The sequence below is a fragment of the Vitis vinifera genome, chromosome 1 (assembly GCF_030704535.1).
Source record: "Vitis vinifera cultivar Pinot Noir 40024 chromosome 1, ASM3070453v1".
NCBI classification, from domain to species: Eukaryota; Viridiplantae; Streptophyta; class Magnoliopsida; order Vitales; family Vitaceae; genus Vitis; species Vitis vinifera.
The window spans coordinates 22,733,117-22,805,205 of record NC_081805.1 but is presented as its reverse complement, the minus strand read 5'-3'; the positions used below and the strand labels follow the sequence as shown (position 1 = coordinate 22,805,205).

The 72,089-nt window shown below is 33.5% G+C and overlaps 3 protein-coding genes across 6 annotated transcripts; all 3 read left to right on the top strand.

The window, feature by feature from the left end:
* Positions 1–26,692: 26,692 nt before the first annotated feature.
* LOC100263256 (uncharacterized) lies at positions 26,693–36,384 on the top strand. Its single transcript, XM_002272919.5, has 6 exons — positions 26,693–28,275; positions 30,226–30,281; positions 30,369–30,599; positions 35,209–35,500; positions 35,580–35,776; positions 35,870–36,384. The coding sequence occupies exons 1-6, from the start codon at positions 27,094–27,096 to the stop codon at positions 36,021–36,023; spliced, it is 2,112 nt and encodes a 703-aa protein (XP_002272955.2). The 5' UTR covers positions 26,693–27,093; the 3' UTR covers positions 36,024–36,384.
* Positions 36,385–37,398: 1,014 nt separating this feature from the next.
* On the top strand, positions 37,399–47,619 carry LOC100240999 (uncharacterized). 4 transcript variants are annotated; one of them, XM_059739533.1, is made up of 5 exons: positions 37,399–37,763; positions 39,465–39,587; positions 45,635–45,674; positions 46,280–46,395; positions 47,157–47,619. In XM_059739533.1, the coding sequence occupies exons 1-5, from the start codon at positions 37,452–37,454 to the stop codon at positions 47,367–47,369; spliced, it is 804 nt and encodes a 267-aa protein (XP_059595516.1). In that variant the 5' UTR covers positions 37,399–37,451; the 3' UTR covers positions 47,370–47,619. The 4 variants fall into 4 exon arrangements, with proteins under 4 accessions (XP_059595516.1, XP_059595498.1, XP_010654643.1 ...); XM_059739515.1 differs by having other exon boundaries at positions 46,271–46,395; XM_010656341.3 differs by having other exon boundaries at positions 37,400–37,763; positions 45,635–45,737.
* A 5,656-nt stretch (positions 47,620–53,275) lies between these two features.
* LOC100855399 (inactive leucine-rich repeat receptor-like serine/threonine-protein kinase At1g60630) lies at positions 53,276–63,621 on the top strand. Its single transcript, XM_010656335.3, has 2 exons — positions 53,276–55,508; positions 62,110–63,621. The coding sequence occupies exons 1-2, from the start codon at positions 54,206–54,208 to the stop codon at positions 62,766–62,768; spliced, it is 1,962 nt and encodes a 653-aa protein (XP_010654637.1). The 5' UTR covers positions 53,276–54,205; the 3' UTR covers positions 62,769–63,621.
* The last annotated feature ends 8,468 nt before the right edge of the window (positions 63,622–72,089 follow it).

Sequence of the window (72,089 nt, the reverse complement as noted above, 5' to 3'; positions counted from 1 at the left end):
TGACTCATACTTAACTATGTAGATATTGTCCATCTTGGATCCCAAGAGGAGAAACTCAAATTTATATAGCATCAGAAATTTTCTCTTCTATCCGATGTAAGATATCATAAACACCTTTTTTGTTGTGTTCCATGAGATTACGAGGCCAAACAAATCACTTATTAGGGTCAGGATTGACTTTAATACCATTTGCAGCAACTTATACCCAATCGTGAAGATATTGTCTACTCTGAACCCAAAAAGACTCTCACGGTTTTAAAACACATGTATAAGGTTAAGAGGAGTTCATATTTATACAATATTAAGAACTTTTATTTCATATCCGATGTAAGACATCACAAAGAAACTTAAGAAGATCAAAATACATATATGAATTATGAGGCAGATGATAAAGAAAAAAAAATTAGAACGACAATTCGAATATAAATGAAAGAAGTGTGAAAATGATGGTAAGTTGAATTGGTTGTAATTAACAAAATTTGAATCAGAAATACATCTTGAAGTTTTAGTACATGGTTAGAAATTATATTTTGAAACTATAATGTTTAATTTTTAGAGAAGATGCATCTTGGAAAGACATAGGAATCTTGAATTAGAGATTGAACTCTACCTCAATGGGATACTAACAAAATTATGCTTTTCAATCTTATAATTTGACTCTCTCAATTTAGAGGATTTGCAAAGCAATTTTTAATGATAAGATTGTATTGTAATCCATGTTTAAGATGAGCAGTCAATTGCACTTTGGCGGCTGACAACTTGACCCTGACCAAAATCAATCTAATTAAACTACGGTAAAAAATTACTATTAGTAGATTTTTTTATAAACTACTTATACCAATCCTATCAAAGAGCTCATTAAGCTCACTTTTTTATATGGAGAATTTGTTTATTGGAAAATATTAAGGTTGTGTTTGGTTCACAAAAGTATTAGAAAAAGAAAAAAATATATATTGAGAAAAATAATTTTCTTATATTTAATTTTATTATAGATAATACCAAAGAAAGTCAAATATAATTAAAATTATTAAAAAAATTATATATTTTTAAATTATTTAATTTTTGTGTAGAAGAATTAAATATGTGAAAAAGTATAAAATAGTCAATAAAAATAATTTATTGATTTTGAATCTTTTTTTTTTCTTTTCACTTTTTATTTTCATCTACTTTTTCTATCTATTTTCTTTTCTTTATATTTTTCCTCAAAGTTTATGAGAATTAAACATAGGCTGAAGAAAGAAATGTTAAAAAAATAATTTTTTTCATATTTTGTTTTATAATAAAAATTACAAAAAAATCAAATATAAATAAAATTATTTAAAAGCTTTCATATTTTATAATTATTTAGTTTTTATAAAAAAAATTAAATAATTTTGAAATATTATATAAAAGTAATTTATTAACTTTAAATCAAATTTTTCTTTCTTTTACATGCTTCCCCAAATTTTTCCTATAACCAAATAGGATATCAATAACAATCTTCACTTGCTTCTTTCGTCGTCTCATACTCCATTGGGACATTTGGGAGCGTACTCATTACATGAACCAACAAAAAATCTACCGATCATCCATATTGGAACGAGGAACACATCATGTGAAATCTAAGCCTTTACGATAAATTTTTTCTTTTAAAAAATAAATTATATTTATTGTATTTATTGATGTGATATCTCATTTAATTGAGGGGATTCTTTTGCTTCATTCATTTTTATTTTCTTTCAATAATTCAAGTCTGTTTGGCTTTTAACAACAATTTTCTATTCTTAAAAAAAAAAACAAAAAAACAAAAACAAAAAAATATGTATAAAAACCATAAAACTATTTTTTATTTTCTATTTTTTAGTTATTTTCACTTAATTTTTAAGGATTGTATTTTAAAAATAATTATATAAATATATAAAATGATTAAAAATAAAACAGACATAAAAAAATTATTTTAAAAACATATATAATATTATTAAAAATATGTGAAAAATATTTCACGTTTCCAAATAGATTTGTATTTTATAAAATATTAAAGAACAATTTTTAAAAATTATTTTCAAAAACTGTTTTTCAGAACTATTTTAGAAAATAATTATCAAACAGAGCCTATGTGATTGTCTTCTTTATTTATTTATTTATTATTTTTGAAATAAGAAAATAATAATAAATTTTATATAAAATATAAAAAAAATTTAAAACTTGGATTGAAAAGGGAAAAATCAATAGAAATTAAAATAATTTGGAACAATATAAAGGTTTAAAGTTTCCAATAACAAGAAAGAGAAATTAGTGTATCCTAGAAACTTAGCCAACCCAAATCCTTTTGCTTCGTAAATACATACTAAGGAGTATTTTTAATAACTTCTTAAAATCTTATATTAAATTTTATGAAAAAATTGCCTTGTTTTTTTTATTTTTTTTTGTTTTTTTTAAATATTGTTATATGATGGTAAAAAAATGAGTGAAATAAATTTGAAATAAAATCCGAAATAATTTATTTTTTAATTTTTAATTTTCTTTCCCTTACAATTTTTTTTAGAACCAACCATAGCCTATGAATATTTTTTTATTGGACAACCTTACCTATACGTGTTCCTCATATTGATGCACACCCCACTTGAATCCCAAGTTGCCTATTCATTTGACTTCCTCCAAAAGGAATAAAAAATACCAACCACTATATGCACTAGGTGTATGGGGGTATAATATGAGTGAAAAAGAGGCTAGGTGCTTGGATATTGTTAATAAATTCAGGTGCCTTTCTCCTTCCTAATCATAATGATATGGAGCACTTACTCAACATTTAAACCCCTCCATCCATCATCACATTACTCTAATCTCAATTTCAATCCCCCAAAATTTGACCCACCATTGCTTATTGCTTTCTTATTGGCAGACCCAACTCCAATCCATGAGTTCCCAATTTTTATTTATTTATTTTTTTCATATTTCAATTTGTTAATCATTATACAATTAATATAATTCTATGTATGGGGATCATGATTTGAAGTGAATGTCTTGTACATAATGAATTAATTGAATGTGACTCTTGGTCACAATCAATGTTGCAAATTTAAAGTGATTCCTTGGTTTATCTTTAATAGGACTTATCACATTTTATTTTGTTAAACTGATGTGTGGGGTGGGGTGCCTCTTATTTCTAGTGCTCTTTGCACTGCATATTTGTTTTTACATAGTGATAAGGGCATCTTTTTTAATGCATGGTTGTATATTATTATGAAGATTTTCTGTAAATTTATTTTATTATTACTATTATTATTATTAAGAAATCCTATTACATAATTATTTTTACATATTAAATAATAATGAAAAAATGTATAATATTTGAATGGAAGGTCCATTTATTTTTACTGACGTTTTGAGTTGATCCACCTAATTCTTTTATTTAATCCTATCTTATCTTATCTTATATTGACATGTTTAGTTATTATATCTTTTTTATATGTAAATTGAACTTGAAACCTATGAAACCTTTCACAAATCATCCCTATCTCTTTACCACTTGAGCCGAACCTCGAGCATATTTAGTGATTATCCAATTATTTTCAACAAGGCTTTGAGTTGATCCACCTCTTTCTTTCATTTGATCTTATCTTATATTGACATTTTTTTGTTATTATATCATTTTTTATTGTTAGACTTAAAACTTGAAACTTTCCACAAACCCTCTTCATTCTTTTACCACTCAAGTCAGACCTCACGAGTATATTTAGTTATTATATCATACTAATGCATAATTTCAGTTTAATTCATATATAAAATTTAATTATTAAATTGCCTTGTGAAGATTACAATTTGACTTTATTAGAGCCATCAAATTATCTTATTTTCAAAATTTTACTTGTCAAGGTCCATTTATTCAACCTTTCCAAGTGTAATGCCCCCAAAAGATTAAAAAATATATATAAGTAGAAATGCCGTGAAGTTTAGCTTATAAGATGAGCTAATACAAAAAGGATTATGACTCAAATACCCACTTAAACATCTCCTAAACCAGCTTTTCAAGCAAGGGAACTTGGCTCTTAATTGCCCATTTTGTATGGGAATAAAGACTTTAATTTAAGAATCAAGTAGTGGGTTTCCTATTCCACTTGCTTTTCATGGCAATTAACAAGCCATATCCTCTTTCTTCATGGGGAAATTTGTGGTGATGTTGCCTTATGGTTGAAGCCCATCCACTAAGATTTTTAAGTTATATTTGATATGGTGGAGACCATATCATAGCCACTATTTAAATTTTAAGTCATTTTCCAATGTTGAGTGGAGGCCAACTTTGGTTCTATAATTATAATTAAAGGTTGATAACCCACACAAACAGATTCTTAAATAAAAAAGGCTTTGTCAATTTGCATAGTGACTGATGGCTTCCACTTGGAGTTGGCATCCCAATACCATTGTGGGTTATTGGGGTTTACCTCCATATTTAATTTAGGAAACACTATGGGAACTTTGGTTAGGCTTTTGGAAAGTATGATTATCTGTGTTTTCAATAGGTCAAACTATATATATTACTAATTACAACCATTATTGTTTGTCTCCTCTGAGTTAATCATAACTCAGTCAAGTTATATGAATCGCTAATTATATACATTAGTTGATTTGTATACGCCAAATATATAAATTAGTAGATCAAAATAAATTAAGTTAAATAGATCTAGACTGGCTGCTATACCTCACACATAAGAATCAAATTAAGAGTGTGTGTTTGACAGTAATCTTAAAAAATGTTTTTAATCTTTCTAATACTTGAATATTAAAAATGTTGGAAACGTTTCCTAAAATCATTGTCAAACGGGTTCTAAGTTTATTATATGGAATAAATCTTAGAGGATGATATCACCCTACTCATGTATAATAAAAGTTTTTTATTGTTGAACCATCAATTTTCCTAAAAGTTTAAACTTGTAGAATTTAGATCTAATATGCATATTATACTCATTAACACCCTCCTTTATGTGTGGTCTCATACTTGTACGTGAAAAAAAATAGACAATTTATATTCATATCCAACAAATACCAAAGAATTGCAAATTGGGTGAAAGAGATAACAATGAATTGTAAAGGGGGAAAGGAGAAACAAATGGGGAAACAAACATGCAAATTGTGGAGAAGTGAATCAAACCCACAACCTCCCACCAAACTAAGATCTGACATCATGTTGAATGACTAATTTTCCTGAAAGCTTTATTTTGTAGAATTTAGACTCAATATGTATATTATGCTCCTTAATACTTATATAGAACAAAAGAAATATATTATTCCCTAAAGAGAGAAAAAAAAAAAAGAAAAAAAATCATTTTAGAGAAAATATTAACTAAGTGATTATTTGTTCATGTATTATAAAAGCCACCAATGTATCAATTCTTAAACTCAAAAAAAAAAAAAAAAAAAATTCGGTATAAATTGTAGGTGAGGATTGAAAGCAAAGGCTCCCAGGTATTTTTTGAAAATGAAACAAATTGTTGCAACTTGCAAGTCTCATATCACATGGTTTTTCACCTTCTAGCAAAATGTGGCACACAATCTTGACTTTCCATATTGACTACGTTGTTATGACCCCAAATAAATAGAGAAATACTCCAAATTGTAATAATGCCTATCTGCCCAACCAAGTATATGAAGTGTATATGATGTAAAAATAATGTTTTTTTTTTCAACACAATATCTTAAAAAATTTAATGTTCAAACTTCAAACCATCTTCCTGAAAACACTTTCAAACATGTCCACATTGATTAGGATGGGAAAAAACATGTTTTGAACCCCAAAATTCTCTTCATTTTAAAATACTTGAAGGATATGGTTGGTTCCTAAGTTGATGAAAAGTCAATAATGAGGGGGAAAAAATAAGGTTTTTATTATTTGGGAATTTGAAATGTTTTTAATATTTTTAAATATATTTTAAAAATAAAATTTATATATAATACCTTCTTTTTAAACATTCTTTATATTTACATGGTTACTTTTTAAAATAATCCTCAAAAAATAATTCAAAACAATTAAAAACAACTTAAAAGATGTTTTCTAAAAATATTATGAGTCTGTTGGAGAATTATTTTTTAAAACAGTTTTTTGTTCTTCAGAAAAAAAAAAAATTAATTATGTTTGACAACCAAAAACTATATCATGTTTTATGTTTTTAAGAATATAAAATAGGGTGTTTTTAAATAATATATTTTAGTTGTTGTGTTTTTTTTTTTTTTTATTATTCTCGTTTGTTTTCTAAAGGTTATTTTAAGATATAATCATACAAATATTTGATCGCTCGGATTTTGTCGTTTATTGGATCAAAACAAAATTTATAACCTAATTCACTATTTTATAGCAATTTGTACCCGATCAAAAAGTGGTTTTAGTACAAACTACTGTAGTATAGTGGTTTTTAGGTATCGTCCACAAGGATGGATTATTCTTGGTAATTAAGGCTTGAATGAGATGATAAGAAATGATTGTGATCAAATGAAATTGATTTGAAAATGCATGATAAAATTCCAAAATAACAATGTATTCAAATTGAGAGGAAAATGAAGTGTAAAAGAGAAGAAAATTAATAAGATGTGAGATTCTCGGAGTTAGGATTTTCTAGAGAGCAATTTCCATAATGAATAGGTGTTAAGATCTAATTTTCATCAAGTTAGATTGAAAACCTAAATTTTCATCAAAACCGATTTTTGATTTAGCTTTAGATCTAGATCTAATTTCTCTTCAAATTAGGTAATATAATCCAAGAGATCAATTTGAATCATATATTCAATTCATCTTAAATTATCTTCCAATGATTCACACAATGCAACTATTCAATCTCATCAAATCTAGCATTAAGAATTTGATGAATCTACCTAGCTTGTATTGTAGTAATCATCCAAGACAATTTGAAGAGAAAAATCCCCAAATTTCAATTAATCAATCAATTGGATCAAATTACCTTAACAATTCAAGCTCAATTCTCTAATTCACCATAGATCTTGCCTCTAGATCCTCCCTCCTCCGAGAAAAACGAGATTTAGCCACTCATGCTTGGAGATTTGATCTCACAAGACATGTTTGGCTACCGAGAAAATAAGAGAAACTGAAGGAAAATGGAGAATTATATAGAGAAAAGAAGTATGAAAAGTTCTACAATTAGAAAATGTATCAAAAGTTCTTAAGTGAGTAAATCCCGTTTCTATTTATAGGCCAAAGTAAAAAGGACACTTGGCAACATTTTAGAGGTCTTTCGGATGCTTCTTCATCAAGGAATCTGGAGAGAATGCATTTTTGCACGAGCCCCTAGCAATCTCGCATAATGGTGCGAAGTGGAGAATCCATAAGCTTCAATTTCGTTCTTCTGGAGCGTTTCGCATGACTGTGCGAAAATTTCGCATGGTCATGCGAAATCACTTTGTCACAATTTCCTTTGGTGCTGCAGTCACAACCTTTCTGTCTCATTTCGCATAATTGTGCGAAAATTTCGCATGGTCATGCGAAATCGAAAATCATGCTATTCCGACTCCTCTTTGCAATTTATCTCATTTCTTCATGTTTAATCCATCTCCACCATTTTCAATTAAGCTCCAAATCCCAATCCAAACTGATTGCATTGCTTCTTTCATTATGCATTTGGATCATCATCAACTTTATTTGTTTTCTTCAATTTGATTAATCTCTTTTTTCACCAATTTATCAAAATTATACCTTGAAATGACTCTAAAACTTCATAAAACTTGTTAGTAACTCTTGCAAGGGCAACAACATGCTAATTGAGTGTTTTAGGCATAATTACTACTCAAAAGACATGAAACTCATGAGAATTATTATCTAAAATATGCTCTTTTTGAGTAGTAATCAATATATAGAATGATTAAAAATAAAACATTAGATATAAAAATTATTTTTAAAACATATTTAAAAATATTAAAAATAAGTTAAAATATTTTAGATTTTTAAACAGATTTTTGTTTTATAAAAATTAAAGAACAATTTTTAAAAACTATTTTCAGAAACTATTTTTTAGAATTGTTTTCGAAAACAGTTATCAAACAGACCCTATATATGCCTTTTTTTTTAAGAACAAAATTTTTTTTTTTTATTTTTTAGTAGTCAAATTTATTTATTTTTTTATTTTTTTATTTGTAAGAATAGAAAACCGTTTTTGAAAATGGTTATTAAACATGTAGTAGTAATTTTTTAAAACTTATCTTTGCATTATATTCAAATATATATTATTGTACTTTTCTTACCATCTTTCCGAAACCTACATCAACTTCGGTTTTAACCAATGATATGTGGCTGAAGTACTGAAGATCTTTTGGCCAGGTGGGGAGACACCTTAGACTCAGTGGGATTTTTGCAGAAGTTCCTTGTTCGTGGAACCTAACCCTAAATCTCAATAGGCTTTAGCTCAAAGGCCCTAATTATGATTTATGAATAGGCATGCTGAATGAAACTTGATTGAACAAAGGCCTAGCTTGGACATTAATATCTTGAATCCTAGGTTACATCACTATGACAAGCTTTGAAAATAGAGTCACAACCCATGAAACATGAAGCTTCATTCAAAGTTTTCCATAATTTCCATCCATTTCAAGTTTGAAGAAAAAAATGTCACAATCACATGACATAGAGAGAGAGAGAGAGAGAGAGAGAGAGAGAGAGATGTTCACAAGATTGGAAATTCACAGGAAACCTCTAAACTGGATAGGCATAATAACCCAAAAGTCATTTAAACCAATCTACTCATGACATGTGCTCAAGCCTGTTACTCTTATTTTGATTTTGCAAAATCCCACTATATATGCTTGCAAACCACTTCCTTTTATTCTATATTATACCAAATTATTCTACCGCCAAAGTCCTCCATAATAGGTTTAGCGTAAAGAAAAATTGTGCTAAGAGTTGACGGAGGAGAAGGTAGCCCGTGTGTAATGGGTGGTGCATGGAAAGTACTGTCCTTCTTCTTCCTTTGGCTGAGAATTGAGATAGCTTCACCCCATGGGATTAGTTGGGAGTTGGGAGAAGGTTATGGTCCATACCTTTGACCCACTACAAAAGGATGGCAGTCGATCTAAGTTTACAACTTCACTCTCAAGTTTGTTATACATGTAGGGGCGACTATAGGAAAAATGGCATCAGATCAGATGTAAGCTTGGCCACCTTGTCTGAAACCCTGTGCTTTGGGGCTGCTAGAAAATTTTGGGCTAAAGGTGGTCCAAGCCCAAGGGCTGCTCGGCCTGACCCATGACAGGCCCAATAATTAGTAGATGGTGCTCTCAGTTTCCTAGAATGCAAATAGCACACAACAACATTTGCACTCACATGGCACCTATTTCATCTGCTGTTTCTGGGACCTACATCACACCTAGTATACTGCAGAAAACAAACCAGAAACTTCTTTTTAATGGATTTCATGTAGAATATCTACCAGAATACACCTAGAATCTTACTAACTGGAATTTCCAGTGGCTATAAATGGCCCATGCAGCCACATGAAAAGGAAAACCAGATGGATGCAGAGTGAGATTAAACAAAGGATGTACAATGTTCACCTACCAAATTAGCCTAAACATTTAAAATGTTAGGTAATGGACTAATTATATACATTTGGTTAACAAATTCCTAGCACTTGCGAAGTTCAGAGATTTCAAGTTTCATAGATAAAAACATGACATGGATTGTACTCTTTACTCATACTACTACTATGAGTGGAAAAGGATTGAGCAATGACCACAACATGCATGAGCTCTGTACATGAGAATCAATATTCCATTAATATCTCTTCTAGTACATGAGCTGTGTACTAATGCGTCTAGGGGCATGGCACTGGGCGAATATCATTCGTTCACAATCGCAAATGGAAATGGAAAAGCCATTTAGTCAATTGCAGTGATCAGTTGCTATGTGAGTAGCATGATTTGACTTGGCCATAAGGGTGCACGTGGGTAGAGCCCTAGTTTGTTGCCACTTGTTTTATTGATTGGGATGATCACTTAATTGCTAGATGCTTGACTAAATGATTGTCATTAATGTACAAGTATGATTAGTTTGGTAAATAACAGGTAGCGCTTAATTCTAAGGCTATGTTTGATTTTCGGAAAATTTGAGGGAAAATGTAAAGGAAAGAAAATGGAGAGGAAAAGTAATAGGAAAGAAAAAGTGAAGGAAAATAAAAAATAAAGTTAAAGATGATAAACTATTTTTATTTGCTACTTCAAACTAATTTTATTTATTTTAAATCATTAGCATAAAAATTAAATAATTTTAAAATGTATAAGTTTTTAACTAATTTTAATTATATTTAATTTTCTTTGAAATATTTTATAGGACAACCAAACATGAGAAAATTATTTTTCTTAACATTTTTTTTCTTTCCTTTGGAATTGACATGTTCAAAGCTCTTACATTTTGATTTGCTTATATGCATGATCTCAATATTTGTAATAAGAGTAGGTTAGGTGGTGCATAGTTTACTAAGTAGTGAGCTTATCGATTTGAGTAAGGAATTCATTTAGTGAATAATAGAGAAAATAAATAATTTAACTATTTATCCTTAATTTAACTATTAATATTTATCTATTTATTATTAGTTTGAATTATAGTAGAATGTAAAGTTTGAATTAGAGTAAAAATCTACTATTAGTTTGAATTAGAGTAGAAGATAGAATTTGAATTATGGTAGAACTCAAATGAATTTATATATAAATATTCGTAATCATCAATGCAAATGGTATGTCATTCATAATGTTTTTATCCAATTTAAAGCATTCATAAAAATAAAAAATAAAAATAAAAAAATAAAAAAATCGAAAAATCATCACATTCTACTCTGGAAATGGTGGGGAATATCAAACCCTTACCACATTCTTGGCAACTAATGGTATTTCTCATCTTACCACTTCTCCACACACCAGAACAAAATAGATATTATAAATGTCATCATTGTCATATTGTTGAAAAAGGTTTATCTCCTCTTCCATGTTTCGATGCCTCTCTCATATTAGCTATATGCATTTGCCACTAATGTCTATCTCATTAATCACATGATAACTCCCACTCTTCATCTTTCCTCTTTATAGGCAAAACTTTTTGGATCTCAATCAAACTACTTTGAATGTCATGTCTTTGGTTGTTTGTTTTATCCTTAGCTTCATCCATACTCTCCACACAAACTTGCATCTCGCTCCACACCATGTGTCTTCCTCAATTATTCTCTTACCCAAAATGCCTACCTTTGCCTAGATCTTTGTACCTCCAAAATTTACACCTCTCGTCATGTAAAATTTATCTAAAACACTTTCCTTTCAATTTTCTTCAAAGTCATCTCAATCATTTGCAATCAGATACCTTATCTGATTGGCTCCCTCATGTGTTTAATTTTCTAATTTAACCTTCCTTGATACCCAACATGTTATCTCTACCACCGAACCATGCAGTTTCAATGTTCAACTCCCCTTTCATGTGCATATCTAATGCCCTCCAAGCCATTTGCATCCACACGTCCACCTCATTCTTTACCCTTGCATCATTTTTCACCTCAAGTTATTATTACCTGCTCCAAAAACAACATTCACAAACCCATTCAAAAATTTAACCTCTCCACTCAAATCTCCTGTTTTAATGATTTTAAACCTGCCTACCACCCCTACCCAAGCCCTCAGAGATCACAAGTGGCATCGAGTTATGTTAGAGTACGATGCCCTTGTTCAAAACAGTACATGGGAACTTGTTCTCCCGAAACCAACACATAATTTTGTTGGTTGTAAGTGAATTTTTTGTACTATGTTTACCTGATGATTCTGTTGACATGTACAAAGCACGACTTGTTGCTAAAGGACTTTACCAATGACTGTGTATTGATTATCGTGATATGTTCAATCCTACTGTCAAAGCCACCATTATAGGCCTAATTCTTAGTATTGTGGTCAATCATCGCTGGTCTCTAAGCTAACAAGATGTTAACGATGTTTTTATTCAAGGCCACTTGTTTGAATATGTTTTCATGGCTCAACCTTCAAGATTCATTGATCGTGATTATCTCAATCTTGTGTGCAAACTTCATAAACCTATCTATGGTCTTAAGCAAGCACCATATGCTTGGTATCATAAGCTCCTTCAGTTTCTTATCATCTTTAGCTTCACCAACTCCCATGCTAATAGATCATTATTTTTCCTCAACATTGGTGGTATCATGGTCTATCTCCTTGTTTATGTTGATGACATTATCATTACAAGTGACAATGATGGTGTCGTGCAGGAGCTCATCTTAACTTTTGCACAATAATTCTCCTTCAACAGTGTTGGACCCCTTTCTTATTTTGTTAATATTGAAGTCACACAACATTGTCATGGGTCATTTCTCTCTCAACATCGATATATTGGAGATCTTTTAGCTCATACTCATATGTTAGATGTCAAACCAATCACCACACCACTTGCTACGTACTTCTCAAACTCTTGAACTCCATACTAGTATCGTCCTATTTGATCCAATAGAGTATCAGACTATTATTGACAATCTTTAATATATTTCTCTCATTTGGCTTGATATCACTTTTACGGTGAATAAACTCTTACAGGTTATCCATCACCCTACTATTGATCATGGTCTAATTCTTTATCATAACTCCCACATCTTTCTTTGTCTTTTTTTATGTAGATTGGGTTAGTAATAAAGATGACTTTACTTCTACAAGTGTTTACATTATCTATCGTAGTCATAACCCTTATCTCATGGAGTTCCAAGAAGTAAAGAATTGTTACACATTTTTCTACAGAAGCAGAATATCATTTTGTTGCTCTTACATTTGCTAAATTATGTTGGGTATGCTCATTTTTTATTGAAATTGGTGTCTATGTTCCTCGAGTACCTATGATTTACTACTATAATGTTGGTGTTACTCATCTCTACTCAAATCTAGTTTTTCATTCCTGCATGAAACATGTTGCATTGGATTATAACTTTATTTGTGAACAAGTTCAAAGTGGTGCTCTTTGTGTGACTTATCTTTCCTCCTAAGATAAACAAAAGTATTTGGCAACTCCAACTTTTCAAAAAAATAATTTTTCATCATAAAAACGAGTCTTGTAGTGAGAACGCACATAAAATATACAAGTCACATTCATCCAATTCTTAAGTAAAACAAACATTGTAAGTTTATGTAGATTTTTAGTTTTAAAAAAATAAAATAAAATAAGACTAAAACCATAAAATTTGAATTAGAATTGAATTTTAATATTTTTAAAGTTCAATCCCTACAATACATCAAAATTGAAATAAATCATGAAACTTCTTTTTTTATAGCTAAAACACATGACTCACACTTATCTAAATATCTATTAAAATGAATAGTTTTAATTATTTTTTGGAAATGAAAATTTAGGATTCAATATCCTTTCTCAAATTAAAATTTTGGAGAAATAATGAATTAATCCTAACCATACATATGTCAATCATAAATTCATTGATTTAAAGATGCACTACATTCAAATGAGTGAGTAATCAATGAAACTTAACTTAAAAAATTTCCAGTATTTTCTTAACAACCGGATATAATTGCAAACCTTAATTACTCATCAATTACCAATTTTATTACTAATTACATAATTAAACATTTTAAAATTTTTATTATTGTAATTTATTTTGATATATTGGGATATTTGAAAATTGTTATAAAATAATAAAGTAATGTTGTAAAATAATAAAATGAAAGAAGAAAAAAAACAAGAAAGAGAAATTATAATGTATGAAGAAAACTACATGAATTTTCATTAGAGGTTTCTCTCTTTTATAGGAAGCCACAAAAAAATATACATCATTACGGATAATCATCTACATGTTCTTACAATCCGATAAATTCTCATATGTTATAACAATCTCCCTTGGATGGTCATAATAATATAATAATTGTCTTGTTAAAAACCATGCCAGTAAAACCAGTGTGGTTGTAAAATTGTTGGTTAACAGTTTTAGTTTATATAGCTTCTAGTTAAACAACAAAATTTTAGAAATTTTCCATATGAGTCCTACTATGAAATAATTATCAATAGAAAATTTTCATAGTTTCTACCTATAAGAAATTTTTTGTATAGCTTATGGTTGTACAAAATTAAAATAGCAATATTTTCAAGTTTCTGCCTTAAGTATAAAAAAATATGGCTTATATGGCTTATATGGCTTCTAGTTATGAAAACATTTTTTGTATAGTTTCTACTAGACATTCTATTTTATCATAACAAAAATGTGTAAATTTGTACATAACTTTGAGTTATGAAATATTCATTGTATAATTTTTGGCTATAAAATTATGTTTTGCATAATTTCCATTTATACAATATAATTAAAAGAAATTAAAAGCTAAAATCTTTCATAGTTTTGGGTTATGATTATTTTGTCAAAAAGAAATGCAAATTGTTAACCAAACCACGTACACATATGAGCAAAAAATAAAGAAAAATACATGATTTTTAATATGACTTGACGATTAATGTGATCCCTACGTCCACGAAGTGTATTAACACTCAACAATCTACTAATAAAAAAGAATTAGAAGAGTTATAATGGTGAAACTCTAAAAAAAAACCCCTTAATTGCGGTCGCATTCTCTCAAAAACAAAACCCTAAATATAAAAGAGTTAAATATATAATATGAGCAAACTTATCAATCATCACCTAGAAAAACAAAAACAAAAAACTCCAAGGAGCGTTGCCACCTTCAACCCTTGCGAGCTAACCGAGCAACTCGACCTCTGACATCCCAAGTGAAGTGCAACAAAACTGATCAAACTTAACAATTCAACACAAATTTGTACATAGCTTCATGGTATGAACTATTCATTTTATAGCTTTTAGCTTTATAATATTGTTTTGTATAATTTCTAGTTATATCATATAATTAAAAAATAATAATTAGAAATTATATGTATAACTTTCAATTATGCACATGTAATTTTGTAATTTACCTTATAATTTCTAGTTATAAGGATTACACATATCTTTCATAACTTCTTATTATGATTTTTTTTTTTCATGATTTTTGACTATAAAGAAAAACATATTTTCTAAATAATATTTGCACATGTTTATGCATTCAAATAAGATAAACAAAATAGAAAATCAAAGTATGATTTTATCGCATATAAATAGAAAATTAGAGTATAAGTTTATGACATAGATTTCATGTGAGAAAGAAGAGAAAAAAGTCTTTCTATTTCTTTTGTAGAGACTATTGGTATTTTTGAAACCAAAGTTTGGTTAATCTTGATTTTGATGATAACAAAACAAGGTTTAGAACTAATGATCATATTTCAAGTGTGATTAGGCAAGACGATTTCCAAAGTGGCAATCACAAAGACAAATCAAGCCAAGGAGAAATCATGAAGAAGAAGATCACCTCAAAGAGAAGAGTTTTTCAAGACCAAAGCTTCATAAGATCTCTTTGTAAGGTTGTTGGTGCACTAGGACTTTCATGCATTTCATTATTTATTTATGCACCAAAATCATCCAAGAGTAATATTGTTTTAAATATCTTAAGAATTGGATGATTTCATGTTTTCAACTAAAACCTTGTGTTAAATGATTTTCAAACTTGTGTTAAAAGGTTTTAAGTTGAAAAAGGTTGGGTGATAAGCCAAAAAATGGCTCAACCGGTTCAACCGGTCGACCGGTTGTGCTCGTCTGGTCGAGGACCGGTTGAGGGAAGCCAAAAAGTTTCTCTCTCTCCCAATGGTCTTCTCTTCCTAGTCAAGGTTGAACCTCAATCGGTTGAGGTCCGGTCGAGGTCCGGTTAAGGCCCAACGGTCACTTTCCAAGCATTAAATGCTAATGGCTAGTCAACCGATTGACCCCTAGCTTGACCAGTCAAACCCCCAAAGGCTAGTTTGCCTTTTTTTCTTCTATAAAAAGGCTCCAATATTCATTGTTTCAAAAGCTTAACCTTCCTAAATCATTATTGATTATATTTGAGCCTTGGAAGAGTGTTTTTGAGTGCACCATTGTTTCATAACTTGTATATCTTTAGTGCACCATTCAATCCTAGTTTTTCTTGTATCTTTGAGTCTAAAGTTCTATTACTAGGATTTTTGTGAGATCATTATTTGTATATCTTTGTGAGGAATTTTCTCAAGTGAGGGGTATCACTTGAGAGGTTGTTCAAGAGAGGGATATCTCTTGAAGAAGTGTAAAGGGTGCTTGGAGCCAAAAGTCCAAGAAGGTGAATTGGAACCATAATCCAATTGTAAAGAGATTGGAAGTTTGGTTGAAGCTTCAAGATAGTGGAACCCTCACTCAGTTAGGAGGTTGAGGAGAGTGGATGTAGGTAAAGAAGTGTCGAACCACTATAAACTCTCGTGTTTGCACTCTCTCTTCCCTAACTCTTTTAAATTATATGCAATTGTCTTTATTTTGTTTATTATATACTTGCATATAATTGTCTCTTATTTTTACATAGTTTAAATTTGTGAAAAAAATACCATCACCCTATTTACCCCCTCCCCCTCTCTCTAGGGTGATTACCATAGTTTGGATTAACCTCAAATTCCTAACAATATTGATAACTTGTTATAGAATAAAGTGAAAGAAGAAAAAGAAAACAAAGAAAAAAGATAATAGAATGCATTGAGAAACTTGAATGAATTTTCATTAGAAGTTTTCCCTTTTTATAGGGAGTTAAAAGATTTCCCTAGGGAGTGACAAAGAGATTTACATATCATCCACATATTTCCTGATAATTTCTTATATTTATAACAAAAATATATTAAATTACCCTTTTTTTCATCCATATTCTCATAATTCGATAAATTATCATATTTTATAACAAAAATATATTAAATTATCTTATCTTAATATTATAAATTATCAAGGTAATAAATTGGATATGTTGGATACTCTTAAATAGCATTAAATTTGTGTTTTGTTTCAAAATTATTTCAAATGCTTTTTCCTTAATTATATAAATGGGATAAAAGGGTTTGATATATTAATTACTAATAATTCTCTTTTAATTTGGTGGGGCCATCCTATTTGTTATTAAATAATTTTTGAATATTAAAGTGGTTATTTTTAAATAAAGAAAAACATTTTACTAATTATTTTACAAAATAATTGAAGACATATTTTGTATTATTATTATTTTTGAAAAATAAAAGTTTCTTACCTTTGTCATTTAAAAAAAAAGTAAGAAAAATATTATTTTTAGAAAGCTCATTTTTAATATTATGAAATTAGTTGTTGGAGTTGGGTTTGCGTGCCCAAGTGGGCTAACCCGACCCGACCTAAATAAATGAGAAAATGGCGAAACAGATTATAGGAGTTTTAAAACTACCTAGAAACTGGCATCATAAAAAAATAAAAATAAAAAGTTTTCTTATTATCTCTCTCTCTCAATCGGTGAGAAGTCTTTCTTTTTTCTCCCTAAAAAACTAGAGAAAGAAATGAAAAACTAGAGAAAGAATATATTTTCTTTTCTTTTTCTGAAAACCAAAATGAAAAATGCATTTTCTTCTTTCCCTTAAAAATAAACAAGAAATAATATTTTTTCTTTTGAAGAAACAAAAAGTCATTTCTCTTAAAGTTATTTTGTTTTCTCCAAGAAAACGAAGGTTAAGGCTATGCTATGAGAAACAAATGGTTCTCATATTCCTAGTTTCATTCATGACTTGAGGCGAAAAATTTGGCTAGTGAAACAACCAATCTGGATCTTGGGCATTTAAAAAGGTAATGGAAAATCTTATTATTCATCATTGGTATCAGAGCCCTATTAGGTTGTTTTCTGGTTTTTGTTTTTGTTTTTTTTTTCTTTGTTTCAAAAGAAAAAGAACATTTTTTGTTTTCTTTGAAAAAAAAATAAGTAGAGAAAGAAATGTTTTCTAGTTATGGTTCCAAAAAAACACAATTTCTGAATTTAAAAATAAATAAACAAAAATTTTGGGATAATATGATTTGGTCGGAAAAAAATAAAAAATAAAAAATAAGAGCCACTAGGAGAAAAAATAGGTGCAAGGTGTAACCACTCTTAGGAGTTTTGGACGAAATTCAAATGGACAATAAAAATAAAAAATAAAAATAAAAATAAAAATATATAAAAAGACAAAAGCCATAATTTCTGGTTATGGTTCCTGAAAAACCCTTCTCCAGAACAAATAAAGTGGAATATTTTATTGGGGATTTTTTTTTTGAAAAAGTAATAATAATACAAAAAGTTAAATATGTTTTGATGCCTTTCTCATGCTCACTTGAGACCCAAGTTCGAGCTTTGATGTTTTCATTCCTATGAAGAGAGAAATGATTGCCCATGAAGAGGCTTGATCCCTTGACCATAGGTATAAGAGTCTTGTACTCTACCAACTAGGCTAGATGTTTTTTTTTTTCATAAAAGACTAGTTATTGAAAACAATATCTAAAGTTATGGAAGACATTGTGAATAATCCTAATATTGTTGTTTCTTTTAGCTTTAAGAGAGAATATTAGTTTTTTTTTCTACATGTTACTTTTTTTTTTTTTTTTTATGTTTTATACATGAAATGTAAATATCTTATATGCAAGATATAACATGAATATTTATCGTTTGAAAAATATGTATGTCTTTTATGTACATGCATATCTTTAATTCTTTTATATATGTTATTGATACATGCTAGTTGTATAATATTTTTTTATGGAGTGGGAGGTTTTAAGCTAAAAAGAAATTTAAGTAATTTCTTGCCTAAAATTAGAAATACTTGCATAGATTATTTCTAATTTGTAATAATTAAAATTGAATATAAGAGCTAATTGGGAACTTGGTAAACTTTCATTTCTATTGCAATTTAAGGTTATTACACATTAGAAGATGATTAGAGCAGGTAAAAGTATCAATATCCATAAAAGTATCAATTAATAAGATTGTGTAATATCTCTAAGTAGTTGAATATATCAACTACAACTAGGAACATCATAATATAACTAAACGAAGCTGAGAAACTAAATAGCGATAATTACAAGATTTGGTCTTGCAAAGTTCAGTATATCTTTGAAGAGCGAGAGACTCCTGATACACTGAATCATGTCATATAAGAACCTAAACAAGGAAACTTTGCTTAACATAGAAGAGATTAGGAGGCTTATATGGCCTAGAAGAAAAAGAATTCTTTAACTCGCATTACATTGTTCAGTTGTATGCAAGATGATCTCTTGATTGAGTATGAGGTATACCAAACTGCTCATGAGATGTGGAAAGATTTAAAAGAAAAGTATGGTGGACTTTCAACTACGAAACTGAGAGAACTTGTAATGAAATTTGGAAATTACAAGATGCGATTGAACCATACAATGAAACAACATCTCAGAGAGATGAAAAGAATTATAAGAGAGCTTAAGACACCTGGACATGTCCTCACTGATGAGCAACAAGTTGAGGCGGTCATCAGGTCTCTACCAAAGAGCTGGGAACACATGGTGGTGAACATGACACATAATGAGAGTGTTAAGACCTTTAATGATATAGTTCACCATCTTGAATTAAAAGTCGAGCGACTTGTGGTTGCTAGGTCTAATGAACAAGCTTATGTAGTTAAATCTAGTTCACGCAAAAATTTCGACTTTAAGCGTAATAGAAAATTCTTTAAGAAGAATAAGAAATCTGACAATGCTTCAAAGAAATGAAAAACGGGGGCACGCAAAAATTTCAAGCGTGCTAAGAAAGATAAGAGTAAGTTCAAATGCTATAATTGTGGCAATTAAGGTCACTTTACTCGTGAGTGCACTAAGTCAAACTAGACTTAGTTCCCACTAACCATATAGCTAGAGACCAAGGTGCATGTGTAAAGTTTTGACGAATTAGTTTTTGTACAAGATGAATCTATGTAGGAAACAACTTTAAAGTTGAGGTCAAGGGTATTGGAACATGTAAATTGGAGTTGCATGGAGGATGTACCCTATTCCTACATGATGTTCTTCATGCTATAGATATTCGATGAAATTTGGTCTCTATGTTAGTCCTTCTTGGTTTAGGTTTCAATTTGAAATTTCATGATTCCATAATGGAGTTGTATTTGAGAACAACATATTTTGGTTCTCAATTTATTTTGCATGGTTTTATGATTCTTGACATTGATAACTATGTGTTGTCTAATACTAATGATAGTTATTATTCATTAATGATTACTTCTACAAATGTGTGTGATAATATGATCATATGACATGCTAGACTTGGGCATATTGGACAAGGAAGAATGAATAGACTAACTAGAGAAAATTTTCTTAGTCAATTCACTAAAATTGATATGTCAACTTGTGAATATTGTCTATTTGATAAAACTACAAGAAAACCATTCAGAAAAGGAACTAGAACTAAAACATTATTACAATTGATCTGTTTTTTACATTTGTGATCCTATGAGTGTTAAAGCAAGGTATGAGGTCTTGTACTTCATCACATTTATAGATGACTTTACTTGTTACGGTCATGTTTATCTGATTTTTCATAAGTTAGAAACATTAGATTGTTTTAAATGCTACATTAATTTAGTTGAGAATCAGTTAGACAAAATGATTAAAAAATAAAGAATAGACTGGGGTATAGAATATCTATCAAAACAATTTAAAGATTTATGTCATGAAAAGGTATTGGTACACAATAGACTATTCCAAGGACTTCACAACAAAATGTTGTTGCTAAGAGGAGAAATAGAATGTTGTTACACATGGTTAAATCAATGGTGGCTCAAGTCAATCCTCCTATTTCATATTGGGGAGACACATTGTTGACTACTTCTCATGTACTTAACCAAGCACTCTCAAAGTTTGTTTCATTTACTCCATATGAGTTACGGAATAACCGAAAGCCTGACCCTAGCAATTTGCGACCTTGGAGATCAGTGGCTTATGTTCACAATTCTTCTCATAAATATGGAAAATTAGATCATAGAGGAAGGAACTATATCTTTATAATATACAGTGAACACTCCAAATGGTATGTGTTCATAGGTGAGCATGAAGATGAAACAATAACTATATTAGAATCACGAGATGTCACTTTCTTAGAGGACGATTTCCCACGTACGGGTGAGATTGATAGGGATTTACATCTTTATGAAATGATGGATCCCGACATAAGATCCATACTCAAATAGCAATTGATGCTTGAATCGAGTGGGAGTAAACTAGTACTTATAGCAAGTACAACAAAAAAAAGTCGATGTTGAGAAAAAGTTCTTGATAAATTATTCCTTGACGATGATTTGAGATTGAATGGGAAGTTCATATTGTCACTCAATATGATGATGTTTAGTCTAAGTCGGTTCAAAAGACTCTTACTTGCCCAACTAAGGATGAATGGAGAAAAACAATGGAAGAGAAATTGGAGTGGATGCGAAAGAATCAAGTTTAGGACTTGGTTGATCTGCCTTCAGATTGAAAAGCTATTGGGAACAAATGGGTTCTTAAAATAAAACGAAAGGCAAATGGATCCATTGAAAATTATAAAGCTCGATAAGTGGCTAAAGGGTATACCCAACAAAATGGTATAAACAATGAGGAAACCATCTATCCAGTAGTTAGGTTGGCCTCAATTAACCTCATTCTAGCTATAGTAGCTCATATAGATTTAGAGCTACACTAAATGGATGTTAAGACAACTTTCCTTAATGGAAAGTTGAATGAAGAAATCTATATGAAACAACCAGTGAATTTCATTATTTAAGGCCAATAGCACAAAGTGTGCAAGTTAAATTGATTGATTTATGGCCTTAAACAATCATTAAGACAATGGCACTTAAGATTTCATTATGTAATAACTTCGCATGTTTTCACAATGATTGATAAGGACCATTGTGTTTATATTAAGCAAAATAAAGATAAATATTTGTTATTATCTTTATACATGGATGATATACTTATAGCTAGAAATGATTTGGAGTTTGTATAAACCATTTAAAGATGGTTGTCATCAACTTTTAAGATGAAGGATATGGGAGAAGCATTTTACATTCTTGGAAAAAAGATCCATAGTGATCGTTCTCACAAACTAGTGACTCTTTTACAAGAAAACTATATTAAGAATATCCTTGAATGATTTAATATGCAATATTGCAATCCCATTGACACTCCATTTGCAAGAAGTGAAAACCTAAGTAAAGAAATGAGTCCAAAGACTCCAAAAGAAAAGAGAAAAATAACTAATGTTCCTTATTTTGGTGTTGTTGGGTATCTAATGTATGCTACGATGAGTACGAGACTATAAATATATCTGCTATATTGTTGGGATGGTGAGTCTTTGCTAAGAAAATCCTAGAATGATGCATTGGAAAGCAGTAAAGAGAATTCTTCGATATCAAATAGATATTATGGACTATTCTTTTTGTTATCAAGGCAAATAATTTTGCTTGTAGGTTACTCACATGCCATTTGGGAAGGTGATCTAGATGAGCACAAATCAACATCTAGATACACATTCTTGCTTAATAATGGTGCTAGATTATGGAAAAGCAAGAAACAAACTTGTATAGCTTTGTCAACCATTGAAGTTAAATTTACTGTTTGTTCAACTGTAATATAAGAAGTTGTATGGTTGAAAAGATTTTTGCAAAGCTTGGGAATAGTCAAGGATGTATTTGAGCCAATGATAGTCTAAAGTGATAGTCAATTTAAGACCATTTATGTAAATGGTCTAAAATATCATGGAAGAATTAAACATTTAGATACCAAGAATAATTTTAAAAGAGATATTATTGCACAAAGAGAAAATGATCCTGGATATTTACTTATATGTGATATGGTTGTTGATCCATTCATGAAATCCATTCTAAGAAACATGTTTTTGTACATGTAAAGTCATTGGGATTGCGTAGGTTATGATCTATGTGGATCATATGTCATGGATTATTATTGATTGAATATAAGATACTTTATACATGATAAAATGATATGAATATTTGTTATTCATATAATTGAATATGTAATTAGTACTTACATATATAAGTATGTCAACAGGCAAAGGTTGGCTTTCTCAAATGAGCAATTGTCCCAATCAATATGTTTACGAGTTGAAATGAGACACGGTATACTAATGTTGATAAATGAGTGAAAGGTATACAAGAAATGATGAGTGTCACCTTGATTAAGTGTTAAGATGAGGTCTATAGTAAATGACATCTTGACTGAATGTAATCGCCCATAATTACATTTGCCTATTTGAACCGGACTTGAGTTTTAGCATAAAAGGTTAAGAAGAACCATAGATGCAAAACTTAAACAAGTTATTAGTGTGAAGCTCTTAGTTGAGGTTTGTATGGTGGTAGTTTGACATACACTCTCTAAGTGAAGAGAAACCACCATAGCATGTATTTCATACTACATGTGTTTGAATGTGACTAATAAGCAAAGTAAGTGATTAATCCTTACATCCTCACTGTGTGAGATCCTTAGGGCTTATTGCAATTATGATAGCCCATGCATATTGTACTCATTGTACTTTTGACTATGTTTTGAGGTGACAAACTAATGATGCTACTTTGGTTTGTTTTTGATGAAAATGAAATAATTTATCCTTATGGAACATATTGGGCAAACAGTTAATTTAGATCTAAAAGGCATGAGCTCATAAGGAAGACTTTTTTTAGTTACATTGATAAAGATGTGTTCATGTTCAACCGATTATATTACTTTTGTAGCTGATATAATTATGAATGCAGTTATAATGTTGGATGATATACAACTTTGATGGATTAAATGTATACAATTAAATGTAACTAAATAGGTCTGAGATACAGCAAGACATGATTATTATTGTTCACTCATATTTTTTTGGGTTGAGCTATTATGTATCCCTGATAGGTGCATAAGTTTAATAACTCCCAAATTTTAGGTATGCTCGCATGGTCATACGACCCATTTGCCTATATGAATGACCTTCAAAAGTGGAATATAATGGACTTGGATGAGTAATCGGGCTAGTTTAGCCCATCTTGTGCAAGTGGGAAATGTTAGAGTTGGGTTTGGGTGCCCAAGTGGGCTGACCCGACCCAACCCAAAAAAATGAGAAAATGGGGAAGCAGTTTTTGAGAGTTTTAAACTACCTAGAAACTGCCATGATTAAAAAAAATAAAAATAAAAAGTTTTTTTATTATCTCTCTCTCTCAATTGGTGAGAAGTCTTTCTTTTTTCTCCCTGAAAAACCAGAGAAAGAATATGTTTTCTTTTCTCTTTCTGAAAATGAAAATGAAGAATGCATTTTCTTTTATTCCTTGAAAATAAACAAGAAATAATAATTTTCCTTCTGAAGAAACAAAAAGTCATTTCTCTTAAAGTTATTCTATTTTCTTCGTGAAAACAAAGGTCAAGGCTCTTATGCCATGAGAAACGAATGGTTCTTATATTCGTAGTTTTATTCATGACTTGAGGTGAGTGAAACAACAAATCTGGATCTTGAGCATTTCAGAAGGTAATAAGAAATCTTATTATTCATCATTAGTCAAATAATTACTCCTCAAAATGGCCTCATAAGATGATGTGTCCATTCTATTTGTTATTATATAGTTTTTTTTTTTTTTTTTAATGTTCTAAGTGTTTGAATTTTTTAAAATATTTATAATTTATGTTGAAAACACTCTCAGAAAATATATTATCTTGTTTTTCTGTTAATTTTGGGGAAAAAAAGGTTTTTCTTTTTTGTTTTTTTTTCTAAGAAAGAAAAGGTTATTACTTTTGTTATTTTAAAATAAAAATTTCTTAATTTCTAAAACATATTTGTCGTTCATAAAAAAAAAAAAAAGATCTCTTTGAATATGTCCAATTAAAAACATACTTATCCTTACAAAAACTATTTTCTAAAATTTATTAAAAAAAATGTTAAAAAAAATGATTTTTTTCATATTTGGTTTTATTATAAAAAATACGAAAAAAAAAGTCAAATTTAATTAAACTCATTAAGAAATTTATATATTTTTAAATCATCTAATATTTATATAGACATGTTAAATAAGTGAAAAAAAGTTTGAAATAGTATATAAAAATAATTTTTTTGACTTTAAATCTATCTTTTATTTTCTTTTACTTTTTTTTTCTTCTACTTTTCATCTTTCTATTTTCTTCCCCTCACATTTTTTTTTCAAAATTTTCTCGAAAAAAAGTGTATTTCCACACATTCATGTAAAAATAATTATAAAATACGAACCCTCTAAAAATAATTTAAGTTTCATATACTTATCAATTAAAAAATAGTACCTAGGATAGTTAAAAGTAATACTTATATTATTAAAAGGTAGTACTTGAATGTCAAAGGTAGAACATTTGAGCAAAAAGTGTATGAAATGCTAAATATATTTTATTATTTAAAAATTTAAATATTTAGAACAAGTAATTTTTTAATATGATATAAAAGTTATGAACTTAAATAGGTGATTATTCTTTCATAATTAATCTTATGTATCATTTAAACTTTTTAATTAATTATTTTTGACAACAAAAATAAGAAATATATTTTTAAAAATAATGAAAATAGAAAATATGTAAAAATAATAAAAATAAAAATGTATATTTTTGGATAGTTGTTGTGCAAAGTAATTATTAAATTATGTTGCATTTTAAAATATCCAACAATTTTATAATTAACAAAGAAATGGGATGATAGTTCCAAGACTTAAAAGGGTATTTTGGGGAGTAGGTTGGGTAGGAACAAGAGATGGTGGAATCAAATCAATCTCTTTGCATATCCACCTAATGTTTTTATGCATCTATCTATTTTTAATTTTTTTTTAAAAATAATTTTTATGTATAAAAAAAAAATTAAAGAAGAAGGTGAAGAGAAAGGAAAAGGAAGGGAAGGAAAGCAAAGGAAAAAAAGAAAAGGAAGAAAGCAAAAAAAAAAAAAAAAAAAGATAGAAGAAATATGGTCAAAGATTTAGATGACCATATTTTTATCGGTGAAAATTATTTTTAAAAAATAGGAACTGGAAAACCTTGTTTGTTTTAGGAGGAAAAGCCAATGAAGCAATTCATTTCTGGTTCACCAGTGAAATTGATATGCATGTATCTTTTGGGACTATCAAATCTCCACATACTCCTCTAGAATCATGTGTTGAATGGGCAACGGTAGTTAGTGATTTTGGGTTGAACTCGTAAATATAGACCATGCCTTGTCAATGAAGGTGATGATGACTCAGGCATGAAATGGTCTGTGCAATACTAGGTCCTGTGTGGTCCGAGTAACATGCATGATCTTCCTCCACCCAAGTAAGTGGGTTTGAACTTTGAACTCGTTTTTGAGATTTATTAAATTTAAGTTTACCAATTCGAAATGGCTTTGTCAACTAAGGTGATGGCTCTCTCTTAGGGGGCACGATGATGTGTCTTTGACTCATTTCCATTTTCATATCTCTCCTTGTGATTGAAGTCAGTATCTTTCACAAAATAGACAAACTTTGCTCCTAAGTAAATAGCTTTAATGTATGAGGCAGACTTTTGTTATGGTAAGGAAATAGCTGAGTCATATTTTAATTTTTTTAAATATTAAACATATTTTAAAAATTATATTTGCTTTTTTAATTTTTATAAGGAGAAAAATACTGTTATAATATTCTCCTAAATTTCTTCAAAAGTTTTCATGACCCAAACTAAAACTAAAATTAACGGCAATCGCGGCGACTGCCAAACAAATGGAATAAGATTTCTTCGCCAATGACTTGGTGACACGTTTCAGGCAAGGGCACAAAAACAACCACGGTTCAACAAAATAGAATTGCTATTTTACTTTAGTGCCCTTGAGCCGTACACACGTCCACTTTCTAGGATGACCGTTTCACACCGAACAATCCGGGGGCGGGGGGACCCACAGACCTTTTCATTTAATGGCCGGCGAGAGACGTTGGCGTCAGTTCGCCGGTTGAGTTGCTGACTGAGGCATGGGAAAAGGAAAAAACAACTAGCGTATCTTCCCATCCTTCTATCCCCACATCACGACGACCACGTCGTCTTTTGACTCCTTCTCCTCTCTCGATTCCCTCCAATTCTCCTCCATTTAATCTCTCCGATTTCTCCGTTCCCCTCCATTGCTTTCTTCGCTTTGGGTTTCGGCAGTTTTGTCGTTTTTTTTCTCATTTCTGATTTTATTTCCTAAATTTTTTCATTTTTTTTTTTGGCGGAAATGGGTTCACTGAACGGAGATGGTATCGCTGGCTATGACATGGCTGGAGAATATGAAAGAAAGGGCGAGAAAAATAGTAAAGAGGATATTTCAGGTGGATACGTTTGCGAAAATTTCTCCAGTTCCGAGATTTTCTCAGACGGGGGAGGTTTGATTTCCGATGATAGTGGAAAACAGGAAGCAAAGCGATGTCCGTTGGATATGATAAAAGATTCACAGGAAGCTATGGAATTGGATCAACAATTCTCTGAAATCGAGATCGAGAAGAGACACGTACCTGTTGAAGATCGTCAGGACATGTCTATAATGACGGAAAATTTGAATGAAGTTCAGAATGTTCCATTAGAGGACCTTGGCTCCGGTGCTGATACAGCCGTTAGCTCCGAAACCAACGGCGATGAACAGATCATTCCTCCTCATTCGCAGCTACCAAAGCCAGAGGCACCACCGGGACTCTTGAATCCTCCATCGATGGAAGATTATTATCGAGTAGAGCGATCGCAGTCCTTAACGGAGAACTTGCCAGCAATTGGTAAATACATCCGAGACCGGAGCAATAGCTTATCGGCGGCAATCGTCAAGCGGATATCGTCTTTCAAAGAGAGCGATGAATCGAAATCGAAGTGGAATAATGTGACAGAGTTCAATCTCTCGGGACTCAAGGTGATCGTGAAGCAGAAGGATGAAAACAGAGACTTCGCGCTCAAAGGTCGAATCAGTTTTTTTTCCAGATCGAATTGCAGGGACTGTACTGCGGTTCGATTGTTCTTCAGAGAGAAAGGTCTTAAATTCGTGGAAATCAACGTCGATGTGTATCCGTCGAGAGAGAAAGAGCTGATGGAAAGAACTGGGACGTCGTCCGTACCACAGATTTTCTTCAACGAGAAGTTCTTTGGAGGTCTGGTGGCTCTGAATTCGCTTCGGAACAGCGGGGACTTTGACCGTAGGCTGACGGAGATGCTCGGGAGGAAATGCCCCGACGACGCCCCAGCACCACCGGTGTACGGTTTCGACGATTACGAGGAAGATACCACCGACGAGATGATCGCGATAGTTAGGGTTTTGCGGCAAAGACTGCCAATTCAAGACCGTCTGATGAAGATGAAAATCGTGAACAACTGCTTCGCCGGCGCTGAGATGCTGGAGGTGATGATTCAGCACTTCGATTGCGGCAGGAAGAAGGTACGTTGGATATCCTAATCTAGTGTGTCGCACGCCACAGTATTAGATGGTCTCGCTGGAACAAACTTCATTTTTGTCGCATCGTGCGGCACTGACTCCGTGAGACTATTTAGTTTGGTGGGGTGCGATACATGGGATTGTTCTCATCCTTTTTCTTTTACTGATTCAATTTGAAATGAAGTCAAGACTGCCAAATCGCTGACTAGCCGTAGTCTGAGGGATTTAAAAAAGTAAATAAAAGCATCCAGTAAAACACGTGACCTAGAATGACGGTTATATCCTTTTAGTTAGGAACGTACACAGGAGCTGCCAAACACCAATGATGACGAACACGCCTCAGCTATGATTAAAATGGAGAATCGGCACTCTCTTTTAGTTTTACCCAAAATCAAATTATAATTATAGTAATATAATAAGAATTTTTTTTTTCTTTTTAAAATCATCATTTAATGATTATACCAAATTGGATTTTCATGATTATACTAAATTAGTTTTTTATAACATTTATTATAATTTATTAATCTTTTTAATTATTAAAGAAATAAAGATACATTTCTAGATACATCCAAATAATTATGTCTAATTTTAGCTTCATCTAGAAGGGAAATTATTAAAATCATGATCCTTATCCCATATTATAATCACGGATTGGATGGATTTCTTTTCTGTAGGACAAGTATTTTTCATTTTCTAGAAAATTATATATGTTTGTTGGGATCCAATCATCCAAAACATTTTTTACATGGTGAGGTGATTCACTACTAAAAAACACTATAAAGTGAACTTTGAGCTTATTATAATAATTTCAGCTTCAAGATGAAGTCTTCAAAATTGTTTTTTTAATCTATATATTTAAACAGTTGCAACCAGCGTAGATTAAGAATTACGCTTGAATGAGTTTGGTTGATTTTATAGATATTTATTTGGAATTAAATTTTGGAGAAGAGACTGTTTGGTGAGCTACCTTTTAGGATTAACTTCATATATTATTTCAAATTTTTAAAAATTACTGATTAGTGATTACCTAATGTGTATTTGCAAATGTACTTGCTGTTTGTCGTCCTGGATCACATGTCAACTCTCCAGCTTCATGGTTATTATGAAGGGGTGAGACACCCAACGGGCTGATATGATTCTTTTGAAAGTTAAAAAGTTTGAAGCCACTTATGGCTGTTAGTGAGAGGGGGTCCCATCTTATTATACAGGAACGCTCCCCTTTTTAAAATCTTGGCTCCCTCATATTACCCACCTGTTCCATGCTTTTGATTGATTGTTATGACCTAACACCCATGAGCCTCCTACCTATTGTCCGGCCTTTCTCGTGTGGCTGAATTTGTTCTTCTTTGAATTACTACAGCAAAAGGTAGATGCAGTGAAAAAAAAAGGGCAAATAGTAAAGACCTTTAATTTTGTATAATTGGATTGGAGGAGCAAATTGGTCTTTTCTTCTTGTTCTTCCTTTATACTAATAAGGGGCCTTTTCCTTGTTACATTATAGAAGGCTAGGAATTAATTAAAATTGTTTAAATGATATATTTATCTAAATAATTGCTTTAGTTATATGATTTTAGTTTTGCAAAAATTAAAATATAATTAATTATTTAATAAGAATAAATGTCAAATTAAGTATGCCATACAATCATGTTGAGCCAAGTATTGCTCTGGGAAAGTAGATTGTGTTAGGCATCCAAGTGCATCTTTGAGTTAACCTGCCTTGTGAATTATTTTGAGGAATGCAACACTTTGTATCTGCATTTGCATGGATATAGCATTATTACTTCTGATTTAGCAAAAAAAAAATATACCAAACGATGCCAATCTACTGGAACAGCAGATTGGTGAAGAATTGGATGAATAATTCTTATAATTTCAAATGTATCTGTTTGTATCTGCTTCTAAGTATCTATATCTCTATGGGTCTTAGTGAAATTTATATTACAATATATGTAGGCCATTGAGATTGGGAAGCAGTTGGCTAGGAAGCACTTCATCCATCATGTCTTCAGGTAAGTCCTCATCCCTCATAATGAATCTATTGACTCTGTAAGACAAGTTTCAGTTTTATATGATCTCAATACAAGTACCATCTGCAGGGAACATGATTTTGAGGCTGGAAATCATTTCTACCGTTTCCTTGAGCATGAGCCTTTTATTCCTAGATGTATCAATTTTCGGGGATCAACAAATGACAGTGAGCCCAAAACCGCTGCTGCAGTTGGCCAAAGGCTCACCAAGATAATGTCCGCAATTCTTGAGTCTTACACCTCTGATGACAGGCGCCATGTTGATTATATGGGAATTAGCAACAGTGAGGAATTCCGGAGGTATAGTGTGTCAATTGATTTAATCTGCTTATATGATCTATATTCTACCTTTTACTCATGCTATCTATTAGTAGTATAGGAATGGGAAGCTATAACTTTCATTATGCATTATCCTTTTTCTATACAAAATACATAAGATTACCGTACTCTAGAGTCAACTAATTAGCCCTCTGGTGGTTTCCCAGTTTTTCTTTTGCTTTTTTGAATTTAGAATACACATTCTTTCTGGGGCGCATCTCTTCCATTATTTCCTTTTCCCTGTATTTTTAGACTGATCATATGCAAAAGATGCTCCTAGAAATGGCCAAGCATGCTGTAGATATCAAGCACCCAAGCCTATCAGGTTGGAACAACTAACAGTCATGGACCAGGATATTTGAATTTTTGTCCAACTTTTAGTTATGCAGACCAGTGAGGTGTTACCGTAGAAACAGAGGCTGTAATTAGTGTGGTATTTGAAGAAATAAAAATGAAGCAAGATGACCACAATGATAAAACCCAAGGATTTCAAAGGTAAGGATACTTTTGCAGCCTTTTTTCTTATATTTTGGTATGAGGCAAAGGATTGATCATCCTTAGTAGTGCTTATTATCAAAGGACTTTACCCTGTGCTAGAAACTAAGACTAACCTTGAATATCATAAACTTTGCAATTAAGCTTCTAATGTTGGCTATTTTGATTTTTGGATTCTAGTATGTGAGTGGGCAATGCATTAGTTGTGGGACCTTCCTTAACATATACAAGCATTTGAGTAATGGTTGTTTAGTAATGTGCAATAGAGTTGTGTGGCCTTGTAGGCATTTGTAAGTCATTGAATCCTTGCAAAGGCCTAGAGAGTCAGGTCCTTATACCTACCCCTAATAGTAGTCTTCCACCTTAGTATGGCCTCCCCGAATCTCTTTCTCTTCCTTGTAAAGAAATAATAGAAGATTGTTATGAACCTGAATGGAATCCAGAATGGAAACTCTTTAGAGTAGATCCCTTGAATCCAAACAAGTTTCCAAAATTTCCCAAACACATCAAACTCTCAAAATCATCACTCCTTTCAAAGAATCCTCTCTAGTTTTGGTATATAGATCTTCTGTGGTGGCAATTCAAACAGTTTCTATCGGCAACCATGAAACCATCTTTGGTATTCCTATCCATCCATCCCATATCCCAAGGACTATAAAAGGAAGGGCTACAATGGTTCACATCTGAGTGTCACAAGGATAGGCATTCAACCTCTTTCCTAGAAAGAGGAAATGTTAGTTGGCTATGAGCTCTTCTGATGTTAGATGGAACAAGTTCAATGATGATATTCACAAAGATTGAATCACGCCCACACAATGTTCATCATCCTTCCAAATTACACTAGTGATTTGACTTGACCTACTCTTGCAAATACAATTAAGATTCTTGCCCAACTTTAGAAGTTGATAAGAGACCAGGAGAAACTTTCCTTGCAACACCTAACTCATTGATATACAATTCTACAGAAGCTAGTCCCAGTCCTTTCTATGGCCTCCAACTCTTCCCCCATGACATTATTCTGGTTTCTGAAAATATCACTCAACCCAAAATTTTAAGAGAAGCATCCTTGAAGAGAAACTTCCTCACATTTCCACCAGTGTAGGAATCCTCTTATGAACATTTCTCCAAGAGATGTCCATTAGTACACTTTACATCTCCTTGAAAGAAAACTCCTAGTTTTCCTACCAAACCTTGGCATCCTACCTTTGTACAAATGCTAGCTAGAAGGTGAAAAGTTCCAGGCCCACACTTGCCTAGAAAAGTTCTTTTACCCTCCATAGCAGATCTTCTACAGGATTTTGTCTTTTTCCACCTCCTAACTTTAGAACAAAACCTATACCAAACTCTTGCTACCTGAATCAGCATATATTGCAGAGTGAATGATGATGAAATTATGGGTTCTAAGTACAGATTTATGCTACAATGTGCCAAGTAACAAAGTGAAGTTACTAACTTGAGAAGATAGTTGCTTAAGCAAATTGCAAAGATAAGTTTCAGAAAGGTTTGTGGCAGCTTTTGTGATTTTCAAGAAATGGTTGCATAACATTCTCACTACAGCAAAGAGAAGCCTGGCTTAGTCATAAACAACCTGTAGACTCCATATCACAGAGAAGCGGAAAAAAGCTTCACAAAATCACTTGGATAAGAAACATGGCAGTAAAACAAGAGTTTCTTCTCTGTAAATGATGTGATCTATCCAAGTTTGGCTACATCAAGCAGGAAAGCTTCTACTTTGTACACAGTGAAGGGAGCCTTTACGCCCAGCATGCCCAAACCAATCATAAATCTGTGGAAGTAGAACGTAAGTGAGAAGGAACTAGAGATCTTTCTTAGATTAGCTTGGCAGATTGTTCAAGTGACAATGACAATAATTCAAAATAAAAGTGATCAGAAAGGCATCTTAGAGGTTGATGAAGAGTTTGGGCATCAGTCCTCCCCTACACCCGAGTAATGGTTTTGATTGACACAGATTTAAACCATATGATGTGGGGAAGAAGAAATGCCTCCTGGATTCTGGACTTCTCTGAAGCAGCTTCCCAAGTAGTTTCATAGAATTGCCCACTTGATTCTGCAGCTGTACTCAATTCAGATGTACCAAAACCCCACATATGACCAAGGAATGCATTGATGACCTAGTAGATCCAAGACCAGCACATGCACTCAGTCTCTTACATTTTAAAGAAAAAAGGGTTCTCAAACAATGTTGTACTGGGAACAGAGAAGTATTTTGTTGGCCCTTACAAGGATTACTGGAAGATACCTCACCATTCTATCTCTCCTAGGCATTCTCCAAGATGAATAGGTCTGCAATGGATGCCTCAGAATAGCATTTAAATTAGGTCTGATGAGAGACGAGTTTGATAATTCCCTATTAGGAATTAAGTCTTATTGACTGATGATTACTTGGCAGCTGTGCTCTAAGAAGAATCATTTGGGAAAGATAAGTCTATGGCATTACACCAGGAAAGACTTAGCTGTGCGATCAAGAAAACTGACTCCTTCATAGCATACCAGTTACTTCCAAATTAGAAGGTGAAGTTACATTATGTCAAGGTTTTCTCAAATGTGGAGGAGAATGATGCGAGTATGATCATAAGAAAGGGGAAAATTGAGTTTGCTGCATTTAGGTGTTGTGTTGTGTTGGAATTATATTGCAATCTAGTCTGTAATAAGATAGCTAGACAGCATTAGTAATTAACTAGTTGGCTAATAGGAAAATTAGGTTTTAGCTAGTAACTGATGCAGAGGGTACATGATGCTGCAGTGGATTTTATGTTTGCATCACTGTGACATGGGTGGTGTAACAGCAAGAGTTGGAAAGGAAATTCTTTACTCTCTGAGAGTTCCTTTCATGAATTTTTAATCAATGGTTATCATCACTTTGATACATGAGTAAGGATTCAACTGTTATTAGGGGGTTTTAGTCTATAAAGAGGGGTTGCATCTATTCTTTTGTTCTTTAAGCACATTTCTCTTTGTGGTAAATTGCCTGCAGTTCATGTGATTCAAACTGTCCTTTTTTCTTATTGTTATATTCTTTGTTCTTCAAGCACATTTTCTCCATAGCTAATGCTTAATCTGATCTCTAAGAAACCTTAAACACAATTTCCCAACTGAAATGCTGGATTTTGGAAGATTCTCTGTATAGCATCACTTTCCTGTGGGTGCTAAGCAAATCATTTCATCATTTGTAATAGGGATTTAGCTGTCAGTTGTACCAACATTGGCATTATGCCAACATTACTACTTCCAATCGCCTAAGTAACCTTTCTTCACTGATACTAGATGGTCCATCAAGTTGAAATGAACTTAAATTTGATCAAATGACAAGAGTTCATGAATTTCCTCCACTTTCTTTCCTTCTAGTGAGTTTCTTCAATATACTTGAATGTACACAAAACTCTTCCTCTCTCTCTCTCTCTTTCTCCCTCCTTCTCCCTCCCTTTCTCCTCCCTCCCTCTCCTTCTCTCTCTGTCTTACACACACGCACACACAGTGTTTCTCCCTTCAGACTGGTCCTTGCATAGTGGATCATGATCCACAATGCACTGCAAAAAATGCAGTGTCCCACACTTTTAAGTTAATGAGGCCGAAGTGATGTTATTTTCTAGTTAAAATGATGGTGATGGGTTTAGTCAGGGTTGTGATGGTGGCTGCTAGTTAAAATAGTTGTGTGGGAACCAACAATAGTATGCGGTTGTGTTCGCTATTGGCAAAAGAAAGTTGCATTGTTTTGTCATCATATTTGATGTGAACTAAAAGAAGCAATGGTGAAGATCAATGGTTATATTGGCCACTCTTGATCTGGTTTCAGTTGGTGGGTTCAAACTTGTGAATTTAAAGCATAGGACCTAACTTTCTTATTGATTATGCATGTGTTGGTAGTTCATCAGTTGATAATTTGAACAATTATTTAACTTGAACAGATGAATTGTGGTTCACCATCCAATCTGATTATGGTCATGGAGAGCTTAAACTGAAATAATTTCTTTTGTGAGTAGAATAATATGGCTACCAAGGCCAAATCTTCACAGCACACTGTTTTGTCATTACTTTTCTCATGATTATAACTATTCTTTCTTCTCAAAAAATGCAGATATGTAAATTTGGTTCAGGATCTTCACCGGGTAGACATCCTAGCACTCTCAACAGATGAGAAACTGGCCTTCTTCTTGAACCTGTACAATGCCATGGTCATCCATGCAGTGATTAGAGGAGGGCGTCCAAATGGGGTCATTGACAGGAGATCCTTCTTTTCTGACTTCCAGTACCTTGTAGGAGGCAATGTCTACTCCCTCAACATAATTAAAAACGGGATCCTCAGAAATAATCGGAGATCACCATACTCCTTAATGAAACCCTTCAGCAATGCTGACAAGCGCATAGAGGTGAAAACCTTTTTATCTACTACATTTTCTTTATTTTTAATCCATGTTTTACATTCTAATGTGGAAGCTGGAACTGCAGCTGGCCCTTCCAAAAGTGAATCCATTAATCCATTTTGGACTCTGCAATGGAACAAGATCAAGCCCCTCGGTCAGGTTCTTCTCACCCAAAGGGGTTGAAGCAGAACTAAGATGCGCTGCAAGAGAGTTCTTCCAGAGGGACGGGATAGAGGTGGACTTGGACAAAAGGACAGTCCATCTTAGCCGGACCCTCAAGTGGTGAGTCATGAAACCATTCCCGTTTTTCCGTTTAGGACTGGGAAAATAATGCTAGCTTCTTGTTTATTGATGGAGGACCTTCCTACACTGCAGGTTCAATGCAGATTTTGGACAAGAGAAAGAGGTCCTCAAGTGGATCATGGATTACTTGGATGCAACTAAAGCAGGTCTGTTAACTCATCTGTTGAGCGATGGAGGAGCCGTTAATGTGGCATACCACAATTATGATTGGTCCGTGAATTCCTGAATTCCCAAATTGATCCCTAGTTCATTCTCATGGTTTGGACATGGCAGTGTGTGAAGCATTTATAATAGGAGTGCCTACACTGGTGAGATTGATCTTCTTTATTATGTAAATATTGTAGATTTTGAAAACCCTGATCATTGTGGCCCTAAGAAGAGGCTTCAGAAGTTGAAAGAAAGTATATTTTATATTTTTTCCTTTTAGGCATTATAATCCTAGTGTCTGTTTTTCTTTCTTTCATTTTTTTTCCCGGTTGTAGAGAAGGCGTGTATCTTGGTTGAGTTTGAGGAAACTAGCTCCAACCCAACTCAATGTTTGGGCTTATTGAGTGGATTTGAAGTATCATTTTTAATTCTTGGATTAATTTTGGATTGAGGGTTTTTTTCTGTTTTTTTTTTATTTTTTTATTTTTTTTTTAATTTAGAATATAATTTACATTTGACTTTGATCAATAATCCAAACCAACTCAAATAAGAATTAATAAATTTTATTATATTTAGTACATGCTTAGTACATGGAAATGGAGAGTGGGAATGACCATCTCATTCATTTTCTCTTTCATTCCCATGTTTGAATAACTTAAGGGGGTATTTGGCTAAAGAGTGAGAATAGATATCTCATTCATTCTTTGTCTTCATCGTCATCTTATAAGAAAATATAAAATAGTCTCAAATTATTATTTTACCATTGAATTTCATTTATCAATCAAGCCTTTATTATTTAGTAACAAAAAAACTCTCAAAATTTATTTATTTTTTAAAATGAAAATAAAAAAATTATTTTAAACTATGTGTAAGGATGTTATCATCAATTTATTTATTTTTTATTCACATTCTTTATTCCCTCACACCAAACATGTCCTAAATATAATAAAAACATTATTTATGGGTAGATTTAATCTAGTCCACCTAATTCAGATTTCATTCATACAACTCAAGCAATCAAGTCTAAAAGCGGGATTAGGCTTAGGTTGAGCACCTTAAATTAGTGTGTGGATTGGGTTGAGCTAGTTGGTTGCAAACCCGACCCAACTTACCCATGTTGCAGTCTTTGAGCCCAGCCCAACCCAAGAGGGGACTTTTATTTCATAATCCCAAATTTTTAAAAATACAAATAGCCAAAATAAACATGTTTGATATTTTATTTTCAAAAAACGGTTCTGGAAAATGATTTCTGAAAACAAGTTCTGGAACATGCAAAAATTGTTTCTAAAGTTGAAAACAAACCATTTTCCAAAATGTTATCATTTAGGCCTAGCCCAAAGGGGTGACCGGGCCCAACCGTCCAAGACCCAACTCCAGGCCATTTCCGACCCTGCAACCTGCATCAGGCCCAACCCAACCACCTTCCCTCCTTTATTTCCCGCCAAAATTATATATAAAAAAAAACAATAAATAAAAGGCCGAATTGCAGAGACGAGGCTAATCGGATATGGAGAAATCAGGAGCGGCGCCCACCGGTTGCTACAAGTGTGGCCGCCCTGGCCACTGGTCACGTGACTGCCCTTCCTCTAACACTAACCCTAATCCTAACCCTAACCCGAACCCTAATTCTCAAAACCAATACTCCTCCTTTAACAAAGGCACTGCCTCCAAGCCGCTAGCCAAATCCTCCGAGAAGCCCAAAAAGGCCCCGAGAACAAGACCCAATCTCACTCCCGAGCTTCTTCTCTCCGACAATGGCCTCGGTTACGTCCTCCGCCACTTCCCTGGCGCTTTTAAGTTTCGCGGCCGCGGACATGAGGTACTGGCGTTGTTTGGGTTTTGTGTTTTTGGCTTTAGGATGATGAGGACATCCGATATTTGCTTCATTTTCTTGTTAAGGATCATGGTTGCAGCTCAGTACTAGTGATATCTGTTCTCATTTTTAATAGTTTAACATTCTCCTGAGGCCTGGGGCTGGGGTTAGGGTTTGATTATTCACTCTGCAGCTACAATTGTAATTTTGATCTAGAATTCCTCGTCTTGACTTGTAATATTATTTTATTGGATCTTCATGGTTGATTTTGTTGCACTTGCACATTTGAATTGAATTACACGCAAGCAGCGAAAATGAGATCTTACGAGTCAAATATTGTAGGGTTTGTTTTATGGGTAGCTTTTCTTGTAAGTTCCTGATTCTTCTTCCAAGCAATCTCTTTCAGACTCTCTTTCGAAAATTTTCCCATGATTTTTGCACATCTCCCAATCTTCTTTTTTTAAAAGGCTGTCTTGCATTAAGATCTCTCTTGTCCATGGAGGCAAGTCGTATAATCTTAACATTTCACTGCATAGAGGCTAAAGCCTTGTTTATGATAGTTATTAGCTTCTGCTTTTAAGAAACAGAAGTAGAAGTTGAAGGAGATTACTATTGCTGTGCAGTTGATTGGAAACTATATTTTAAAAATAATTTTATTAGACATAGAGGATAATTTTGATAATTTCATAAATTTTAGGAAGTAGAAATCTTCTTCCTACATTGCATTTTTTCAGAAGGAGGTGTCTCCTTGTTAATCCAAAATTTTTGTAGATAAATCACTCTAGGAAGTGGGTGGCCCATGTTCGAGAGTTTTGTCCAAATATTCTTAAAATCTGTGTTTGATGTTCTAATATTGTTTTTAGCATTTAAGATTCTCTCCCAAACAGAGCTTAAGAAAGAGGATAATACAAGTTAGCAAAAAGAGATATCACCAGCTTAGGCAGAGGGAATTACCATGGGGTAAGGGTACATTTCTTGTCATTCTAATTCTTTGTTATGGCTAATATGTATATGAACATAAATCCATGGACTCTCAATAACAGAAATACAGGTCATAGGAATTATTTGGCCCATTAGAAATATGGAATCCTTCATTACAAAAGGCTAGTAAACCACCCCAATAGACCTATCAACAAGCAAAGAAAGTTCAAAGGATGTTATTGCATTGGAATCTCAAAAACGTAGCAAAATAGCAACTTAAGTTGATGTGGAAGTGCAGGTTAATGGAAAATCCATGTTTTTTTTCTATGTTTGAGTTACTCATGTTGGTACATCCTGGGTCCTAGGGATGTCAACAGGTTTGACATTGTTGGCTTGTTGATCACGATATTAAATACCTGTATAAATCTGAATCACACAAAAAAACATAGTAACCCATCAAATTGCAAGCAATGCTCAGAATCAATTTTTGGTTGATTAAACTTTCCTATAGGTGCGTTATACTTTTATGTCCTTTCATTCTACTAGATCTTTTTCCCTTCTTCATGAATTTCCAAGCTAAGCTATAAGGAAGAAGAAAATGTCATGTCTTAGTATTTTTATTTCTTGTTCTCATCCATTATTGACACTTGGTGCTATCTTGATGTTAATTAATTTTATGGTAATAATAAATATTTTTTTGATAGGCTCATTTTTGTTATGATTATTAGTGCTTCATTTGCCTCACCTTTTATGTTTCAAAGAATATTCATCAATTGTATTTTGCAGGTTAGTGACTTGGGGAACCTGATTGGCTTGTACTCTGAATGGCACTCTCATTTGCTTCCGTACTACTCATTTGATCAATTTGTGCACAAGGTGGAAAAAGTGGGCACAACAAAACGTGTGAAGGTATATGATATTCATTTTTGTAATGATTCCACTTTTCTAATTTTTCAACATGATGAAGAGACTCTGCTTAACCCTCTAGTGAACTTGAGCTCTGATTTAACGTTAAACTACCAATTTAACCTAAAAGTTTAAACTGTTAGGTAATAGACCAACAATATATATCAAGCAAAGAAACATATTTTTCAATTTGCATTTGGCTGAATTAAGAAATACATTTATTTATTTTGATTATAGTGTTGAGAATTGGATATGTACATGAACATAAGAAGGAAATTCAAGAGATAAAGAGTTGGACTGTTGCTGATAAGGTGTTGTTACCATAATGCCATTTTGTTCTTGAAGGGGTAATTAGTTTCTTTGATAGCATGGATTCACATTGTTATGCCAGTGACTCTTGAGGATGACCCCAAGGCAATCCTGTGAATCTTGTAACTTTCCTAATGTTCTTGGTTTTTATTTTTATTTTTTAAGATAAAAATGATACTTAAAGAGAAAGATCATATGACAAAGATGAGAACTCACAGGAAGCAATATCCATGAAAGCAACCAAAAGGATAAGGTAATAAAAACATTGATAAAAGGAATCTATCCGACTTTGGTCCATGAAAGTATTGTTGCATAAGTAAAAGATTGACCCAAGTATCATGCCTTGGTTGCCCTAATTCAATTAGCAAATTCAGCTGGTATCTTGAACTAGGACAAATGGTTCTCAGAAATGCTAGTTGGAGTTGACCTTATGAGAATAATTCTCCACTAAGGGGGCAGTAATTGCTTGAAAGTCTTCTATATTACTGGATCTAAAACTCATGAACTAAAGGATTCTCAATCAGCTAGTTTTCAGATCAATGATGGAATAATGACTTTGAGTCATTATTAACTTCCACATGGTCATAGTAATTTATTCTTTAGATATTTGGAAAAGATAAATAAAGAGGAAGGAGAAAAAGCTGGAGAAAATAAATGAGATAAAGGAGCGAATTAAAGGTTCTTTTTTTCCCTTTATTTGTTTGATAGGCAAATAAAATGATTTTACAAACAAAACTGAAGAAATAATGTACCAAAGTAAATAGGACATATATAATGGGTGCTAAAAGGCACAACAACAAAAAAAAAAGAACATAAAAAACAATTACCTCCCTCAATGAGAACCAATCATTCTATAAAATCAATTAAAGACATTGGACCTTCTTCCATGTGCAACTTAATCTGCAAAAAAAGATAAGGAAAGTACTTTTCAGCATTTGGTCGGACTGGTCCTTACTTTCAAACAGTCTTTGATTTTTTTCTTTCCATATTGTTGAAAAAATGCACAAAGGAGACCTTACATCTTTTCACAAAGTAGTCATGTTAGCCTAAAAGGGTCTCTCTGATTGTGGAGGATAGTACCCGAGTTACACCAAAGAAAGAGAAGATTAACTGCTATAAAACCCTTGTCTTATAAAATACAGTTAATGACTGAAGGGGTGGTGAAAAGTTTAGGGGTGGGGAGATTTTTAGACTGGAGAACTCTTGAAGCTGTTGGAGCAGCTGGAAGTGTGCTGATTTGTTGGGACAAAAGGTCCTTGGAAATGTTGGAGTGGGAGGAGGGCCAATTTTCAATTTCTTGTAAATTCAGAAATGTGGAAAATGGGGTAGTCTGGGTGTTTATGAGTGTTTATGGCCCTTTCACCAAAGAGGATAGGGAGTGTCTTTAGGACGAATTTGGAGCAATCAGAGGTCTTTGGGGAGAACCCTAGTGTGTAGGGGGAGATTTTAATGCTATTCTATCCCAAGGGGAAAGAAGCAGGCAAGGGAGGGTTACCTCAGTTATGAGGAGGTTTGCTCAGGTTATGGATGACCTTGAACTTATAGACCTTCCCCTTCAAGGTGGTTCCTTTACTTGGAGTGGGGGGCTTCATAATCAAGCCTGGGCTAGGTTGGACAGATTTATGGTTTCTTCTAGCTGGCTTGATCAATTCAGTAATGTGACCCAGAAGAGACTATCTTGGCCTATATCGGACCATTTTCCAATTCTAATCGAGGGGGGTGGCAAAAGAAGAGGTCCTTCACCTTTCAGGTTCGAGAACATGTGGCTGAAAGTGGAAGGGTTTAAAGACCTCATGCGGAGTTGGTGGCAGGGGATGTCGGTTAGTGGAAGGGCTAGCTATAAGCTCGCTACAAAATTGAAGGCGATTAAGCAGAACTTAAAATTATGGAATAGGGAGGTGTTTGGGAACTTGGAGAGTAATAAATTGGCTGCTTTACAACAAGTGGAATACTGGGACCAAGTGGAAAGCGAGAGGAGACTGACAGAGGAGGAATTCTCCAGTAAAAAAGAAGGATATGCTAAGTGGGTTAATTTGGAGGAGATTCACTGGAGACAGCTATCAAGGGAGCTTTGGCTAAGAGAAGGGGATAAAAATATGGGTTATTTTCATCGAATGGCAAACGCGCACCGAAGGAGGCATACCATGGATAGAATAAAAGTCAGTGGGGTTTGGTTGTCAAAGGAGCAAGAAGTAAGGACGGGAATTGTAGACGCATTTCAACGGTTACTAACGGAAGACTTGGAGTGGAAGGCGGATATAGGGGGGTTAAATTTGAATCAGATTAGTCAGCAAGAAGCGGACACTTTGGAGCTTCCCTTCATGGAAGAGGAGGTCCATTCGGCCCTAATGGACATGAATGACGACAAGGCTCCAGGTCTGGATGGCTTCACGGTGGCCTTTTGGCAATTCTGTTGGGAGTTTGTGAAGGAGGAGGTTTTGGAGATGTTCAAGGAGTTCCAATAGCAAAATGTCTTTCTCAAGAACCTCAATAACACGTTTCTGGTCCTTATTCCAAAAAAAGGAGGGGCGAAGGAGCTGGGGGATTTCAGGCCTATCAGTCTCCTGGGCGGGCTGTATAAACTTTTGGCCAAGGTGTTGGCCAATAGGATTAAAAACGTGATTGGTAAAGTGGTCTCTTCAGATCAGAATGTTTTTGTCATGGGAAGGCAGATTTTGGATGCATCTCTAATCGCAAATGAGGTGATTGACTCATGGCAAAAAAGAGGAGAAAAAGGCCTGATCTACAAATTAGATATTGAAAAGGCGTATGACAGTGTTAATTAGTAGTTTTTGATGAGGGTTATGCAAAAAATGGGGTTTGGGGCTAAGTAGAGGGATTGGATATGAAGTTGCATATCAATTGCTAAATTTTCACTGTTAGTCAATGGGGAGCCAACTGGGTTCTTTTCTAGCTTTAAGGGGCTTCGGCAAGGCGACCCTATATCCCCATATCTGTTTGTCATGGGAATGGAGGTGCTGAGTGCCCTCATACGGAGGGCTATGGAAGGGGGCTACATCTCCGGGTGCAGAATTCGAAGGGGCGGAGGGTAAGTTGTTAATATTTCCCACCTCCTCTTTGCGGATGACGCAATAGTTTTCTGTGAGGCTAGGAAAGATGACATGACCTACTTGAGCTAGATTTTATGTTGGTTTGAAGCCGTCTCAAGGCTGAGGATAAATCTGGCTAAAAGCGAAATTATTCCAGTAGGGGAGGTGGAAGAGATCCTTGAGATGGCTGTGGAGTTGGTTTGCAAGGTAGGTCAGTTGCCATCAACTTACCTGGGGCTGCCCTTGGGTGCGTCCAATAAAGCCGCTTGTGTGTGGGATGGGGTGGAAGAAAGGATGAGATGGAAATTAGCCCTTTGGAAACGACAATACATCTCCAAGGGCGGTAGAATCACACTCATAAAGAGTACTTTGGCTAGTATGCCTTTCTATCAGTTGTCCCTCTTCCGTATGCCTAGGACAGTGGCAAGAAGGCTAGAAAAGTTGCAAAGAGATTTCTTGTGGGGAGGGGGAAGTGCGGAAAGGAAAGCCGACCTAGTCAATTAGGAGAGGGTGTGTGTGGGTAAGGAGAAGGGGGGGCTTGGTTTGAGGAAGTTAGTCCCCTTGAACAAAGCTCTTCTTGGAAAATGGGTGTGGAGATTTGCTCGGGCCAAGGAGGAGATGTGGAAACGTGTTCTTGTGGCAAAATATGGGCAAGAGGAATTTGGGTGGGACTAAAAAGGCAAATGGGGTGTTTCGTGTTGGGGTTTGGAAGGAGATCTTGAAAGAAGCTGATTGGTGTTGGGATAATATGACTTTTAAGGTGGGAAAAGGCACCAAAATTAGGTTCTGGAAGGACCCTTGGTGTGGGGATATGGAGCTGGCTTGGAGGTTCCCTCAACTCTTCAATGTGGCTGCCCAAAGGAATGCCATAATGGGGGATATGTGGGACTGGAATTCTGGCCAAGGAGGTTGGAATCTATGGTTCATTAGAGGCTTCAATGATTGGGAGCTAAACATGGTAGACGAATTACTCCAAATTTTAAGGAGTCAAAGAATTACCTTGGAGGAGGACTCGACCTTATGGAAGGGAGGAAAAAATGGGAAGTTTGGCGTTAAGGAAGCGTATGGTTTGATGATCAGCCCTAGTGTTTCCATGTTTCCTAAAAAGGGCATTTGGGTGGAGAACATTGCTTCTAAGCTAGCGTTCTTTGCGTGGGAAGCTACTTAGGGGAGGGTTCTTACCCTTGATAGGCTTCAAAAGAGAGGATGGCAGCTTCCTAATCGTTGTTATTTATGTGGTAGTGACGAGGAAAATGTAAATCACCTACTTATTCATTGTACAGTGGCTAGTGTGTTGTGGGGGATTGTTCTTAGTTTGTTTGGAGCCCAGTGGGTCTTTCCAGAATCTGTAAAGGAGGTGGTTCTTAGCTGGAAGGGTTCTTTTGTGGGTAAAAAGAGGGGGAAAATTTGGAGATCCATACCGTTATTTATTTTTTGGACGGTGTGGAAGGAGAGGAATAGATTAGCATTCGGGGGGGGGAGCTAGCTATTCAGAAAGTTAAGAATTCTTTTGTTTGTAATGTGTGGGGGTGGGCAAAATTGTATAGTGGTGCGGAGCCTCGCTCCCTTATAGGTTTCTTGGAGTGGTTAGCCTCCAGTTAAGGGTCGGTGGGTTTTTTGTTCCTTTTGTTTTTTTGTTGTGAGGCCATCGTCGCCTCGTATACTCCCTGTATGCTATGCGGCGTTTTGCCTTTTCTTAATATATGTGTTTACTTATCGAAAAAAAAAATAAAACCCTTGTCTTATCTTTCTTACTTTAGTTTCCTTGAGATTCAGTGTGTATTTTGATGCTTGAGTTAGTCATTTTTGCATTATTTGGCGGCAAAGTTCACTACAATAGCACCATTTATTTGGAGTTGCATCAGTATCCTTGGTTTCTGGGATTTTGAGCCTTAAGTTTCACATGAACTGAATGACAGTTCAATAATTTTGTGATAAATGTTGTTACAAACTCATAGTCAGCTTCTTTTGGTCTTTAACCTCCATAAATCTCTGTTTAGTTCTTTGTTGATCCTAACTCAGTGCACTGTTTATATCAAAATATTAAGAGCATGGGTACAAATTTTATCTTGGTCAGCCCCAAAAGACTCCTGTTGTAGTAGATTGGACAAGCTTTAAAATTAGCATTTTCTTGAAAGGTAAATCCAGAGCTATTCTTTGTTGTAATATATTTTTGAGGGGATGGAAGTTATACATTTTAATTGACCTTTTAGTTCAACAAAAATAATGAGAGGTGTTAGACTGTTAGCATAATTTAATTTGTGCGAGGCTATTTGTATTTGTGCGTGCAGACTCTAGAATATGAACTTTTTAACTTTGTGCATTATAAATGGAAGAGGAGAAGAAGTAGAGTCAAATCTATGAGTAAGGAAATTTTAATAATTTGCCCAATACAAAGTAAGCTGTAACATTCTACCATTTTGGAATTATTCTGAACATTGAACTACTCCTTCCACCAATATAATTCCTTAATAGCGGGGTTGTTAATGTTCAAGAAGTACTCTCCGCATATAGTTTTCCAATTAACGTTTAAGAATATGGTTTATATTCATTGAATAATCCAAGAACAGCAGGTTGCTTTTGGTTATCCATAACAAACTTCATTTCTTGATTTCTGGTTCAAATTGATTTGATGTTTGTGAAATTGCTATGCACATACCATTTCTTAATGTTCTGTATTTTTTTCAACAGATATGTATCAGAGAGTTGAGAGAGAGAGTCGAAAATGGAGGTGATCTGACAAAGTTCCATGAACCACCTGTTGAACATGAAGATTGCCCAAATCATGATCAAGGTATATTTACTACCTTGCCACGCCCCCCTCCCCCCAACAAGGGGACACTTGGTGGACACATACATGCATTTTAATTCAAGCAGAAGTGTAGCAATCTCAATACTATCGTAGGCAATGCGATAAAACAATTTGCATTCAATAGTTTAATATGTAACTAGTAGTTCATATCATATCCTATGCCAAAGTTGGTCCCATTTGACACCATAACATAAACTTGAGGTGAGATTGGGCTTGGTTCAGTGCTGAACCCCACCCAACTCACTTGAGTTGTGAAATTTCCATATGTTCTGTTTACTGTTGACACCTGTAAGTGATAGTTATTCCCTTTCTGATGATGTATGTTGCAATAGGACAAAGTTTAAATAAATGGTCCATTAACACCGACTCTATGGAAATTAAGAAATAATAAAATATGTGGTTCAGTATTCTTGGGAATGTAGTAGAGAATGTTTTTGTTGCTGACAGCCAACGTAAAAGGGAAAGTCATGAAGCTTGTTCCTTCATTTTTGTAATCTTGTCTAGCTTTGATCTAGGGCTTCCAGCTACTGAAGAAGTTATGAACTCAGTGGATCCAAGCCATTATCAGGGAGATACATCTTTAAACCATGAGGATGTACAAGAGGACATGCTTCATGAGGTTTATAGGAGTGCTACTGAAGTAAGTATAATCCTTTCAATTTTTTATTTTTTATTTTTTATAATTACCTGTTTGTCTTGTGCTTGATATAATTATGCTGTTTCTATATCTTAGTCACAAGACACTAACTTGTTTGTTGAGTGTCTCTTTTATGGAGCTTAGGCAACTATTTTGCCTAATCAAGAAGGAATAAATAAGAATAAGTTGACAATTGCCTTTTTTCCTTTTTTCCCCCCCTCTATTTTGTTGATAATTGTAACTCCAATGAGTTTTCTCAGAATAAATATGGTTTCTGAGGTTAGTGATAATTATGCATGGATGGATAAAAAATTTATGGGACCTGATCCCTGAAACATTTGAAGGAAAGCCAGCATTCTTGACATTCTGATGAAAATTATTGGTGCTATTATTGCTGCTGCTACTTTGGGTCTATATTGGTGGTGTGGTTCCCTCTGTTAGATTCTGTTATGGAGCATGATCCTGTTATTTAAATCCAGTTCATGTCCATCACTTCAATGTCTTTATCCATCTATGAGGTCCTGTATCTATTTTCTACTCCTATGACTGGCTCCTTACTAGCATTTAATATCTAGGGAGCCTTAGCCGACCCATATAACGCATAATTTGAGAACAATGGTTATCAAATGATATGAATAAAGTATTATTATTCATAGATTGGCCCCGACTATGTATCATAATGCTAATTTTTTTGAATAACCTCTTTTAATTTCTATGTATTACTATTGTTTCAAGATAGGCTTGCTTTGCCATTATAACTGCAGGAACCATCTCAAACCTTGGCCAGTGACATGGTTGCTGGGGATGTACCTTCTGAAGGTAGCTCCAAGAAAGAATTACCAAATCAAGTTCCTGAGAATGGACCTATTCGCTCTGATATTCAGATCACAGAAGAGCAAAAAGCTCGAATGGAAGCTAACAGGCAGAAGGCACTGGAGAGAGCTGCAGCCCGGGTCCGTTTGCAGCAGGCAGTCTAACCTTTCTTTTTTCTTCTTCATTTTGTGCATTGCAAATCCTATATTAAATTTCTGTGTCAATGTTGGTTATCATTCCCACAGTTACAAACGATAGAGTGGAATATATAACAAACAATATTATTTCTTTTAGGCCTCTGTGTAGCAGTTTCTCATTTTTATTTTTTGTATTTTGTTTTGAACTTCTAGGGGGGAGGTTTCATTCTTCAAAAGCCTTCCACATGATTGAGAAGACAGATTTCTCCTGTGTTTCTTTTTCTCTATTATATTATTTATGTGAAGCTGGTTAGTTGGTGAAAAGGAGCTTTTCATTATGCAAAAGAAGTGATTGAATGTGAGTGGGCCAAGATGCAATATGATATGGAGGTTAACATAGCCTAGAATGACCAAAAGCCAAACTCTTGAAGCATTCTTGATCTTCATGCACTCATAGATATAGTGTCACTACCACAAGATGTATAGAATTATGGTGTTATTCATCCATTATGCTTTTTGGTGACTCTTACGAGTAGGGGAAGATCATGGGCACCATCTGAGTATTATTTAAATATAGCTTGCGAGCCAGGGAGTTGCTTGTTCAGGCCTTGAAATTGAAAGACCACTCGAGGGAACTTAGTAGCTAAGCATGGAGAGAAAGATTAGCTTGCTCTTATGCCTCAGGGCCACAGTTGATGCTTACATGACCACAAAACTCACATGAATTTCATCTCTAGATTTTGACCGGGTTTGCAGAAAGTTTTGGATGCTAGTTAGAGTTTATTGTGTTCCACCCTCAGGCTGATGAAGGAAATGGTTGGAAGACTATAGAAGTGAGTTGAAAGATAGTTGTTAGAAATATGAACTGCATTTGGTTAAGCCAGTATTAATTCTCTATGGTACATGACTATAAATGCAAGATTAATGATCTTAAGAGTAGTTCATTCTAAGATCAAAGTTTTCTCTCCTTGAAATTCTTTCTTTGTGTTCTAAGTTTTATTTTTGAATTAGAGCCACTCTTGACAAAGGTGATGGCTTCCTCTAATGGAAGTTCTGCCAGTTCAAGAAATCCACTCCCGAATTATCTTACAAATCACAGGTTATTCTTGGTCCCACTTTGAAATCCTTGAGATGTCCTATTTATTCCCATATACATTAGTCCAATCCACATGATAGGTTGGGTACAGGGACTACCCACAAAAGGAATCCAACCTCAGTATACGACTAGTAGAGATGTAATAAGTCGAGGCAAACTTTAGTTTAGTCAGACAAAACAGGTCATGCTGTAGATACCACCTGAAAAGGCATTTCAAAAGTTAAAAGGCCTTAAGCATAGCGTAGGCCTTTTCTACTTAGTTAGAACAAAAGCCATATTTGAAAGGATTAGTGATACAGTTTGAAATTGAATCCACTTAGAAGGGTTTGGATGCTACCCATATTATCTATCGTCCAAAGCTTACTTTCTCCATTAAAACATTGTGAAGAATAATAGCAAGGATGCATCAACAACAAATGGAAGGCTTGACTTACAAGCACCTTGTGAACAATTAAGTCAACATGACTAGCGACCTAACTAGATTGAGATTTTGAGTTTTGGAGGGTCTGTAGCTACCACGATCGTCTTAAGGACACGGACGGAACAGAGCATGAGCTCCAATTCTCACTCCTACCCGAATAGGAAGTTGACCATAGAAATGCAATACAACTTTAGGATGCAACCCCCATCTCAGGAGTCAATCTTGGGACTCTCTTATTTGCTACTTTTCCAATTGATCCAGAGGTTCACATGACTATATGACGCTTTCACAAAGTAACACACCAACTATCTTCAAACCTTGCAAGCAATTAACAATCTTTCACATCCAACAAAAATCAAGAGAGCCAATCCAAGGTTTCGTGCACTAATTCACTCGCAAGTTAGCCCAAATCAACAACAACCACAATTATAATAATAATAATAAATAATATTAATTGCCCTTAAAATGGGGTTACATCCTAAAAATCCTCTACTACGCCCTTTAGCTAAAACAATACAAGCTTTTATCAACAATTGTTATTGAAGGCAAATCAACATTCAAGCATGGAGGAAGAGTGGGGTTCGTTGGGCAGGCTATAAAAGGGAGATAACTGTTCTCTATTATGATCTATTATGGGAGATCACTATTGTTTGGAGAATATGTTTGAATACTTAGGCCTTATTTTAGAAACTTTTAAAAAATAATTTTTTTTCTTTAAATAAAAAAAAGTACAACATATTTGATAACTGAAAAATATTAAATAGTTTTTTTGAAAACAGAGTATTTAAAAAAAATATCTTTTAGTTATTTTCATTTGTATTATAAGAACTGTTTTAAAAATAACTATAGAAATATAAAAAATGATTAAAATAAAACACTATGAATTTTTAAAATATTTAAAATAAGTTAAGAATATTTTAAGTTGTCAAATAGACTTTTATTCTACAAAATATCAAATAACAATTCTTAAAAATTGTTTTCAAAAACTATTTTTTTATAACTATTTTTTAAAACATTTTTCAAACATAGCCTTAATTTTTGTTTCCATTTTCTAATAATTTGAGTTCGAAAAATGGAAGAGGTGGATACTAATTTGGTCCTTCCAAAATTTTCTTAAGAGAAATGGAAATAATTTTCTAAAAAGTGAAGATACGGACTTAAATAAAATAATTTAAAACATAAGAGGAATATAAATATTTATGAATAATATTATAATATTATTATCTTCTTCCTTTTTTTATTACCAATAGTATTATTTTTTTTAAAAAAATAGTTTATTTTAATAGATCAAATATGAACAATTGGCCAATTCCTTTGCTAATCATAGATATATTAGTTTTTTTTACACCAATTAAAATAAATATTAGAAAAAATAAAATAAAAAATATAATTTAAGTGTCATTTGGATACACTTTTTATTTTCCATCTTTAGAAATAAAAAATACTAATAACTTTAACATACAATATAATAACTCTACGAGACTTATCTTAAAAAGATAATAGTTTAAAATTATTTTAAAAAATTGACGTATCATTTTTTTTATAAATATTTTTACTATTAAAAATAATAGTCTTTAAAAGTAATTTTTAAGAATACAAGATAAATTCATATTTCTACATAAGAGTTTTCTCACATGTTATATACAACTTGTTACTATTTTTTATTATTGAGAAAGTGTATCTAAACAAACATTTATTTAATTATTTTTCATATAAATTATAGTTCATGTCATGACACGTGCCACATGCGAAGATTGGTTTCATGACTTATGATAACACATGACGCATGCTACAACCTGTGCCACAACCCATGGCATGACAAGTGATGTGTGCCATGATGAGTGATAGTATCAAAACAAAAATAATACAATTGTTCAATTCATTTCTATTCCCAAACACTTAGTTAACTACTATAAATACTTGTCTTGTAATAGTTTAGTCTACTTGATTAGAGAAATGGAAAGTAGTTAGAAAGAAAAATAAAGAAAGGGGGAATTCATCCGACATAGAAAAATAGAGAATTAAATATCCCTTAACTTCATCATCGGATCATCTTCATCGAGAGGTAGAAGTCATTGATCTTTATCTAACTAATTTTGTTTTTCTTATTTTTAGTTTGAAAAGTGTTAATTAAGTTATATATTTAAGGTTTTTAAAAAATAATAACCCATTGACCTTAATTTGATAACTAATTCATTCTTATATCAATAAATTAACAAGATTTAATCAGGTAAACCATCCACACTATTTTAAATATTTGCATTCAAAATTATATTTCTAAAACAATATTTGAGATATAATTGTTTATATCGATGCCATATTATCGCTTGTTTTGCCTAATTCATACTTTTTCAAATTAGGGTTGAGATTGATGCTAAGCTTGAATAACTTTCTAATGAGCCATTGATAGCTTTGAGGGTTCAATCTCCATAGGTCATATATAACTAGTCAATTTAATTTCCCATTATATTAGAGTTAGACCATTCATTTACCTTGTAGATGTATTTGATTTGAGGATATCTTAATTAAGGAATGAATATTTTAAGAGTTAGATCATTCATTTTTTTTTAATATATATATATAGTTTGGCTATTAAAAGTTCATCGATTATTAATATCTATATGTATATATATATATATGAACTTTTAATAGCCAAACTATTAGGACTCTTTTCCATGGTGGCCTAAAACTTGAGATGTTAATCGCCCCACAAAAACTAGCATCCGATAAGTTCAAGATATCATTGGTGATATGATTCAAACTCTTAATAGCCAAACTATTAGAACTCTTTTCCATGGTGACCTAAAACTCGAGATGTTAATCGCCCCACAAAAACTAGCATCGGATAAGTTCAAGATATCATTGGTGATATGATTCAAACTCAAGATCATTTGCTATTTATTGAGACCATACTTTTCCATTAGTGTTTGCCCTCACCAATTGGGCTATCTTGACCACAATTCTCAAGATTCCAATTCTTATAACTTATCTATATGAGATTTGGTTTTTTTTTTTTCATATGTAGGAATGAAAATAAAAGAAAAAGAAAGTTAACCAAATACTAAAACAGGAATAAAATAGGATGAAAATCTCAAAATTTTAAATTTAAACAAAAGTTAAAATAAAAAACTAAAATGGAGATACAATTCTCAAAAAGGGTATATTTGTTTTCTAAATGTCTTAACTATATCAACTAAATAACAAAGATCCCATTTTCAAGATTATATTCCAAGTATAACATTGTGGTTCAGATGTAGCTTACTTTAAAAAATTTTATTTCCTAAAATATAAAATATTCTCAAACCTAGGGTCTTCCTCTGCCTAGCTTATGATAATACCCTATTGTTGTCATTAAAAGGAAAAGGGGCCATTGTTTCAAACAACCTTTTGTGATCAAAGACAAAGAAATATGTTGAGAGCTTTTATTTATGCCCTCCCACTAGGGAGCAGGGGCCAAGTATCATGGCTTCATGGCTTCTGTGGGTGCTATTAATGTTAGGATAAGGTCTCTATACTCCATCTTCAGCCAAATTGTTTTGGGTCCCAAATATTCTACATACCCTTCAACAGACTCCACCTACCCCAAATGTTCAATTATCTTGGGTTCAAGTCTAAATGGGTTTAAGGTCACTTCAATTTAAATAAAAGTTTGCACCAAAGGGATTATTTATATTTCAAATTTCAAACAAAAATTTAAAATTTTAGACCACATTTAGTATTTATTATTGAAAATAATTTTTTATTCTTAAAAAAAAAAAACAAAATTTGTAGTAAAAATTGTACCCACAATTTTTTTTTGACACAAAATAGTTTTTTATTTATTTATTTTTGAATGAGATTTGAGATCAAAACTTTTATGCTAAAAATATGAAAAATAAGATAGAAACTTTTGTATCATACATACGATAGAGCTCTCGGGTTTTATTTTTTATTTATTTTTAAATCTTAAATACATTTTTAACCTATTTTATTTAAATTTCAAACATGTCTCATTAGGGATGAGATAGGACAAGTGACCGAAAAAAAACTCATCATTGTTATCCCTATTCATTCATGAAATAATTGAGATTAATTTTTTTTTTTTATTAAAAAATACTAAGGAAAAGATATAGTTTATAATAAAAAATAGAAAAATAAAATAAAATTTATGAAAAGATTTAAAATAATTTAAATGAATTTTGGAATAGTATATAAAAATAATTTATTAATTTAATTTTTTATTTTCTTTTCCACTCAAAAATCAAATATATTAACCTCTTTCATTAAAAAAAAAAAAAAATTATTGTAGGCTGGTCAAAAAGTAGAACCCAGAAATAAATAAGATGATTGAGAGGTGGGTTGGAGAGGCGAAGGCAGGTTTTCCAGACTTTGCCAGTCAAACGTTGAGAAAACCAAGTTCTGAAACGCAGGCCAATAGGATTTTGTGATTCCAGCGGCGGTATCGTCACCAGAATCTACCGCTCCAACCAGGCTCACACATGACAGCTGGCAAAATCTTGAGCATCCCTTTAACGTGAACCCAACTATATTACTCCACTCCTTCCTTTATGCCCCCACATGACATGCTACGTGATTAAATGTTATATTGTTGGTTCCCCCATTTATTATTATTCACCATTTCGGCCTTCAATTCTCTCACCCATTTTTTCTGAATCCTACTCATGTTCTCTCCCTTGAATTATTTTCACCCCTGTACCCATTACCCATTGATGGGTCTTTGGATTTTTGGGTTTTTGCAGTCTGCATTTTGCTTTCAGACTGATCATGTCATGAGTAGTTGAGGTTCTTGCTGGGACTCGGTTTTGAGCAGTCCGAGATGTTGAATCAGGAAAAAAAAAAAAAAAATTCATTCTTTTTTGTTTGTTTAATAATGGCTGCTGCAGATTGAGAATATAGAAAAGAGAAAAAGAAAGGCATTTCTGGAGTTTGTGCAGTGTTTGGAGGGAGTACTCACGTGACGGTTGGGGCTGTGTGTCCGTGAGTTATTTTGCCAAGCACGAAGTTGGAGAAACGATGGTGGAGTCAGAGCTTCAGAGCTCTCCAATGGAGTGAGGTTTGGGTGCCTTTTTCTTTCTAGGGTTTTCAATTCTGTGGAAGTGGGTAGATGGAGCTCTGCTTTCACTGTGATTGTCTCGGCTCGTTTGAAGCTGTCGAGTCAATGAGTCAAAGAAACAAAAGGCACTGACCGTGACTGAATTTTGGCGCCTTTTTTTTCCTCCCTCTGCTCAGTAAAATGGTAGATCTGAAGGATTGGATACGGCAGTCACTGAATAGTGAGAGCAAAGGAAATTTCTTGTGTAGATTTCAACATTATAAGCTTTTGATTTGATACGAGTTTTTGATTTCATGGCAAGGTACTCGTTTTTGTTGTTTTTGTTCTCTTTGATGCACCTTCAACCTCTGGTGAGATCAGGCGATGGTGAAACGCTTCTAGCCCTAAAATCGTGGATCGATCCTTCGAACTCGCTGCAATGGAGAGGAAGCGACTTCTGCAAATGGCAAGGAGTGAAGGAATGTATGAGAGGCAGAGTCACCAAGCTTGTTCTCGAGCATTTGAACTTGAATGGAACTTTGGATGAGAAGAGCCTGGCACAGTTGGATCAGCTTCGAGTGCTCAGCTTCAAAGAGAACTCTCTTTCCGGCCAAATCCCCGACCTCTCCGGCCTAATCAACCTAAAATCCCTCTTCCTCAATAATAACAACTTCTCCGGCGACTTCCCTAGCTCCCTCTCCGGCCTGCACCGCCTCAAAGTGATCATCCTCGCAGGAAACCAAATATCCGGCCAGATTCCAGCGAGTCTACTCAAGCTGCAGCGACTGTACATTCTGTACTTGCAAGACAACCGCCTTACCGGAGAAATCCCTCCCCTCAACCAAACTAGCCTCCGGTTCTTCAATGTGTCTAACAACCAACTCTCCGGCGAGATTCCCCTGACTCCCGCTGTGGTTCGATTCAATCAATCATCATTCTCCAATAACCTAGAACTATGCGGCGAACAAGTTAATAGTCCATGCCCCCGCTCGCCTGCAATCAGTCCGGAGTCTCCAACAGTGCCAACCCCAAGCTCATCCTCCAAACATTCGAACCGCACAAAACGCATAAAGATAATCGCAGGAAGCGTCGGTGGAGGTGTGCTTCTAATCTGTTTGATTCTGCTCTGCGTGAGTTATAGGAGGATGAGGAGGAAGACGGTGGAGGGGAGGAGCAAAGGAAAGGCCGTCGGCGCCGTCGGATCGCCGGAAGCAGCGAACGGCGGTGGCGGCGGAGGAGGCGGGAACAATGAGAGAAAGCAAGGGGGGTTTTCGTGGGAAGGAGAGGGACTTGGGAGTCTGGTGTTCTGCGGGCCAGGGGATCAGCAGATGAGTTACAGTTTGGAGGATTTGTTGAAGGCGTCGGCGGAGACGCTGGGGAGGGGGACGATGGGAAGCACGTACAAGGCGGTGATGGAGTCTGGGTTTATAGTGACCGTGAAGAGGCTCAAGGACGCCAGATACCCCCGGCTGGAGGAGTTCAGGGCACAGATGGAGCTTCTAGGGAGGCTGAGGCACCCCAATTTGGTGCCTCTCCGTGCCTACTTCCAGGCCAAGGAGGAACGCCTCCTCGTATACGATTACTTCCCCAACGGCAGTCTCTTCTCCCTCATTCATGGTACGTACCACCGGCGCCACCCCATTTTTCATCTCATTTTTGTCTTTCCTTGGTAATATTAATCTTTTTTTTTTTTCCTAATATCAAGTTTAACCGCCGGCTGCCCGATATCGGTAATCTAGATAGATAAGAAAGATGATTTTTAGGATCGAAAGTTTAGGCATTATTTGGCAGAAATGTTTAGAAAAAGGCTGTCATCATAGGGCCCTTTTTCATTATGGATAGTCCTGGAGACCACACTCATTCACACACCCAGCCCCACTCCCAATCTTAAACCAATAACATTTAGGTATTTGATGTATTTATTTTAAGAAACTCTGATTTAAATTGAGTCTAAATTGGCAAGGGTCCTTGATAAAACGACTCGAAATGAGGTTGGGATTTGGGAAGTGAAGACATTCAGGTGGCGAGAAATAGGTAGGAAACAGGAGAAAAGTGTAGGAGCTTGGCCACAACCATAAGGATGACACCTCAAAATTGTTGTATCATTGATACGTTTTTTTCTCTCATTATTTGGAGTTCACGAAAATTGTGTGGTGGGAATTAGTAGTCACTTGAGAAGTGGGGGAGTGCTGAAAGTACATAATATGGATCTGGATGAAGGGCCCCCGGTGCTCGCCTGGTCGGACAGCTCTGCTCTGTGTCACCTGTCTGCACTCTTCACTACACGTGTGGCCCAGTCAAATGCCCTCCCTAACCACGTTCCCTTCTTAAAACCAAGCAAAGCCATTTGGAATTTCTTTCTTGCCCGCTTCAATCCAAAAATTCCCCATAGTCTGTAATTGTTTTTAAGATGAAAAATTAAGGCAAATGATTATAAATATTTTGCTTATAAATGATTGGATTCTCATTAGAGCGTGTGAATTAAGCATCTTTTGAAACACGCGCAAGACGCTCTACGAACTAGAAAATGCCAAACGCAGATGAGAGTAGAAGCTCCCGCCCGAGCGCGGCTACAGAGAAATTCGCTCTCACTCTCAGTTTAATGAGCCCTAGAGAAAGATACAGTGAGCATCGGGCGAAGTGCTAGCAGGTCCAGTAAAAGAGCTGCCCCCTGCCTGTCCTATTTGGTTCAGCCATGTGAAAAGCGGGGGTCAGGACACGCTCATGTGCCCACCCACTCCACCTGGTCCCACCACCCACACTTCATCTCCCGTCTTTCTTAAGCTGTAGTTAAAACCAAATCTAAATGATGGAAAGCCATTCATCTTTTTGGTATTTTAATAATATTATGTGTCCGTGTCGCAGGGCTTTAGCTTTCTCTCTCTATTGGGGGATTTTAGGGGAACCTGTATATATATTTGGATTTACTGATTTGTTGGATGGGGAGGTAAAAGCAAAACGGGCATGTACTTGACAACTAGATAATTATAAAAACCGAAGCTGCTTTCTAATTGACAACTAATTTTGAGTCTGGCCCCCGGCCTTTAGTGTTGTCCCGCTCACTCACCCCATTATTATACACTGCGTCTCCCCAAAGTTCGTCGTCTTTTTACTCTTATTAATAGCTATTTTGCTTTTCCAAATCCTCAATTATTGTACAAATTGCATAAGAAAACATTGTTTACAGATGGTTAGCTGACTGACTTATCATTATACTTGACTAAATTAAATCTTTGCTGTAAAAAGTCTGGTCTTTTGACACTGGATTCCGGCTCTCTCTTAATTTAGACTTTGACACCTACAACACGTGAGATTTAATTCCCACTCCTTACTCCTGTGATACTGTACACATCACTTTGCTTGAACATGATGATCATCATCTCATTTACCCATGTGAACTGTTCACCTTGCTGATGCACTGAATTTGGAAAATTTTCCTTTCTTGTTCAATTGGATCTAAAAATATCTTGAGAAATTATTTTTGGTTTAACTTTTTGTTGAAGAAAAAACAATTTAATTGCTTTGGTCAAATTTAGGTAGCTATCATGTGATTTCATTTGTTTCAGGCTGACCCATTTAATCAGTGCAACTTTTATTTATTCATTTGCATGTGATTGTGATGAAAAAGTCATATGTTCAAAAATGTAGAAGTAATATGAATTTCATGGAGGATAAAAATGTTTGTCCATATATAGGATTAGCAAGTTTAGATGAAGTTTTAAGTTCATGCACATGCCAAAAGGTAGAAAGAACTCTTATTATCAAGCAAATTCCCACCTATAGGGGAAACATGTAATTCCAAACCAATGAAACGTTAAATCGTACCGGTTCTGAGGCCTACTTACCTGCTTTTGTTGACTCTTAAGAAGCTTGATGAAAAAGGTTGACAAATAAACAAAAAATCACCCTTTTGAGACTTTTTACTTGTATGTTCGTCTGCCAGCTTTTTTATCCTGTTTTGATGAGCTTGCTGCAAATAGTCTTTCTGTAAACAGACTACAGCATTGTGGTCTTGAAAGTTTTTATTAACAGCTGCCACACTGGAATCTCCTCTTTTTGGTTGATCCCCTATCATGCAATGTGAATAATTTTCATGGCATCAGTTGAATTTCTGTTTGCCTATATATTTGAGGATGATATGAAGAGCTGAGTTGCAGTTGAGTTCCATGAAATCAACATATTTTCTACCATAACTTGCTTGTGAAAACCTACTTTTAATCGCTAATGATAGATGTGTCTTCCCCATGTCTCTGATCACTGATGTCTTTCACCCCCACAAAAGTGACATCTTAGCCCAGAGAGTTTGCAGCCCTCCATTGAGTCTATGGAAATGTAAAACCAAACTTGAGTTTGACTGGAAGGTTGCTTCAGCCTTGGAAATTCCACATTTTTATCCTATTTTATTGGAAAACAGTTTTGATATATAATATCATCGTACAATATCATGATGAAGGCCTTTCTAGTACAATGAAGGGTTGATAAATTTGATTTATTTACTTTTTTCTCCTCTTCCCTTCATTTCAAATCTTGCAGGAACTTCTAGATGGGAGGTAACCTTCCTAGAAATGTGAGTCTTGGGGTTATTTGCTCTGTTGACTTATGTGATCCCTAGAACATTTGTGGTCATGGCAACCCAATTGTTTGGTTTATAGTTGTTGATTTGAAGATGCAAATCTCTTCTCCAATCTCATGCTTAAGGCCACTTATAAAACAATTAAATATCTCTAATAATCTTTTAAATATGTTTGCCAATTCCAAACCATTATTGATATGCTTTAACCAAGCTTTTTTGTCCAAGCTTGATTGATTTCCTTGCAAAATCTTCATATGTTATGGGACCAAAATGAGAAAATAGTGCTTCATAAAAGTGTCTTTTTCAAATGTTTGTTTAGTCCTCTCATAAGACTACACTGTCCTCATGGTGGACAGAATCTGATTGCACATTGTGGGTATTTTCAATGTTAAAAGTAAAGGATCACTCACAATAGTTTTCCCAGTCCCTCATATTTTCTCTAGAAAACTGTAAAAATTCAAGCAAATTACTCTCAAATGTAGTTAGCAGATGTTTGGAGCTAAACAAGGACCAAAACTACTTTGTTTGCTCATAGGAAGCTGGAGGCACTTTAATGGTAAACTAGTTGTACTTAGGATTTGTGGCAGCCACCTAGTGTCTTAGCTCACCTAAGGCCTCAGTCTGTTTGCTCAAGGCCTCAACATTCCCATCATTACTCTCACAAGGATACTTCCCCCTTCTATTATCATTATTAGACCATTCCACTGTGATACAAATGAATGGACAGATGAGGGATGATGGTGGCAGTGTTGAGAATGAGTAATTCAAACTCTTTTGATGAAATAATAATATTCTTCTGTGTTATTACAGAATGCTGTAACAATTCATTTATAGGTCTAGATTCTACTGAGGTATGATATAGGAGATCACAATGAAAGATAAGTTACAATCTAGGGAATGCATTAGTCTGAGGAAGAAAACTACTACATGAAGGAACTAGGTTACCATCAGTTAGACTGATGACATAAAAGGAAGAGTTGAGAATGCCTTTAATCTCCATGTTCATCCTCTCTTAAACTCACTCTTGGAGGTAACTGTCCTCTTCCATGCTGGAGAGTGATCAAACAGCAGGCCATGCAGCAAACATTGATTCCCATCATCTCCCCCCTAACAAGGACCAACTCCTCAAGAATAGAAATCAGAAGGTTGAAGATGTTGTATCATGATCCTCTCCATTACCCTTTATCAAGAACAACATCTTTTATTTGTAATGGCTTTCCTTTCTCCACTTTTTGTTGTAATGAAGCTGGTATTATGTGCTTTTGCTCAGTTTCCTCAGGAGTCAAGTATTTGATGGTAGTTATTGGTAGTGGGTCTATCATAGTGGGTAGTTAATTGGGGTCAAAGTGATTTACAGGGGCTGGAAGGTACCGTTTCCTTCTAATTATAGACTTTCCATCTTGTAGTGGGGCATTGGGGCCAAACCAACTGCCTCCAGGAGAGTCCTTGGGTTGAACATCTTAGGATGTCATCTTTGAGCCCTCAGAAGAACCAGCTTACAAGAAAGCTCTCCACCTGCCCCATGTCTTGATTGACTAGCTTCTTAAACTTCATTTTGGTAGTCACATAAACTTTACATTTGATGAATTTTACATGGGGAATTCAATATGGTCCACAGAGTTTATGGGTCCATTCTACACAGTCAAGTCTTCAAATAAGTCTGTTCCATAGTAAGATTGATCATTAATTTTAACAACTTTAGCCTGTTGGAGAGCCTCCATTTCCAAATGGAAGGATGCTCGACTTGTTGAGGGTTGAGGTTTGATGTTAGTTGAAGAATTTCTTGATTGTAGTGTCATCTCTATTGATTTTTTCCATTAACCCAGGAAAATCCAGCCTAGTAATCTGCCAAGTAATCATTTGTTTCAATTCTCTACTTCTTGGATTGGAATCATGCTTGTTTCCTGGACTTGATCATAAGGATCAGGTGTCTTCATATCTGTTTGCGTGAGATGCATGCTTTTAGAGAGATGATTGTACTTGGTGTTAGATCATCTTTATCATTTCATGCTAAAGTTCATTTACCCAGTCTAAAAATGTATGGACGCTTAGTATGATACAAGATGATAGAAGCAATCCTGGGAACTATGAGCAAATCAAATAAATTTCTTAGATGAATTAATGTGTTTTTCTGTGCTATTTCAGGAGATTGTTGCAACTAATTATAGATCCTCTCTAGAATACTTGGAGGCGTGATCTTAGGAGGTCACAATCTATTTAGGGAATACATTCTTAGGAAGGGAGCTAATTCCTTCTTATCTGGCACAGCCATTTATTATAATGGAAGAGGCAAGGATTCCTCAATCTCCATGCTCATCTTCGCTTAAAATCATTCCCAGATATAACCATCTTATCAACAAACACCAATTACCAAAAAAAATTCCCAATTCTAGAGGGAAAACCTCATTTGAGAACTACAGAATTGGATTCAGTCATACCTTTTCCAAGGTTTAGTATCTCTAATAATTAGCAGAAAAGCAATCAATTCAAATGACCCAGCAATGAGATAACAAGTGGACAATTCAGACCAATAGATGATTTAAATGACTAATAACATATATCTGAACCCTTTATTATTTTAGCCAACTTCATACTTGATAGATGAGAAAGGATTCTGCTCATGCCACTGAGTGGCATTAGACGAAATGTTGAAACTCATCCATAACATGATGCAATGTGAAATGCTTTGCAGGCTTAGGTAAGAATCCGAATCATCAAATCTCATGGTATGTTTGATGCCTGCCTACAATTGGTGGATGTTGCCTTTGGACCTCTGCCATTTCACCAAACATTGTCCAATGTCAATTTCAGGTCACAGTAAAATAGTAACACATAAAAATGAAACACTCGTAGTAAACTAGTTCTTAGCATAGTTACTCAGCTAGCTTTGTTTTATTAAAGTAGTTTCTCTATGTGAGGATTATGGAGTTCATTTTTATATAGGAGACAAGAAAAATATACAAAACCATGCAATTGAATTACTTTTTAACATAAAAACTCATTTTCAGAGGACTCTCCAACATATAAAATTATATATATGGATTTAGATATAGGATATGTATAGATAGATATAGATATATGGTTTTTTTCATTGTTTTCTACCTCATGTGTTTTCTACCAACACCAAGTCATTGTTGATTAAGAAGCGCTAGTATGTTTCGAGATTTTATGCTTGCAGGGAAGTTAGTTAATTTTTTAAATTTTCAGTCTTGGAGGGATCACATGATTGGTCATTGCTGTGTATCTAACAAGGGATTTATCATGTTGTTTCTGGGTCATATAAATAATAACAATCCAATTTTCAAAGGTGGATGCCGCATACATCAAGAGACAAAATTCTAATGTTTTGCAAAGTAGTGGATGCTGCCATATTATCACTGAATATGATTGTCATGTTTTGATAACAGCATATACCTAACAATTTTTTCCAGAGCAGCATGAAAATTGTCCATTGTAAGATGGTGGGCTTTGTCATTGCATTCAGACTCCGCTACTAGTAGCCAAATAGAGTTGTCTGTTTTTCTAAAAGCTAAATCTAAATAATTAGGTCTCACAGGAGGATGACTATTTCCATAACCATTGTTTGCCCTTGCATTTGTATTATGATTGTCTTCGTTTCATTCATTAACAATTGTACCCGTACAGGATCAAGAACTTCAGGTGGTGGAAAGCCTCTTCACTGGACATCCTGCCTAAAAATTGGAGAGGACTTGGCTACTGGGTTGCTCTATATCCACCAGAACCCTGGCCTAACCCATGGGAACTTGAAATCATCCAATGTCCTGTTAGGATCTGACTTTGAGTCATGCCTCACAGATTATGGTCTCACCACATTCAGAGACCCAGACACTGTAGAAGAGTCCAGTGCTTCTTCCCTTTTCTATAGAGCACCTGAATGTCGAGATACCAGAAATCCGTCCACCCAACAGGCTGATGTCTACAGCTTTGGTGTAATCCTATTGGAGCTCCTAACAGGTAAAACTCCCTTCCAAGACCTTGTTCAAGAACATGGTTCAGACATTCCTAGATGGGTCCGTTCAGTTCGTGAAGAAGAGACTGAATCTGGAGATGACCCAGCCTCTGGCAATGAGACCTCTGAGGAGAAACTTGGAGCTCTCTTGAACATTGCAATGGCTTGTGTCTCACTATCACCCGAGAACCGGCCAGTGATGAGGGAGGTTTTAAGGATGATTAAGGAAACAAGGGCAGAGGCTCAAGTGTCATCAAACAGCAGTGACCACTCACCAGGGAGATGGTCTGATACAGTTCAGAGCTTGCCCAGGGAAGAACATTTGAGCATATGAGTGGTTGGTAGATTTGGCGGCTGAAGCATCGTGTACTCTGATTTTTTGAGTCGGATTTTTATTCATCAACTAGGCTTGTAGAGTGTACTGGTGTAAAGGGTTTTAATATTTATTCTTGTGTTGTTTCGGACAGTTTGCAGCCACAGAAGGTTGGATTACTTTGTGTGAAGTTAATAATTTGGGGAAGGGGAAGGGGCTTGATTTCCTGGGGTTGGTGGTGGTTCTTTTTCAACTATGAGAGCAAAGTCATTTTTTATCTCTTTTTGGAAACATCTCATTCACAGTCTACAATTCATGTGCGATATGGGAGTTTACAACTCTATTGTTTTGAACTTCGCTGTAGTATACAGAACTGCAGACACTCTAGGAACCAGGATGCAGAAATTTGATTGAGATTGGGAGAAGAGAGTGTAATCAGGTAAAACATGGAGATACATGCAGGAGGCTTCAGGCTTAAGAGAAAGACACCTATTCACTTATTATTGCTACTATTCCTCTTGCTACTGGAACAGTAGAGGAAGGACATCTATCATCTCCTACTCATCTCATAATGGAAGGACTCCGGTCATGTGTTGGAATGAAGAAAGAAGCACCGAAATATGCTAAGGTGAGTTATGAGGCTTCACCAACCTTCTTTTCCACCTCGCATGCTCTCTTCTCATTCAACATGAGGGTGCTTACATACTCCATTCAAGAATTAGGCTCGATGAGCTTAACTGCCTTTGCTGCACATTGTTAGTAGGTATTTGTTACATGTTGTCAGTGAATGAAATGGGATTGACTAGTTTAAGTCAGGTAATTTTGTTGCAAACATTTTTGGATTCATTACACGTAATTCTTTGGCTATTGAAAACTCGAGATTCGCCAGTCAGAAATGTGAGACAGTGCTTGGTATGGGCAATGGCAACAAAAAGATGTGAATTGGTTTTACGTAGAGATGATCAGAAAAATAGGCTATAAGGAATTTCACATGAGCCCTCAAATGGTCCTTGTGAGCATTCAAGTGATCTAGGTAATTTTTAGTGATTTATACAGTTGCAACTTGTACGGGTTAGTTGGATTGATTGAGTTGTAAAATTTCAAGATTGCAATAAAGAAGTAAAAATAAGTTTATATTTTAAAAAAAAATGAAAAAATATTTGATATAATATAAATTTGAATTTTTTTTCTTATAAGTCTAAAAAAAAATGAATATTATTATATAAGATGATAACATTTAAATATTGTAAAAACATTAAATTGAGTTCAGATTAAACTTGCATTATCTTAAACCTTAGTTGAAACCTAACTTGAATTAAGCTATTGAAAAAATCTAACCCAAGCTTAACCTAATATTAAAAGTAATTGTTCAGGCTCACCCAAATGTCAAGTTGGGTTCAGGTTGGGTCAAGCCAATCTGTCAAAGTTGTACCTCTAATGTTTTGTTTTAACTTTTTGGAATTTTGTATTTTAAAAATTATGCTATTGAATCTAGTTCTTTAGGGTTTTCACTATTTAAATATGCCTTACAATGATAAAAAACAGTGAGACACCTTAAATTACTATTACCATTGTTCTTCCATATATTCACATATGTCCCAAGAGCCAAAGTTGTTATTCGAGGTAGAGTTGTGATTTTTATTTTTATTCTTGGGCAACCTACTTTGATAGAAACAAGTAATATGCCCGTTGGAAAGCACATATAGAGTTTTTCATGGGAATGCAAGGTGAATGAGTGCAAAATTCCATTTAATTTGAAAGGAGGCCTCCATTTAAGTTAGACGAGACTGGAAAACCATTGGTGAACTTAAGCGTAAATATGAATGAGGTAAACTTGATAACAAAGAAACCTAACACAAGGGTCCTTCATAACAATTTTAATAGTGAGTCCTAATATATTCCACAACATGACAATATGTAAAACTAGTAAAGAGGTTTGAGATATTTTACCTATTACCTAGGAGACATTTCTATTGTGAAGTTGTTCAAAATTCAAATACTAACCGCTAAGTTTGAAAGTAGAATACAAGAAAATGAAACTTTTTTCATATTTTTATGCAAAGTTGAGTGAAGTCATCAACTATAATTTTAATCTAGGTAAGAAGATCCTTGAATCTAAGGCAATTAGAAAAAATTCTTAAGTCTTTCCTTAAGGGATTTAGATCTAAAGTAACTATCACAAAGGGAAGCAAGGTGTAGAACCTTAATTTTGTTCCAACTAGTATGATGCAGGCCCACTTTTACACATTCTTCAATAATCATTTTGGCATTGTATCAACATTGTTCGATTTAGTCTTTCCACTATTACTATGTTTTAATTTTATTTTGTATTTTAAATTTAACTTTTCTTTTTGTTTCCATTTTTATTGGGCTACGATAAATGTGATGTGTTGACTCTCCAAAGTATATAAGCATGTTCTCTAATCCAATTTCAGTTATGATTTTGATTTAATTTTTAATTTTTAACTTTTATATAATTGTAAATAATAATAATAATAATAATAATAATAATATTTTAAGAGGAAAGCCTAAAAATCAAGAGTGAGAGTATTAAAAATGGAGCTTTAAAAGTTGAAAATGTTGACCTATTTAATAAAATTTATTCTCTTGAATCTTATAACAAAAGTTTCTTAATAAAATAAATTTATAAGTTTGTGCATAAATTCATTCACGGGGAGAATAATACAATGACAATTGAAATTAACAAGATGAAAAATACTAGGTTGGAACCTTTCATTCATCCTTAGGATTAGGCATTGATCCTCCAATGATTGTAATATCAACTCGAGCTCTAATATGATCAAAATTATTAGTAAACATCTCTTGTAAAATATGAGTAATGCCAAATCTCTCTAGAGTCTAAATCTCAATTTCTCCTATCCATTTTTCCCTCTTTGCTTGACCCTTTCTCTAAGGGGTTTTTGTATAACAAGTGCATAATGTTCACTAGAACGTCCATGGATTTTATCATAAGCTTGATGAATTAATTTCAAGTTATAAGCCTTTCCTACTATAACCAGTGTTCAAAATAATGTCTCATTCTTTCATAAAATATTCCACTTTTTCTTGCATACCCATGGATTCACTATTTGCTTGCCAACTTTATATAATTCAAAAAACAATAGTTTTCTTGAAGCCTATTGTTCATACCTCTTATCAAAAGATATTATTAAATTATGTTTGATATCTTAGAAGAAATTATTCATAAAGGAAAATTAGCTAATGATGAGAGTGGAATTGGCTACAAAAGTATTGTTGAGGTTCCCACTAGTGGGAAACAATCTTTGTACAACCTTTGTAAAGGCCAAGAAAATTGCTCCTCCATGGAGGCATCCTCAAGTACCACCTTTTTCTTTACTTTTTTTAAAGGTTTGGACATAAGCAAAATAACTATTATTGTAGGCTCCTTAATAGGTTTCAAGCTCACAAAAATAGATAAGCGAATGAGTCAATTTCCTTAAAAAGTAAAATTTGAACATTAAGAAGGGTAAAGCCTCTTACACTAGGTGTAGGAATAGAAACAATCAAGTAGACACTATAGGAAAAAAGGTCAACCATAATGCTTTTTAAATGTCAAGAAAGACATTCAATGATGCTTCCTCAAAGCGTCATCTTCTAGCCTATCATAGTAAGTATAAACATACAATGATACTTTCAGAGAGCCATTAAAGACAATCTTGATGCTTCAAAAAAACATTATTGTCGGTTATGTCTAACTATATTGAGACTTTTATAAGCATCATTATTGAGTATAAGAAACCTTGACACTTTCTAGAAGCACCATCATATAACGATTTCGAAAGTTTGTTGACACGTTTAAGAAGCATTATTATTGATTTCAATATACCTTAACCCTTGAAAGAAGTGTCATTTTTAAGGGTTTAATTACCTTGGCACTTTTGAGGTGTCATTGTTGGTTGCTCTTATTCCTAGATACTTAATAGATGCACCAAGGAAGATTGTTGTTTAATTTTAATTTTAATTTAAAAATTAGTTGTTGTACCTATGACCATGTTATTTTTCATCTGGTATTGAAATAATGAGAACAGATACAAAAAAATCATGTACTAACAAAATTAAATTAATTATCACTAATTTTATTTGTCTCTAATAAATGAAATAACAATGATAGTACAATTCCGATATTTAGTAATTGCATTTTATAAATGAAAAACATAAGAAAGCTCAAAAACATTAAAATGAAAAAGGAGTGATAGTTCTAACAGTCACTTCCTTAACATAGACCATATTTTCTTTACATATCACCCAATTATGCCTTGATCTTCAATATATTGCTTCATGCTAGTTTATTTAACTACAAGGTTTCCCATTAAGATAACGCACATGAAAAGAAACTAAAATTAATTACAAGTTCAAAAAGAAGATAAGAGAGTATTGTTAGATATATAAAGGATGAAATGGTAATGATAATATAACAAGAAAACAAATGTGTATACCAATCTACAACTATGGCCATAAGAAAATTTACAACAAAATTATTGTCAATAGTTATAATAGAAAGAAAATGATCAAATATGAGATAAGAGAACATCAACTTTGCCCAAAATAAAAATGTAAAATAAAACAACTTTGCAGTTGAGAATGTTCAATTAAGCATCATCTAATAGTGACGAATCTTATCAAATGCATAACATCAATAAGGGAGGTTTGGAAATATCGTATGACATGAAATGAATAAGGTTTTCACCATAGTAATTTATTAGCTAAGTTTTTTGCTATGTTAAAAGGATCATCATTTCCGACATGGACTATAATACTACAATCAAAATGCAAGCTTTTATCTTATTTTATATATTTATTGCAATTTTTTAATTAACAAATAATTTTTTTTCTATGAAATTTTAAAATAGCATGCATGCTTCAAATTGTATTTTTATTTTTTATTTTTTAAAATTTCATTTATATATTAAAAATTAGAATTATTAAACCCAAATAAAAAAGATCAAATAATTGTTTTTTTGTTTTTACTTTTTGTCAACATCGAACTCTTTTGCACTTTAATAAATTTTTTTTTATAATTAATGACATTTTGTATATTATTTTTATAAATTATTTAATAGTTTTGTTTAATTTTAAATTTATTATAAAAATGGGTGTATATATAATTAAAATAAAAGGTAATTTTCTATCATAAGATTGTGGAAAAAGAAATTTCAAGAAAAATTTTAAATTTTAAATCTTCATTTATATATTTTTTATTGTAAATAATTTTGTACTAAAAAAATAAAGTTCATAGTAGAATGCCACATATTATATGTGAATGATTTCTGCCATAGTTTTAAAGGTGAAAAGTAAATTTGTAACTAAAAGTGATATTTGACCACAAATAATTTTGTGGCAAAAAGTAAAGTTTATGACAAAATATCATATATAGTTCTATAATTTTTCCTAGTATATTTTTGGTAAGTAAAATAAATTTGTGGCTATAAGTTACATTTTGCAATTTGTGGTAAAAAAGTAGAGTTCATGACACAATGCCATATATTGCAGGGGAATTATTTTGACCATATTTTTAGTAATTAAAAGTAAGCTTATGAACATTTTATCACGAATAATTTTGTGGAAAAAAGTAAAGTTCATGACAAAATCCTATGTATTTTGCGAGAGTTATTCTTGCTATATTTTTAGTTATGAAAAGTGAATTTGTGATTAAAAGTGACATTTTGCTATGAAATTTAATTCATGGCAAAAAAATTTGTGGCAAAAAGTTATATTTGTTGTAGCATCATGTTCTTATTCAATCTCCCCAATAATTATTTAAAAGAATAAAAGATATATAAGAGATATTAATTGAATAAATTTAGGCACAAATTTGTGCATTTTTTATTTCATTCATGGCAACTGTACCATTTCTATGACATCGCATAATACTCATACATATAGACAACTTCTTTTTAAAACTTTATAAAGTTTTTAAAAATATGCAAATAAAAATTTCCATTTGAAAATCTCAAAAATATGTAGTGAAAAAAAAAAGGCTCGAATTGGGATGCTACCAAATGGCAAAAAATCACAACTTGTTCCACTAGATTCATATGGGGAGTAGTACTTAGAATGGCTCAATTTTTGATAAGTATACATAGCAATGCATTTTGCCTTCTTTTTTTTTTTTCTTCCCCTTTTCTCATTTGCCTATTACTTAATAGGAAATTTAATTTATAAATTGATATCTCAATTCAATTATGTGTTGAATTAATGAACTATTTTATATAGTGAAGAAATAAACAAAGGCAACACAACTACTGTTTTGTTAAGCTCATCATATGTTGACACCTAAAATCCATTTAATTTATAGATATTTTCTTTTTTAGAAATCAAAGATCTGAAGATAGATTCCTCAAGTATCATGGAGTTCCTCATGCATAAAGAAAACAATAAACTTACTATGCACTTGCAAGAAACTTTAATAAAGAATGAGTTCCAACAATCCACTTGAGTGATGTGGGTTTACCTATTCCATGAATCCATGATCCCATTTGTGTAGACTTTTTCATTTTCACAAAGTAATAAGAAGTAAATTTAATTTAACCAACTTACTTTGAATCCTTCTCCAACTTTACTCAAATTTCAAACTCCAAAACATTTAGGGTTTTTTATTAATTACAACAGAACAAAGAAATTGATTTTCTTCATATAATAAAAATAGAGTTTTGAGAAAAATAATGGAGATAAAATAGAACTACTTGGGCTAGTAACTTGTAACATCGAAAGTCACATTGCACCAAAAATAATGAAGATGAAAGAGAACTGCTTAGGCATAGAGTTACTAAGTGAAAATTGAATCTAATATATTGTGATTCCTAAAAAGAAAACAACTCAAAAAAAAAAAAAAAAAAGATAATGGAAATTAAGATGTGAAGGAGGTAGTAATTTTCATTATTTAATTCCATGAACGCCTCTCTTTTTTCTTGAAATTCCATTTCCAAAAACTATAATTCGTAATAAAATCATCCAAACTAAGGTCTTCTTTATACATCTAGGATACCACATCCTTGATTTTGTCTTCCTCAAATAACTTTCTTATTCAATAAGTAGTAATTTCAAACAGTACTAATTTATCTAAGTATAGGAAAAAACAATATTAGACAAAGAAGAGACTAACGGGTAGTGGCAATGCTTGATAATAGATTTTACAAGTGGTAACCTTTTATGGAAGTCTATTATGACCATCCCAACGGGTTGGGGAATTTTGGTGGTGGCTACCGATGTAGAATCAAATGGTTTAAGACATCTTAGTCATGAATTTCACTAAAAAGAAAGGACAACTTAATAATCGGAGAAGAAACGGTTTCTTACCAATTGAATTATCAACAATTGATGGATATCAACTAGATTCTACTTTAAAAGCTTTGATATAGGGTGAATACCAATGTTTATAGGGAAACTTGGTAAATCTTTGAAATTAGGTTAGCTCTAATTGACACAGTTAGGGTTTGGGAAAATGAGAGGAGGGATATCTAATGATTTATTATTGGTAACTCATTGATCAGTGGTTCATTGGCTAATCTTGGTAGTTATCTTTAAGCTTTCTAAGGAAAAGTCAGGTTTTGAAATGGTGGAGGGAATATTTGCCAAGTGCTTACCTGCTTGTGGTATATGGCAAGTGCATTTATATAGGTTATTTTGTTCACCTCCCTTGAGGTTTTGGCTAAGTACACATAATTTTCATTGGTTTGAAATTTCATCAAATACCTCTTTTATTTTGAGTAGGAGGGGAAGTGAGTAAAAATGATAAATGAAAAATAATGTATTTGATGAATTTTCAGATTAATGGAGGCTATGTGTATTTAACTAAAACCTTCATGGAAGTGAATGAAATTAACTTACATATACTTTAGGATAATGACACTTCATAGAAGCGCCAAGGTAAAATTTCATAATCATGATGCTTCCAATAAGTGCCATTGTAGACTATACTATACTTACATAACCTACTTCAAACAACAATGCTCTTGATAAGTGCCATCGTATAACCAACTATAACTAAATAAACCGTATAAAAAAATGATGCTTTTAATAAGAGCAATATAATATAAAACTAAAAGAAACAATTATGCTTATAATAAGTGTCATTGTAAATCCCTATACAATGATACTTTATAAAAACGCCAAGGATTAAAGCTTCATGGTTTCCTATTTTTATAGTAGTGACATGCCTCCAAATTTTAAGTATTTTAAGTAAGTTTGGGTTAGGAAAAACAATCTTAGATTACACTGAGGGTTAGAACACCTAAGTGCCAAGTTAGGGTTAGAACATCTAGTGATTGGAACTTTATTAGTGACTACATGAGACATATGACAAGGGATAAGAAATTCTTTAGTATGTTTGAGGAGTTCAATGGTAGTAATGTAATTTTGGAGATAATAATAATGTTTATGTTAAAGTGAGACACACTATTTGCATTTAATCTTAATAAGGTTTTTTATGTTGAAAGGTTGAAAGAAAATTTAATTAGTACTAGTGAAATTTATGATGATAATTTGAGTGTAAAATTTTTCCAAAATAGATGTGATGTCTTAAATAAGGAAATGAAGCATATTTACTTTAGATATAGGATCGTAAATAATTGTTGTGCAATTAATCTTAACCCTAGCACCTTTTTAGCATGCATTAGTGCCAAATTAGATTCAATTGAGTTGTGAGGCAAGAGGCTAGGATACAAATTTTAGAAATTTCATTAAGATAGTGAATATGAAGCTAATTAATGGCCTTAAATTAAGTGTTCCAAGAAACTCAATTGTGGGGAGTGTCTTAAAGGAAAACATGTTAGAGGGTCACACAAGAGCATTATAGATAATAATACTTCCAAGCCATTATATTTGTATCACATTGATCTTATGGGTTCAATGAGCACAAAGAACATAAGTGGTAAGAAGTATGTCATAATTATAATTAATGACTTTTCTAGATGTACCTTTGTAGCTTTCTTGAGATAAAAAATTGAAGTAATCAAATACCTTAAGGTCACGTACACTAGGATTCAAAATGAGAAAGGTCATCCTATTTTTAGGATTATGAATAATAAGGGAAGAGAACTTAATAATGTTGACTTTCATCAATTTTGTGAAAGTTATGTTACAACATATGAACTTTTATCTCATAGAACACCTCAACAAAATAGAGTAACTAGGTAAAAGGAAAAATAAAGTACTTCAAAAAATTAAGTTAAGGTTCATGTTCATAAGTTATCTACTGGCTTTTGGCCGAAGCAATTAAAACAGCTTGTTACACTTCTAATAGGTTCGAGTAAAACAAAAAACTAAGAAAAATACATATTAATTATAATATGGAAAGAAACCTAGTGTTAAGTATTTCAAGGT

What these genes read in the sequence shown, in the direction of transcription:
- LOC100263256 (XM_002272919.5), top strand. Translation starts at nt 27,094, where the DNA reads ATGGGTTCACTGAACGGAGATGGTATCGCTGGCTATGACATGGCTGGA. An exon ending in AACAGTGAGGAATTCCGGAG is followed by an intron (nt 30,600 to 35,208) that starts GTATAGTGTGTC and finishes CAAAAAATGCAG; the next exon opens with ATATGTAAATTTGGTTCAGG. An exon ending in CTTAGCCGGACCCTCAAGTG is followed by an intron (nt 35,777 to 35,869) that starts GTGAGTCATGAA and finishes CCTACACTGCAG; the next exon opens with GTTCAATGCAGATTTTGGAC.
- LOC100240999 (XM_002272883.4), top strand. Translation starts at nt 37,452, where the DNA reads ATGGAGAAATCAGGAGCGGCGCCCACCGGTTGCTACAAGTGTGGCCGC. An exon ending in TTGCCCAAATCATGATCAAG is followed by an intron (nt 45,738 to 46,270) that starts GTATATTTACTA and finishes GCTTTGATCTAG; the next exon opens with GGCTTCCAGCTACTGAAGAA. An exon ending in TTTATAGGAGTGCTACTGAA is followed by an intron (nt 46,396 to 47,156) that starts GTAAGTATAATC and finishes TTATAACTGCAG; the next exon opens with GAACCATCTCAAACCTTGGC.
- LOC100855399 (XM_010656335.3), top strand. Translation starts at nt 54,206, where the DNA reads ATGGCAAGGTACTCGTTTTTGTTGTTTTTGTTCTCTTTGATGCACCTT. An exon ending in TCTCTTCTCCCTCATTCATG is followed by an intron (nt 55,509 to 62,109) that starts GTACGTACCACC and finishes GTACCCGTACAG; the next exon opens with GATCAAGAACTTCAGGTGGT.